The sequence below is a fragment of the Phascolarctos cinereus genome, unplaced genomic scaffold (assembly GCF_003287225.1).
Source record: "Phascolarctos cinereus isolate Bilbo 61053 unplaced genomic scaffold, phaCin_HiC Scaffold_9;HRSCAF=440, whole genome shotgun sequence".
NCBI classification, from domain to species: Eukaryota; Metazoa; Chordata; class Mammalia; order Diprotodontia; family Phascolarctidae; genus Phascolarctos; species Phascolarctos cinereus.
This window is the reverse complement of record NW_027556402.1, coordinates 217,727,463-217,799,551: the sequence shown is the minus strand read 5'-3', so window position 1 is coordinate 217,799,551 and position 72,089 is coordinate 217,727,463. Positions and strand designations below refer to the sequence as shown.

The 72,089-nt window shown below is 38.4% G+C and overlaps 2 protein-coding genes and 1 pseudogene across 2 annotated transcripts; all 3 read left to right on the top strand.

Annotated features, from left to right (window-relative positions):
• Positions 1–4,992: 4,992 nt before the first annotated feature.
• Positions 4,993–5,730, top strand: LOC110218958 (olfactory receptor 5P80-like). Its single transcript, XM_021001998.1, has one exon. The coding sequence runs from the start codon at positions 4,993–4,995 to the stop codon at positions 5,728–5,730; it is 738 nt and encodes a 245-aa protein (XP_020857657.1).
• A 15,155-nt stretch (positions 5,731–20,885) lies between these two features.
• LOC110218959 (olfactory receptor 5P6-like) lies at positions 20,886–21,809 on the top strand (annotated as a pseudogene).
• A 17,134-nt stretch (positions 21,810–38,943) lies between these two features.
• LOC110218928 (olfactory receptor 8U9-like) lies at positions 38,944–66,927 on the top strand. The gene is made up of 2 exons (XM_078148870.1): positions 38,944–38,980; positions 65,975–66,927. Exons 1-2 carry the CDS (start codon positions 38,944–38,946, stop codon positions 66,925–66,927), a joined length of 990 nt encoding a protein of 329 aa, XP_078004996.1.
• The last annotated feature ends 5,162 nt before the right edge of the window (positions 66,928–72,089 follow it).

The following is a 72,089-nucleotide window of genomic DNA, read 5'->3' as shown; positions in this document are numbered from 1 at the left end:
TTTAATTTGATATTTATGCTCTCTATTTCATGTTCTGTTAATTTGAGCATCTAAAATTTTTGTAGGTAATCCTCTATTTTGTTTAAATTTTCAGTTAGTCTGGTATGTTAACCAATCCATCAAAAGTATTTATAAAGCACCTTTTCTGGGCCAATGTTCCAGGCCCTGTGAATACAATACAATGAATACACAATCTCTGTTGTCAGGAAGTTATATTCAAATGAAAGAGACAACAGCAAATATAAATATATGCAGAATGTGTGAAATACAAATAATGGCAAATTCATTAAATTTGAGTATTTTTAGAGGGAGAACACTAGCAGTTGAGAAGATCAGGAATGGCATCTTCAGTGGCATCTTGAAGGGATGGAGGGATTTTATGAGGAAGAGAAATGGAGGAAGTATGTTGTAACTATAGAGGATGGCCAGTGCAAAGGAATGGATTTGTGAGATGCATTGTTGTACATCAGGGGTAACCAGGTGATTCAGAGTGCTGAGCATGGAGATAGGAAGACTTATCTTTATAAGTTCAAATCTGACTTCAGAGACTTACAGCTGTGTGACCTTGAACAAGTCACTTAACTCTGCCTCAATTTCCTCATCTATAAAATGAGCTGGAGAAGGAAATGGCAAAACTGCTCCAATATCTTTGCCAAGAAAACCCCAAATAGTGTCAGAGTCAGACATGACTGAAGTGGCCTGACAACAACACGAGGGACAGGCCGGTTTGCCTGGATAGTGTAGTGTGGCTGGGGGAGTCATTTAAAATTAAGCCTGAAACATGAATTGTAGAAAGGTTGAAAAGGTCTTTAAGAAGCTAAATTGAGGAGTTTATATTTCATTCCAGAGGCAAAAATAAATATTGGAGTTTGTTGAGTAGGGCAATGATATGTTCAGATATATATTTAAATAAAATTACTTTGGCAGCAGGTTGGAGGATGGAATGAAGTGGGGAGAGACTTGAGACAGGGACATCATTTAGGAAGTTCCTCTAGTAATCTAATTGGGGAGTGATTAGAGTGTGATCTAATATGATAGCTATATATGTAAAGAAAAGGGATATTGGATCACAGCTCTGTGGTAGAGGTAGAGGTAGCAAGATTTGGCATTTGTGACATGTGAGGTAAGGGAGAATGAGGAGTTGAGGGTAGTACCAAGGTTGGAATCTTGGAGACTGTCTGACACAAATGGAGATTTGGAAGATGGTGGGATTTTGGGGGAATAGAATGAGTTTTATGTTGAACATGTTGAGTCTGGGATGTCTCTGGGATATCCAATTTGAAATGTCAAATAGGCATTCAGTGGCAGGGGACTACAGATCAGCAAGGAGACGCTGGAATTGTATGTATAGATCTGAGAATCATAAATGCCTGAATGCTGATGTGGTCGCCAAAAGAGTATAGAGAAAGGATACGTGGAGCTAGGACACAGCTTGTGAAAACATGCAGAGTGACCATCTGATGTGACAATTAAGAGATCACTAGAAATTTTGAAGAGAACAGTTTCAGTTAAGTGATGAGGCTGGAAGCCAGATTGAAAAGGGTTAGGGAGTGAATGAAAGGAGAGAAAGTGGAGAGAGATTTTTTCTGTTTGTGATTTGATTTGATTTTATTCTGTGGTTTGTCTTTCATTCTTTTTTGTGTTTTTTTTAAAATTTTTAATTAATTAATTTTTGGTTTTCAACAATCACTTCCATAAGCTTTTGAGTTTTAAATTTTTCTCCCCTTCCCTCCTCACCTCCCTCCCTAAGATGGCATGCAATCTGATATAGACTGTACATATACATTCCTATTAAACCTATCTTCACATGTTGTAAGGAAGAATTAGAACCAATAGGAGGAACCATAAGAAAGAGGAAACAAAACAGAAGAAAAAATAAAAACAAATAGTATGCTTTGATCTGCATTCTAACTCCATAGTTCTTTCTCTGCATGTGGATAGCATTTTCCATCTTGAGACTTCTGGAGATGTCTTAGATCCTTGCCTTGCTGAGAAGAGCTAAGTCTATCAAAGTTAGTCATCGTACAACATAGCTGTTACTGTGTACAATGTTCTCCTGGTTCTGCTCACTTCACTCAGCATTAGTCCGTACAAATCTTTCTAAGTTTTTTCTGAAGCCCACCTGCTCATCATTTCTTATAACACAATAGTATTCCATTGCATTAATATACCACCTGTTGTTCAGCCATTCCCCAATTGATGGGCATCCCCTTAATTTCCAATTCTTTGCCACCACAGAAAGAATTGCTATAAATATTTTTGTACATGTGGGTCCTTTTCTGTAGAGAGATATTGTAGACAACTTTTTCTAGAAGTTTGGTTAAGCAAGAGAGAAAGATACAGGTTGGTAGCTTGAAGAAATTGTAGGTTCTAGTGAAAAGATTTTTTAAAGATGAGGGAGATAAAAATATGTGAAGGCAGACCACTAGGCAAGGAGAGGTTGAATATTATATTTCATGGTGTATAGTCAGTTTTGATAATTTTTTTTATTTCTCCTCTGATGTGATCTCATTTTTCATTTAACTTTAAAAAATCAGGAGAGTCAAAGTAGATTTGAACTTATGCACCATTCACCATATTCCCTGACTTCCCATAGGTGACTATCTTTATTAGAAGGAGTTGCACAATCAGACATTATATGAATGGTGGACAAATGCACCTCTACCATCCTCCTTGTGAGGGGATGGTTGTTCCTATTATCTTACATTTAAAAGGGACAGGGGACGAAGAGAAGGAGCTGGAAATGAGGATTGCATGGGGCAAGGGTTGCCCCAGAGGGAAGGATGGGGTGCTGTTGAATAACTTTCCCATAAGAGCAGAGGGCTGTATCTGTAGTGGGAGGTGGGGAACTCATGGTAGATTTAGTTGGAGGAAATATTTTCACTACAAAGCTACTTCCTCTAAGAGAGTGGTGTGTCTCTTTGTGCAACATTTAGCTCTAGAAGAAGGTAAGTGGGAGTATCTTGAATGGGGAGTCTACCAAACCCCATTGTGTCTGTGGATGGATTTTAATGGGTCTGTAAACTTGGATGTGTTATTTTTACTAACCTCTAACTGAAATTTCTCATTTCCTTAATTTATGAATGTAGGCAACAAATGTCATTCTGAGAAAGGTTAGCAGTACATGACACAAAAGAGTAGAGAACCTCTGAATTGTAGAATGGATGAGTAAGATCCTAAGCGCAGCCACTACTCAGACTATGATGATGGAGGGAACAGGGTAGGATAGAGCTTGGGACTAGATGACATAACCTTTGGGAAGGATACTTATCAGGTTGTGGATGGGCAACTAGATTTGGCACACAAGGAAGCTTCTGCATCAGGGCATTGCCTCCCTCTGACATTTCTTCTCTCATGAACTGATGTCTCTAAGAATAAGGCACAATAGAAAAAAGAAATGAGTGAATCTTATTCTCATAGGATTTGGCTTATGGAGGGAATAACATACACATTCAATTGGGTATGGAAATCTGTCTTACCCTACAGGAAAATAGGGGGAGAAGGGGACAAGAGAGCAGAGAGGTGATAGAGAGGAAGGCAGATTGGGAAAGGAGGTAATCAGAAGGAGGGACAGGATGGAAAGAAAAAATAGAATAAATGGGAGGGCAGGATAGGATTAAGGGAAACAGAGTAAGTTTTTCACAACATGTCTACTATGGGAGTGTTTTGCATAACTGCACATGTATAACCTATATTGAGTTGCTTGCCTTTTCAATGAGGGTGGATGGGGAGGGAGGAAGGGAGAAAATTTGAAACCTAAGGTTTTAAAAACATGTGTTTAAAAAAAAATGTTTTCACATGCTACTGGGAAATAAGAAATACAGGAAATGGGGTACAGAAGTCTATCCTGCCTATAGGAAAATAGAAGGGGAAGAGGATAAGAGAAGAGGGGGGAGAGATAGAAGAGAGGACAGACTAGGGGAAGGGATATTCAGAATGCATGCCATCTTGGGGTGGGGGGAGGATTGAGCTGGGGTGAAAATTTGGAACTTAAAATCTTGTGGAAGTAAATGTTGAAAACTAAAAATAAATAAATTTATATTTAAAAAAGAAAAAAGAAAGAAAAAAGGAATGATGAGTCAAGACCTATTGAGGCAATAACAAAGAAACTGAGTAGAAAGGGGAGCTCAAAGATAGTATTTCTAGAGTGTCAACTTCATGTGAGTCTCAGAGGGAATAGAAATGGAACAAATTTTGTTTTCACTTTCTTTCATTCTTTTTTATTCTAGTCTTCTTGTACAATATCTGATTGCTCACTGTCTTGGGAGGGGAGAGTGAAAGAGAGAGAGGGGGATAAAATTTTGAACTCAAAAGTTAAAAAACAGAAATGTTAAAAATTGTTTTACCATGTAATTTTGGGAAATAAAATATATTAAATAAGAAATGGAACAAATAAAGATGTAGGCCATGAATAAGAAAACTGTGATGAGATAACATACCAGAATTACTGGGATAAGTCTAAAATGATAATCAGATGAAAAAACTACACCCTGGACAGTACATGTTGACAATATGGAAAAAATAAGCTAACTAAACATAGAATTAAAAATAGAAATTCGGTAAATAAACCAAAAAAAAATGCACAACCGAGGAAATCTTGGAAATTATTTAAAAACAGACAAAGTAGGAAATAAAGATATAAATAAATAAATGAGTGAGTGAATAAATAAATGAATGAATGAATGAATGAATGAATGAATAAATAAAGGCTCAAAGCCAATAAAACTACAAACTAGTTCTTTGAAAAGATAAACAAAATTAATGTCATTAGTTAATCTGATTTAAAAATGAGGAAAATAGAATGAAACCTATTTATAAAATATCCTATTGAGTCTCTATCTTCACTTTGTTATACCAGGAATCACACATGAGTCTAAGCCATCAGGAAACTACACAGCAGTCACCAACTTCCTTCTGCTGGGATTAACAGATGATCCCCTTCTTTGTATTATCTTTTTTGTGTTATTTCTGGGGATATATGTATTCACAGTAATGGGAAATTTCTGCACAATCATTTTAATCCGGCTGAGTCCCCAGCTTCACACCCCCATGTACCTCTTTCTTAGTCATTTGGCTTTTGTTGATTTTTGGTATTCTACAGGTGCTACACCTAACATGCTCGCAAATTTTTTAGAGGAAGAAAATATCATCACTTATTCTGGCTGTATTACCCAGCTGTGTTCTCTGGTGACCTTTGGGGCCACAGAGTCCTTCTTGCTCACATCCATGGCATATGACCGGTACATGGCCATTTGTAACCCTTTGCTTTACTCTGTGAAAATGTCTGACCAGGTTTGCCTTCTGCTTATAGTGATTTCCTATATAGGTGGTTGTCTGAATGGGGTAACTTATACTGGCTGCTTACTGAATTTATCCTTCTGTGGACCCAATGTAATCGATCACTTTTTCTGTGACTTCTCTCCATTGGTTAAGCTTTCCTGTTATCATGTTTTTGCAGCAGAAATACTCCCTGCTATTTATTCAGCAGTAATAATATCTATAGCTCTTGTTACCATTGTCATCTCCTATCTATATATCTTCTTTACCATTCTCAGTATGAACTCAACAGAAGGAAGACACAAAGCCTTCTCCACCTGCACCTCTCACCTCACTGCAGTCACTCTGTTTTATGGGACCATTATCTTTATTTATGTAATGCCTACATCCAGCTACTCTACAGATCAGAACAAAGTGGTATCCATTTTCTATATTGTGGTGATCCAATGTTGAACCCCGTGATCTATAGCCTGAGGAACAAGGAGATTAAAGATGCCTTAAGAAGACTGGTCAACAGTAAAAGACATTCTTAATTATTAAAATATTTTGAAAATTTCAATAAAATAAGATTTTTACAAGGAAATGTAATTATTTAGGTAATATGATTTAATAGAGTGCTAGACTGGAAGTCTAAAGAGATTTAGATTTTAGCCCCACTATGGATTTTGACTTTGAGAGAATTACTCTCCCTGTGTGTCAGTTTCACCTCTAAAATTCAGGAGTTGGTCTAGGTTATCTCTAATATCTGTGGTGTAGTGAAAATAGCACTACTTTTGGAATCATTAGCTCTGAGTTCAAAACTGCTATTCACTTGACCTCTTTGGGCCTCAATTCCCCATGTTGGACTAGATAATTTATACTCATAGACTTAGAAATGGAAAGATTGATAAAATTCATCAAGTCATTCTTCCTCATTTTGTAGATGAGGAAACTGAGCCCCAGGAAGGCTTAATAACTTGCTCAAAGACATATAGGTAGTGAGTGTCAGAGTAGAATTTGAGCTCAGGTCCTGTGACTCTAGGCCAATGCCCATTTCACTGTACCACTAAGGCCCCTTCTGGCTCTGGATAAATGATCCTTTAAAACTTCCCGCTCTAACATGCAATGTATTGATTGGTTGAGTTGTAAAATTGTGCATCCAAGTAGTGTTTGCAACATTTTTTTAAAAATAGGTTTTTTTCTTCTTTTTTATATTTGATCTTTTTTCTTACTGTTTTCATTTTGTCCCTGTTTGTATTATATCTGTTTGGATGCTTGTGATTATCAAGGGAAATTTCAATAAAATCTATATGGTAAAAAAGAAGTAGGGACATTTCTTAACTAGGATTGTCAAATAAAGATTTTACAGAAAAAAAAATTTGCGAAATCAATTGTATCCTTAATCCTTCTTTCCATTTAACAATGAGTACACTCATTTTAAAACAGTACTGGTCTCCTATAACTTTGCTTTAAATGGTTTTCAATAAATTAGCATATTTTATTCTATCTTCCCACCCAGTTTGTGTTTACTTGGGGGTTTAATTTTCTTATCCATTCTTCCACTTTTTTGTTTAATTGGATTATTTAATCTATTTATATTTAAGGTTTGATTTCCTCGGTTTTTCTCTATTTCTTTTGTATTTTATCCCCTCACTACTATTACTTTTCCTTAGAATGCTTTGATATTAGTTTTTTCTCATATTCTCTTCCCCATTCCTCTTTATCTGCCCTACCCAAAGTTCATCGAATTTATCTAAATGACTAATTTCTTGCTTTCTTCCTCTTTCATGTTGGGCAAGAAAGAATTGATCAAGGTGAATAAAGAAATAAGAATTCATTCTCTCCTTAAAAACAAACACTCCTCCATTGCAAAGAATAGCCTCCAAAGACTAGTGGATTGCTTGCATAACTTAATTTTGATTATTTTATTAATTTACCTTTTATGTATTTCTGTTGTTAAGGGTGTTTACAAATTGAATATTCTATTCATTTCTTTGTTTTTTACAGGAATGCATTAAGTTTCTCTATTGAAGGTTCTTACTTTCGTTAATTATTAAGCTCTAATTTACAAGATATGTTGTTTTGGTTGTCTGGTTGAAGAACTTTGCTTTTTGGAACATATGACTCCATTCTTTCCACTAATTTCTTGTGACTGTAGGATAATCCTGGGTTATTCAAATGGGCATTCTTTCATGCCTAAAGATAATTTTCCTGCCTGCTTGAAAAGTTTATTGTTCATTATTAAAATTGTGACATCTATCCACTGCCTGCTAAGGAATTTTAAGTGTTTTTTTTTTCCTGATTGTGATCTTTGGATTTGATGAACCAGTGATTTGTTTTCTATATTCAAATGTTCTAGGCACTTTCAAGTATTATTTCCTGCCCTGTTTTTCAGAATTTTCCACCTTAGCATCATTTTAAAAATTATCTCTCCCCCTACACTAACCATATTAAAAAACAAAGAAAGAAAAAGGAAGGTTAAAAATATGCCTCAATCTAGAATGTGAGTCCATCACTTCTCTATCTGGAGGCAGATAGTGCGTGTGATCATAAGTCCTTCAGAACTGTGGTTAGTCATTATGCTGATCAGTTACACAATCCTTCAAAGTTGATTATCTTTATAATATTGCTATTATTGTGTGGATTGTTCTGGTTCTCATTCACTTCGTATCAATTCATAAAGATTTTCCTAGGCTTTTTTTCCTGAAACCTTCTCCATTATTTTTGTAGTACAATAAGATTCCATCACAGTCATATACCATAACTTGTTCAATCATTCCCCTGATGAGCATCTCATCAATGTGAAATTCTTTGCTACCACAAAAGAGCTGGTAAAATTTTTTGTATATATGGGTGTTTTCCTCTTTCTTTGAGTTTGTTGGGGTATAGCCCTAGTAACCCTATTTCTAGGTCAAAGAAGATGTGCAATTTGATAATTCCAAACTGCTTTCCATAATGGTTGGATTAGTTCACAACTCCACCAACAATACATTAGTGTACCTCTTTTCCCATATCACCTTCAGAATTTGTAATTATCCTTTTTTGTCATCTTAACCAATCTGATGAACGTGAGATGGTACCTCAGAGTTGTTTTAATTTGTATTCTTCTAATTATTGGTGATTTGCAGCATTTTTTATGTGACTTTGATTTATTCTTCTGAAAACTGCCTTTTCATATGCTTTGGCCATTTACAATTAGGGAATGGCTGTTATTCTTTTTTAAATGCATTTTTATATGTTTCATTAAATATTTCTCAATTACATGTAAAAATTAACACTAATTGTAAAAAGAAAGCTTGAATTCCAAATTCTCTTCCTCCATCCTGCTCCTCTATCATTCTTTGAGAAGGCAAGCAATATGACACCAATTATGCATGTGAAGTCATGCAAAACATATTTCCATATCAACCATGTTACAAAGGAAAACACACACACAAGATCCTAAGTTTTTTTAAAAAAAAAAAGCATGCTTCAATCTGCATCCAGAATTCATTAGTTCTTTCTGGAGGTGGATAGCATTTTGCATCATGGGTCCTTTTAAATTCTCTTGGATCATTGTCTCGATTAGCTAAGTCTCTCTAAGCTGATCATCATAACAATATTGCTCTTTTTGTACAAAGTTCTCCTGGGTCTGCTCATTTCACCTTGCATCGATTCTTATAAATATTCCCAAGTATTTCTGAGACAATTCTGCTTCTCATTTCTTAGAGCACAACAGTATGTCATTCATCTATTTCCCATATGCCACAATTTGTTCAGCCATTCTCCAATTGATGGGCATCCCCTCAGTTTCTAATTCTTTGCCACCACAAACAGAGTTGCTATAAATATTTTTGTACTAATAGGTCCTTCCCCTTTTTCTTTGATCTCTTTGGGATACAGATCTAGTAGTGGCATTGCTGATTCAAACAGTACACATGTTTTTATAGCCCTTTGGGTATAGTTCCAAATTGTTTGAATGGAACTTATTCTTGTAAATTTGACTTAGTCACCGGTATATTCTAAAAATGAGACTTTTATGAGAGAAACTTGCTGCAAAGATTGCTCCCAGTTTCCTGCTTCTCTTCTAATTTTAACTGTATTGGTTTTGTTTGTTCAAAACCTTTTTAAAATTTAATGTAATCAAAATTATCCATTTTATCTTTTGCAAACATCTCTGTCTCATTTGGTCATGAACTTTTCCACTATCCATAGATCTGGCAAGTAATTTATTCCCTGCTCCACTAATTTGCTTATGATATCACCCTTGATGTCTAAATTATACGCCCATTTTGAGCTTATCTTAATATAAGGTGTAATGTTGATCTACGCCTAGTTTCTGCCAGACTACTTTCTAGTTTTACCAACAGTTTTTGTCAAATAGTGAGTTCTTGCCCCAATAGCTAGAATTTTCCTACTTTATTAAAGACTTGGTTACTGTGTTGTTTCTGTATTTCACGTACCTAGTATATTCCCCTAATTAATTTCTCTCTTTCTTATCCAGTACCATTTTTTAAAAATAATTACATCATTTTAATATAGTTTGAGATCTGGTACTGCCAGACCTACTACCTTCCCATTTGAAAAATTGATTCTCTTGATGTTTTTGATCTTATCTTCTTCCAGATGAATTTTTAATATTTTCATAATTCTATAAAGTAATTGTTTGGTGGTTTGATTAGTATGATGTGGAATAAGTAAGTTAATTTAGGTAGATGCCACTATTATCCTTATTTTACAGATGAGAAAACTGAGGCAAAAAGGTTATGTGACTTGACCAGGGTCACACAGCTAGTAAATGTCTGAAGCTAGATTTGAACTCAGGTCTTCCTGACTCCAGGCCTGGTGCTTTACTCACTGTGCCTCCTAGCTGCCCACAGCAATGCTGAGCATGAGCTCTAAATACTTAAATATACCTAAAGTTATTGAATAAATCCTTTACCTTGTGCAGTATTTTTGTCTTCCTATTGTGAAAATTAAGCTACTGTCTCATTTGATTTCCATAACAACTCCATGAAGTAGGTATTATATCTATATATAAAATAAAACAACAACAACAAAAGAAACTCATCCTAAAGTGCAATGGTTTGTGCTGTTGGGTGATTGAACTGTCTCTAGAAACATTCGAGAAGATGCTAGATATCATTTGCCAAGGATGTCATAGAAGGTTTTCTCATGTTTCATTTAAAATTCAAGTGATATATTAAAGAATCCCACAATATATTAACTACAGATCTAGGAGTAGAACTCAGGCCTTCTGTCTCTAAGCCCCAACTACTTTCCTCTATATTACTAAGACCATGTAAAAAGTAATTTTACCTCCTTTTAGATCAATGACCATGTCATACTTATCCTGCATCCCCTACGATCTGCTGGAGCAAGACTGGTCAGATAGTAGATGATCAGTAGAGATTAACTCATGGATTTCTAATGTTTATTTCTTATTTCAATACTTGTTAGCTGATGAAGCATAACTGCTTCACCTTCTTGAACAAATAGAAGTGTTCTAGCTATTGACTAATTAGCCTCCAAAAAGTCTCAGTCATACATAGTATTATAGTAAGAAGGCCTCTTACTGTGGGATTTGCTCATGCTTTCTTGGCTACCTATATATGCCTTCAGTTAGTTCCTTTGCATTGTTAGTAGTCTCCTTCTGCTAGTGATCATGTACCTTGAGTGCTCTAAGATGTGAAAACTCTGCTTAATGATCTTGGTCCTTGAACTTGGAGAGTAGTAGTTGACCCTACTTTTGCCTAAGTTGGATGAAATCAGTTTATAGAAGTTTTACTAGTCTCTTATTGTTCTTTTGCCTATGCCTGAATTGCTTATTCTGCCTTTCTTCATCTGCCCGTTTACATATTACCCAAGCCTTAAATGCTACCTTCACTAGGAAGCCATCCTATATTCCCCAAACTGCAAGTGAATATACTTACATTTCTTCTTATGGCCATTTCTACTTCTCCTGTGCACCTAATATGTAATCTAATTTTTATTATATCATTTGTATATTTTTCCTGTATCTTACTACTAGAATTTTGGGATCAAATATTTAAAGCTGGAAAGAACCTTAAAGATCATCTAGTCAAACTCCTTGATTTTACATATCAGGAGATACCCTCAGAGAAAAGAAATAGCTACTACCATGTTATATAACCAGTAAAGTTCATGAGAGTCTAATTTTGAATCCAAGTTGCTGTATTCCAGTTCAAAAGTGAAAATATGAGAGCCAATGTGAGTAGAAACAAGGAAGAGTGAAGGAGAAATCTTGATTATTCTAAACACAACATGATGGTCTTTCAGACGATCCCAGCCTGGCCCCTTATTGATTAGTAAATTGTCATGCAAGCCCACCAAGTGCATGATGAGAAGAAATGGGAGAGAATTAATGGTTTCTGGATGACCACCATCCCTGGAACATATTCCCTCCTCATTTCTCCTCATAGAATCCTTATCTTCCTTCAAGTCACAGCTCAAGCAGCATCTTCCATATGAAGTCTCCTGATTCTTCTTTTCTTCCCCAAATTGCTAGTGTCCTCCCTCTCTAACTACCTTGTGTACTTGTGTGTGTGTGTGTGTGTGTGTGTTGTGTACTATCTTTATACTTATTCAGTATATATTTATATATGTACCTGTTGCTCCCTATTAGAATGTAAGCTCCTTGAGAGCAGTGATTGTTTCATTCTTTATACTTTCATTTCCAGCCTAATACATAATCAGTGCTTTATAGATACTTGTTGATTGATTGAGAGAATGGGAAATTTCCCCATAACCTTGCAAGTTTTTCATAGGAGGCAGGGCTTTATTAACCATCCCTTCCTTTGTGAAATAGAACCCATTGTGTATGGGTACAGAGAATGCTTTTACTACTTGGTTCTATGCCTTCATCTTCTATTCCTTGTTCTTTATATTGTTTTATATTCTAATTAAACACTGTTGCTATTAGATTTATGTGTCTCTTGTATTGTCTGGAAATAAAAACAGAAAGGTTTATACATATTTCTCACTTGTTCATGATACCTTTACAAAAATTGATCATGTCTTGGAGTAAAAAAAAAAAACCCTTACAAACAAATGCAGCAAAGAAGAAATATTATACAATTTTTTTTATTGATCACAAAACAATAAAATTATAGGACCACTGAAAATAAAAATTTTTGAGGCAATCAGGGGTGAGTGACTTGCCCAGGGTCATACAACTAGTAAATGTCTGTGGTTGGATTTGAAATCAGGTCCTCCTGAATCAAGGCTCAGTGCTCTATCCACTGCACTAGCTGCCCTGAAAACAAATATTAAACATCATCTGGCAAATAGCCTAAACATGAAGAGTAGATGGGTTAGAACATTTCATAGAAGTGATAGTTTCATTAAAGATAATGACAACAATGGGACAGCATAGCATATTTTGAGGGGTATAGACAAAGCAGTCCTTAAGGAAAACCTTACAACTCTAAAGACTTATATGAATTTATTTCATTTTATTAACAAAAAAAGAGAAAGAATAGAAAGATGAATCAGTAATGCATTTTACGAATATGGTTTTACGAATAGTTGCAGCCATTCTAGAAAGTAGTTTGGAATTATTCCAAAAAGCTACTAAACATACCATACCCTTTGACTCATCTATACTACTGCTTGGTCTCTATCCAGAAGAGAAAAAAAGGAAGAGGAAAAGATTCTTTATGTACAAATAGCTACTCTTTTTTTGAGATATCAAAAATATGGAAGCTAAGAAGATGTTCATCAGTGGAGGAATAGCTAAATAAGTTTTGGACTTTGAATGTAATGGAGTTATTGTATATTAAATAAATGAAAGACTTATGAGAACTGATGCACAGCGAAGTGAACAGAAACAGAACGACTTATACCATAACATCCATATTATAAACATGAACAATTTTGAGGATTTTTATAAACTTGTGAAGAATGAATGAGCAGAACCAGGAAAGCAATTTATAAAATGATATAACACTGTAAAAAGAAATGAATTTGAAAAGTAAGAACTATGCTCAACACAATGAACATGATTCCAAAGAACTGATGATGAAACATGTTATCCAATTACACAGAAGTGATGGATTTAGGATACAGGATAAAAACACATATACATTTATGTAAATAAGTACATACATATATGCTCTTATAAAGTCGTGTTAGGTTTTTTTAACTGTCATTCCACGCTATTAATTCACACATAGCTTGCATTTCACTTAAATCCCCAGAAATTTTTCATAGGCATCATTGTGTCACCATGCCTTCCCTATCCTATTCTTGTACAATTGATTTTTAATCCTATTCAGGACTTTATATTTATCTTTATTAAATTTCTTCTTAAAATTTCTGGCTGAGTATTCCAGTCTTTTTGAATTGTGGTCCTATCCTCCAACATATAAATAGCTAAACATCCTCCGACGTATAAATTGTCATTCACAGCTTTGTGTCATCTGCAAATTTGATGTCATCTCTCCTTTTGTCTATGTCATGAATAAAAATGTTGTGCAACACAATGCCAAAGACAGATTTCAGGACCATTCCACTGGAGAATTCATTCCAAGTATATGTTGATTCATCTATTTCAATCAAATGATACTTCATATCTGGTCATTCAATGAATTTGAAGTCACCTATTACATACTCAATGCTGTCCATCAAGTCTACAAGGATTATATGGTAGATTTTGTGCAACATTTTGCTGAAATAAGTCTATTATCTATGGAATTCTCCTGAGTGACCATTCATTCATTCAATAAGCATGCCTTAAGCAACCATGATATGCTAGGCACTCTGTTAGGTGATGGGGTTTCAGTGGCAAAAATGAAAAAGTTGCTGGATTTGATAAGCTTATATTCTACTGGAGGAAATAACATATATATATATATATATATATATATATATATATATATATACATATAAGTATATATAAAATATGTGCAAAGTAATTAAAAAATAATTGATGCAGGGCACTATGAGCTGCAGGTGTATGTCGGGAAAAGATCTGGGAAAGAAGTGCTACTTAAGCTGCTCTTTGAAGTAAGCTAGGAATTTTAAAAGATGAGGATGAGGATGAGGCACATTTTAGGCAGAGGAACAGATAGAATGTCATAAAAAAGGGTAATCATGTTCATAGTAGCCATTTTTTGTAATAGCAAAAAATTGGAAACAAAGTATGTGTCCGGCAGCTGGGAAACAGCTGAAACATTGAGGAATATGAATGGAATGGAATACCATTGAACTCTACTGAAGAATGGACATACAGACTGAGATAGCTTTTCTGAACTGAAGCAGAGTAAAGAAAAGAGAAGCATGAAACCAATAAGCACAATGACTACAATCATGTAAATGAAGACTACACTAAAAGACAACATAATTCTAATTAATTAATTTAGTAGAAAAGGGGATAGATTAGAAGCAGGGAGACCAATTATGAGGCCATTGCAATAGACCAGGAAAGAGGTGATGAGAGCTTGAACTAGTATATAGTACTTCTATGAGCAGAGAGAAGGGAATGAATGTGAGGGATATTTTAAAAGTAGAAAACCTCCATTTAAAAAGATGCTCAGGATAGCTACCTCTTTATTTCTTACTGGGCTTTACTCCTTTGGATTTCTCTAACATGCCTCTCCAACATACCTTTCCCTTTCCTCCCTAACCCCCACCCCCAGCTTTTTAGGGGTTTTTTGTGGTGTCTTCTGCCATTAGATGGTAAGTCCCTTGAGGCCAGGAACCATCTTTTTCTTTCATATTTGTATCCTCAGTGCTTAGCACTGTACCTGGAACATAAGAAGTGCTTTACAAGTTTTATTAACAGAATGATTGAAACTTGACAACTATTTAGATACAGGGAATGAAGGAAAGGAAAGACTCAAAGATGACCCAAAGGTTGTTAACTTAAGTGATTGTTAATGGTCCCTTAAAAGAAATAATGAAACTTAAAGAAAGGGTTAGGCTTTAGGGAAAAGGTTTTGGACAGCTGATTTTGAGATGCCTATAGGATATCTAGGTGATGATATCTAGCAAGTAGGTGGTGATGTGAAACAAGTTCAGCAGAGATTGGGACTACATACATACATTTGGGAGTCATCAGGACAGAGGTGACAGCTGGTAATTGAACCCATGAGAGCTGATGAGATCATCAAGAAAATAAACATTGAGAAGGAAGACGGCCTAGGATAGAACTTTAGGGAATACCTCCACTAAATGAGAGACAAGATGTCACGGATGCAAAAGGGGAGAGAGACAGAGATAGAGACAAAGACAGAGAGACAGAGACAGAGAGGCAGAAACAAGAGACAGAAAAAGAGGCCGGTGGAGAGGGGAAGAGGAGAAAAAGGGGGAGGAAAGGAGGGAGGGAGAGAGGGAGGAGAGAGTATATAGGATGATGATGGAGTAGTTCAAAGTATGAGAAAAGCTACAGGGAGATCTAATAGAATGAGGATTAAGGAAAGCCCTCCTCAGTTCAGAGATTATTGATGAACTTGGACTCAATATGTCCAAGACTGATCTCATTATTTTTCTACCCAAATTCACCTCTCTTCCTGACTATTCTGTTTTGTGAAGGCTACTACCACCCTCCCAATCACCCAGTTTTGTAACCTAGGAGTCATCCTCAACTCTTCATTCTTCTTTATACTATGATATCTAATATGTTACCAAATCTTGTTGATTCTACCTTCCAAACATTTCTTATATCCATCCCTTTCTCTCCACAAACAAGGCCACCTCCCTAGTTCAGGACCTCAAATGACCTTTCTTTAATTATTGTAATAGCTTCCTACTAGGTCTCACTGCTTTTGATCTTTCCTCTGCAATCAGTACTTCACATTCCTCAAGTACAGGCAGATCTTACCATGTCTCAAGGAGACCAAAGACTATGTCTTGATAAACTTAATCCTTTCATTTAGAACTCAAGACCTGGACCTACACTATTCTGGCTGATAAATGCTTCAGGAATTACATGGCCTGGCTGACTCCAGTCAAGCTCCACTTAACACACTTTACATTTCTGCCATCTTCTTGCCGGCTACTGTATGAATACCTTCTTCTCCTCTCTACCTATCAGTAAAAAAAAACTATAATCAAATCAGTCCTACTCTTGATACTGGTAAGGGTTTGTTATGACAATACCCTTATGCCAATACTCACCATCCTTGTGATGATCCAAACCAAAACACATTTCCCCACTTATGAGTCCTCTACAGTATGTCTCCCTTTTTAGAAAGACACGTTCCTTGAGGACAGGGCTTGTCTTCCTATTCTATTTGAATCCGTAGTGCTTAACATTGTACCTAACATGTATTAATGAATGTATGTCTTAATAAGCACTTTTTTAGTCATTGAGCAAGCTCCAGTGGCCCCCTCTCATCTCTACAATCAAATAACAATAATAACAATAGCTAGCATTTATATAGCATCTTCAGACTTACAAAGCATGTTAGATATGTTATCTCGTTTGATCCTTACAACAGCCCTCTGACATAGATGCTATTATTATCATCCCCACTTTACAGATGAGGAAAAAGAGGCTGAGGGATGTTAAATAACTTGTCGAGAATAAATGCTTGGGGCAGGATTTGAACTCAAGTCTTCCTGCCTCCAAGTCCAACTCTTTGTCCATTGCACCAACTAGCTGCCAAACATACATTTCTCTAACGTTTAGAGCCCTTCACCATCTAGCTTTAGCCTCCCTTTTAAGACTTATGCATGTTATTCTGCTCATTCACTCTGTAATTCAGACAAAATGGACTACTTTTATTCTCAAAAAAAAAAAAATGACATTCCATCTCCCATCTCTAAGCCTATGTAGTGGCAGGCCCCAAGCCTGGAATGCCCTCTCTCCTTATTTACACTTCTTAGAATCCCTAGCCCCCTTCAAAATTCAGCTTTAGAAAAACCTGTCCTGATTCCCTCAGTTTTTACATCTACTTGTGCGCGCACTCAGTTCTCCCAAAAAAGAGCAAAGCCAGAAAAGTTAATTCCTCATAATGTATTTCATCCTCATCTCTGCCTCTTAAAATCCTTAGCTACTTTCAGGATTCAACTGAGGTAACAACCTCTGCAGAAGATATTTCCTATTTTTCATAGCTATTGGTGCTCTCTCTCTTAAGAAATTACTTTGCATTTAGACATTTGTTTAATTGTTGTATTCCACATAGACACACCCCATAGTAGAGTGTAAACTTCCTGAGGGCAGGTGCTATTTTTCCTTTTACCTTTATATTCCCAGCACTTAGCATAGTATCCTGCACATAGTAGGATTTTTTAAAATGTCAAATTGAATGGAGTAATTGAAGTAAACTTCCCATCATGAAAAGACTAAAGGGATATGGCTTCAAGTCCTGGCTTCGACTAGAAATTTTTTGTATTTGTATCCCCAACTCCAGCAGAATGATTAGCATACTCAGGCACTTAATAAATATTGGTTCATTCATATGCATTTCTTTTTATGCAGCATTTGACACCTTTACTCTCTACCTATATACACATATACATACACACACACTATATCTATATATAGGTATAGATACATGTGTGTGTGTGTGTGTGTGTGTGTGTGTGTGTGTGTATCCATATATATCCAAGTTGACCTTGGGCAGCTAGGTGGCATCATGGATAGAGCACTGAGTCAGGAAGTCAGAAAGACTCAGTTTTCCTGAGTTCCAATCTGGCCTCAGGCACTTACTCCCAGCATAACCCTGGGCAAGTCACTTTAACCCAGTTTGCTTCAGTTTCCTCATCTGTAAGATGAATTGGAGAAGGAAATGGAAAACCACTCCAGTATTTTTGCCAAGAAAACCCCAAAATGGGTCATGAAGAGTAAGACACAACTGAAAAATGACTAAACAAAACCAAATCAAAGTTGACCTCTCTTTTGAACTCAAAACAATCCATGTGACACACAAGGACATTTACTTAAGACCTCAGAACCAACTTACATAAAATCAAGTCTATCTTTTTTACACCAAAACCATTTATTTCTACCCACTTATTTATTTCTGTTAGTGGCAAAACCAATGCCTAGATGCCCATTGTTTAAAATCTTGAGATTGTCTCTTCCTCTACCCTCTTCCTCCTTTCTTGAATCTATTCAGTTGTTAAGTCCTATCCATTCTACTTCTCCAATAGTCTTCCAGCAATACCTTCCACTTCATTTTCCCCACTGCTGCTTTATGCCTATTACCAACATCCTAGTTAAGGTCTTAATTACCTCCTGTAGGGTCTATTGTCATATCCTATTGCAAGGACTTCCTCCCTTCATTCTCTCCTGCTGCTAATCCATCATTCATCCCCCATCAGAAGAATTTTCATTGTGTTTACTTATAAGTTATGTCATTCTGCTGCTCTATATCTACAAGGTCCCTGGAGATAAAGATTCATAGTGATTGAGAACATCAGTGTTTTAAAAATATTTGCCATGGAGTGGATGGCAAAGTAAACTTGCAGGTTCTAATGAACTTCATTGATACATTTAGTGGAATTGAACAATTCAGGTTAAAATGAATCTTCAAGATTTTGCTCTAATGTTCTAGATAATTTCTGAAGTTTCCACTTTGCCTTTGTGAGTGCAGTCACAATAAGAAGATATAGATTTCTAAGTTGGGTAGCAAAGAGCAGAGGAGAGCTTTATTTTTCTTATGCTTAAACAAACAGAATAAATTAATCCCTTAGGAAATTGCAGATACTTAAATGTGGTATTTGGGGCTATAATTAACCTATCAAAGTATACCACGTACAAGTCATTTTAATGGCCTAATGAGTATTTCCAAGAAAATGCATTGAGGAACTTCTGGGAATCAGTCCCCAAATACCTGAAAATCCAGCATAAATAGGATATGTCATTAACTGTATTTCCTTGAATGACTTCTCATTACAAAAGATAGGTTTTGTGGGGTAATATTCTTTTTTCCCCCCTGGCCATGTTTAGACCCTCCTAATTCTTGATTACATGTGCTAATGGGAGAGAAGAGGGACACAGAAAGTCTTCAACAGTACTCATTTTATATGAGCACACAGGATTCTACCCTCCCCTTTGGTGGCTTTATGAAGACTGTTGCCCTTGCTTGCAATGCAATTCTTCCTAGTACATTCCTTCCTCATCTCTTCCTCTTAGAATCCTTAGCTACCATTAAGACACAGTTAGGTGCAACCCTCTACAAAAGGTATTTCCCATTTTCCCTAGGTGTAAGTGTCTCTCTCTTAACAAGTTATTTTATATTTAGATATCTGTGTAAATATTGAACTGCCTCCCTCCCTCAGAATGTAAGCTTTTTGAAGGCAGGTGCTATTTTCCCTTTTCCCTCTCATTTACCAGCACCTATCCTAGTATCTTACACATAGCAGGAACTGAATTTTCTTTAATTGAATTGAGCAATTGAAGTAAACTTCCATTGTGGAAAGAACAAAGGGACATATTTTCAAGCCCTAACTTTGCTGTATAACCTTGTGTGAGTCACTAGCCCTCTGAGTTTCTATTTCCTCACCTGTAATGTAGGGAAAAAATATTTGCCTTAATTACCTCACAGGGTTGTTGTGAGTTTGGAAGGAGAACGTGTGTATGAAGTGCTTGATCACCATGAAACTCAGTTCACACAAATGACAGGTACAGCTATTGCTATTAGCTGGTAAGAATTTATACTTGATTTGGGGAGATGCAGGATTTACTCTGCAGAATATTTTAAAATTGATTTTCTCTGTGTGATATATTGATATTAGCTTGTCTTTTCTGAGAATGTGGTGTAGTGAAAAGATCATTGGGTTTGGAATCTAAGGACCTGGTTCCAATTCCAAGCTCTACCATTCCACTACCACACAAATCACTTACCTTTTCTCAGTCCTGTTCTTCTCATTTGTTACATGAGGTGTCTGGGCTAGATGACCTCAGAGGTTCCCTTCCGGCTCTAAATCAATGGACAAGAAAATTGGCCAGAATAGGAAACAAAGTACAAAGTGTGTGAAATGGCAGAACCAGCCCTGCATCAAGATTGTACTAGAAATAATTCACATGCATATGAATCAAAGACCTGTTATTTTTAAATATCCATTCATTAAAACAAGTGCTGGGATTTGTTGCCTTTTTTGTGGCATGGACTTCTTTTGCATCCTAATGAAATACAAGGACCCCTTCTCAGGATAATAACTTGTTGCTTATATTCATCATAATTGAAAGAAAGGTTAAATTTCAGTTAGAGGTTAATGAAAATAAATATAACAATTTTTTCCATCCAAGTTTATGAACCCACAGAAATCTGTCCATGGGCTCCTTGGGGTTTGGCAGATGTCACAATAAGAACACTTATTCTGGTCATATGATTCCATAAGGACCATTATAGAACTTGCTGACCCTCCAACTGCTATTGGTCAATTGTATTAATTGTGAAATTGGCACCTCTGCTTACTAAAGGACACAAAATCTTCAGTGCCCAAGGGCACTGCTATTTGCCATAGATTTTCTAAATGGTCTCTAGACAAGAATTGCTTAAAATAATGAAAGATATTTTTGAGTGTGAGTGTGTGTATACAGTTAAATTCCTAGTAGACCCATTTCATTATATTCTTTGATTGGAGCCAGCACCATCAAGAAAAGAAACGTCACAGTATTAAATTGCTTCACCACTGTTGAGTTTCAATCTTCACTTTTGTCATAGCAGGAATCAAACATGGAGCTTAAGCCATCGGGAACCATACTGCAGTGACCCACTTCCTTATTCTGGGATTAACAGATGATCACATTCTTTGTATCATTCTCTTTGTGCTATTTATGGGGATATATTTATTCACTGTAATGGGAAATTTCTGTACAATTATTCTAATTAGGTTGAGTGCACAACTTCATACTCCCATGTATCTCTTTCTCAGTCATTTAGCTTTTGTTGATGTTGGGTATTCCACATAAGTTACACCCAACTTGTTAGTGAATTTCATGGTGTAGAAAAACATTATTACCTATCCTGGCTGTGTTACCCAGTTATGTTTCCTGGTCACCTTTGGGGCCACAGAGTCCTTACTTCCATTCATGGCTTATGACCACTACATGGCTATTTGTAACCCCTTACTTTAGTCTGTGAAAATGTTCTCTGTTAATAATGACTGCCTACGTAGGTGGCTGTTTAAATGGGGTAACTTATACAGGCTGTTTACTGAATTTATTCTTCTGTGGCCCTAATGTAATCAATCACTTTTTCTGTGACTTTTCACCTTTGGTTAAGCTTTCCTGTTATCATGTCTTAGCTGCAGAAATACTTCCTGCTATCTACTCAGCAATAATAATAGCTATAGCTCTCGTAAACATTGCCATCTCCTATCTGTACATCTTCACTATTCTCAATATGAACTCAACTGAAGGAAGACAGAAAGCCTTCTACACCTGTACTTCCCATCTCACTGCAGTTACTCTTTTCTATGGGACCATTATATTCATTTATGTGATGCCTACATCCAGTTATTCCACAGATCAGAACAAAGTGGTGTCCATCTTCTATATTGTGGTGATCCCAGTGTGGAACCCCATGATTTACAGCCTGAGGAACAAGGAGATTAAAGATGCCTTAAGAAGACTGGTCAGTAGTAAAAGACATTCTTAATTATTGGAAATTCAACAATTTTAATTAACATTCTTATAAAAAGCATGGGAAAATGTCATTTAACAGAATACTAGACTGGTCATCAAAAGAGATTTGGGTTTAGTCTCAGCGATGTTACTGCCTTGTTGTTTGACCATGGGAACAAGGAGTTAGTCTATCTGTGTCTCAGATTCATCTCTAAAATTAAGGATTTGGTCTAAGTCAAGGTTAGGGGAACCTTTTCATGTTGGAAGGCCAAATTCAAGAAACTTCAATTAGACATACTTTTAAAAATGTACATTATTTTGTAAAAATCTAACTAATATGAACTTAATAATTTCAAAAAACCAAAACTATTTGTTAATTTTAAAGTTAATTAACCTTTTAATGACTTTGTTGTGTCTGCTTTTTGTTGGAAAGTATTTGAATATTTGGTTGCAACATGGAGGCCTGCAGTTTCAGTTGACATTCTAGATGGGTATCAGTCATTTGTGACCTCAAGGGTGTCTTGATTTGGATTAGGTCCGAGAATGTAGATTCTCAGCAATAAGTGGTTGAAAAGTAAGAAAATATTTTTGGGCATGTTGCCAAAGGTGTGAATATTCTACTGCATTTTTTCCGTATTTCAATTGGATCTTTCTTAGAATCAAACAATGCCTTTAAAATGTCATCCACTGGGAGCTCAATCAATTCCATTTGTAGCTCTTTAGGTGCCCTGGTGATATCAACTAAGTGAGGGCTAATTTGAGTGTGATGTCATGATTCTCAAAGTCAGTGAAACTTTCATTGTATTCTCCAATTAATAGGTCTATCACAGCTGTGTATTCTTCGAATGATTTGTATATATCATCCTGCTCACCAATGACCTTTGCTAAATGGGGAAAATATTCATCCAAAATTTCCTTTTGAAGAATAAATGCTTTGAAAAAAGATGGCTTTTTTCTAAATGTTTGGGGTTGGGTTTTTTTTTGCCACATATCATATATAGACTTAGCTTTATCTTGTAAAGAAATACTCAAGTCATTTTGATTTGACATGATATCACACAGAAATGCAGCATTCCTATAGAAATTTTCTTCCAATAATTCACTTTGCTGATTCATTCTGTAAAATTTGGAGTCCGTGGAAAGACTGCACTTAAGGACCTAGAAGGCTACATGTGGCCTTAGGGCCAAAGGTTCTGCAACCTCTGGTCTAAGTGATCTCTAAGGTTTGTGGTATAATTAAAAGAGTGCTGGATTTGGAATTAAATCCCTCTCTGCCATTCTGTGCCTATGTAACCACTAGGTAACTACAACAATTAACATTTATATAACTCCTGCTATGTGCCTACACTCTGTCTGCTAAGTGCTTTACAAATATTTGAACCTTGCAACAAAAATTCAAACCTTGCAACCCTTGGAGGTTGGTGCTATTATTATCCACATTTTACAGATGAGAAAATTGAGTGAGCAGAGGTTAAATGACTTGTCCAGGATCACAAACCTATTAAGTATCTTGGGCTGGATTTGAACTCAGACCTTCAAGACTCCAGACCTAATGGTCTATCTACTTTGCTACCTTACTCATTTGTAAAATAAGGAGATCTGATTAGATGGCATTGGAAATTCCTTTCAATTATAAATCTGTGACCCTATGATCCTCTCAGTTCTAACATTCTATGTATATGTACATCAATTTATGTCTTACATTAATAAAATGTTGGCAATTTATTCAAAGCACTTTCACATCTGTTTCATTTGGTCCTCACAACAACTTTTTCTGACCATGTCATCCCCATTCTTAAAATCCTTCAGTGGCTTTCTACTATTTCTACAATCCAACATAGAGGCTTTTGGCATTTAAAGTCCTTTGCAACATGACCTCTTCATGCCTTTCCAGTCTTCTTACAGGTTTTCTCTTCCACAGATTCCATGAACCAGGTATATATTAGCAGACCTATTGTTCCTCACCCATAACACACCATCTCCCTACTCCCTGTCTTTGTATCCAGGCCTCCCCCAAGCCTGGATATGTTTTCCCTCTTCACTTCCAACTCTTCAAATCCTTTATGACTCAAATGATGTGACCTTCTATCTGAGGCCTCTCTTAGATCCCCCAGATGCTAGTTCTATCCCCTCAGGTAACATTCCATTTACTCTGGAGTTAGATGTTCTTGATTTACATGTGTTATCTACACCATTATAATGTAAAGTCTTCAAGGGCAGGGACAGTATTTTTATATTCTCTGTATGCACTCTGGTTAGTGCAGTTCCTGGCACACAATAAACACTTAATAAATGCTTTTTGCTTGTTGCTTGATTGATTTGGAGGTAGAAGGGATCATAGGGGTCATCTAATCTCATTTCTTCATAATAAAAATAATGATAAAAACTAACAAATATTCTCCTCTTCCTCCTCCTCCTCCTTCTTCTTCTCCTCCTTCTCCTCCTCTCCTCCTCCTCCTCCTCCTCCTCTTCTTCTTCTTCTTCTTCTTCTTCTTCTTCTTCTTCTTCTTCTTCTTCTTCTTTTCTTTAAAATGCTTCAGAGTTTGCAAAGTGATTTATACATTATCTCATTTTATCCCCACAGTGAGAATATCTAATTGGCATTACTATCACCATTTTACAGGAAAGGAAAGTGAAGTAGACAAAAGTTAAGATTCAAATGGAGACTCACACAGCTAGCAACTAAGAGAGTACCCTAACTCACATGTTTCCAATGACAAGTCTAGCACACCATTTCTTATGCAATCTTGGTACCTTTATTTGATGCATTAAAAAAAAAAAGTCTCAGAGTAAGGAAGTAAGTAGCCTAAAGTCACCCAGTTTGGTAGAGATCCTAGACTAGGGCCCAAGTTTTCCAATTCCTGGTTTGAGGCTTTGTTGACTACAGAATGCTGCACCTTGAAGGTGGTATGAGACATCCATTATTCTGAAGCCCTATAAACAAGTGTTTTCAAACATCAAGATCTCAGTCTTGCATTAATTGGTGTTAAATGTTTACAGGTATATGAAAATTTTATTTCTAATCCCACATGCTCCAGTTCTTCACCAGCCTTCTTGTACTAGTACACTCCATCTCTTCCTCTCCCTGGCCAACATTACTTTATGTTTTGTTCTCCTCATTATAATGTAAGATTGTTGAGGGCCTGGCTCATAGTAAGTACTCAATTATCTCCATCTCTCCCCCTATCCTTCCATCTCCTTTCTCTTCTCCCCTCTTCTCTCTCTCTCCTCTTCTTGCTCCCTCCTCCTCCACCTCCTCCTCTTCCTCCTCCTCCTCCTCCTCCATCCCCTCCTCCTCCATCCCCTCCTCTTCCTCCCCCTCCTCCTCCTCCTCAAATTCTTTAAAATAAAGAATAATGTAGAAGTGATTTCTGGTGATTGCTCTTTACACCAGGACAAATTTAAACTTCAGGACAAGAAAAAAAAAGTGAAAATGTTAAGTGAAATCTCTTCTCTCTGCTGAAATCCTGGTAAACTTTCATTGCTCATTGCAACTCCATGATAGGAAAAAAAAACTGCTTCTAGCTCTGAGGTTTGATTAGCAAAACCTGTGACTTGGGGCAAAAGCTCTTCTGACTGTTACTGATACTGTTTTGAGTTTTGAATTCAGGTATAGCCAGCTGGTGGCTTATTTAAGTCAGCAATACACATTGCAGAGAAACGCCACAAGCTACTCAGAAGGAATGTGATCCTCTACTATTACATGTGGAGGTCTGTATTCTGGGAGAAAACTGAGAGGTGACCTTAGCATAGCCTATGGTAGGATCCATTTGGCTCAGTTTCCCCACTGTATAATATCCCTTGCATTAAGAATGTTCCCCACCTGGTTATTCCTGAGTCTGATTATTTGGTGGAATTATTGCTGCATGATTGGTTGTCTGACCTGAAGTCCAAAAGAGAAAAGGATGCTTTATCCTGCCTTATATATGTTGAGTCATTAAGGACCAGTTTGATGCTGTAATAATTATATCACTACTTTTTCCTCTTATAACAAGTTTGTATGATCAGAACAAATGCTCAGTAGAAGATATTAGTAGCACAATGCAAATCTGTAAGATCTTGCTGTTTTCAATCCGAAAGGGTAGTTATTCCATATCCCAAAAAAACTAGGTAAATTAATATCTGGCCTGATGACCTGCCTGTTAGTATGTATGTGTATATATATGTATATATATATATATATACACACACATATATACTTATAACACACATCTATCTATCTATCTATCTATCTATCTATCTATCTATCTATCTATCTATCTACCTACCTACCTACCTACCTACCTATCTATCTCTTCTAATAATATGTGGAAATAACATCACACTGGACATTCTCTTCAACATTAGCATCTCAATCCAACAAGAACATGAAATCAGAGTAAATGAAATCATAAAATATTGAGCTGATCCTATACAGAGCCCCCATGGAAAGAGTGCCACTTCATGCTAAAGGTGACCAACTAAAGTAGAAGTCATCAAAGAGCACCAATCTTTGAGTTCAGATATTGGTTAATTATCCCAAGAAAGATTCTACAGACATCTCCCACAGGATGTACTAGATCTGAACTGGATTGCTTATCGTTTCCTAGAATTTATCTATCAGAACAGTTAGATTCTAATCCAGGAATTTATTTGCATAATTCAAAACTAGTCCAACCCCCTTTATTTTTTTTGGATTTTGCTAGTCAATGGGATTAAGTGACTTGGCCAGAGTCACACAGCTAGTGAGTGTTAAGTGTCTGAGGCTGGATTTGAATTCAGGTCCTCCTGAATACAGGGCTGGTGCTCTATCCACTGTGCCACCTAGCTGCCCCTGAGTCCAACCCCATTTTGAACATGTATGTATTGAAAAATGGCTCTTATAAATTTGTATCAATTTGTGTATTCAGTTGCAAACAATTACCTTAGTTCTATATTTCTTCTTACTCTAGTTGTATTTATTCTATTTGTATAATAACACTTTGAAATGTTTTTAATAACAGGGTAGTGGTCTTTTTGCTTTTTGTAGTATTACCTGTTATGGCTGATTGGTTACATATCCATCCCCTACCCAGTTGTGTGAAAATAACACTGTTCTTTTTTCTTAATCCTTTTTTAAGTTAATGAAATACATAGTGTAAAGTACAGGCCTAAATGCATTTTCTGCCAAATATCTATCTTGTTCCCCCCCCCCACAAAGGAATCCCTCATCATTTTGTGTTCTTGTGTTTACAAAATATTAGATTACTTGTACACATTTCCTTCTTTTGCATATGTAATCCATTCTACAATCCATACTTTTTTATTTTTCCAGTACCAGACTGTTTTTATAATTGTGGCAAAGTAATAATGATGATAATAATATAAAGATGAAGAGTAGTCCAGTTCACCTAGGTCATAAAATACATTGAGAAGACAGTACAGGTAAATTGCAGGCAGACTGCAATCTCAAATGCCAATTATCAGGATTTTATATTTTATTGAACCACTGAATTTTTTGCCTAAATGACTGAATTGTAGTAACCTTCTAATGGTAGTGCCTTAAAATTTTATTATTACAAGTGATATAGGGGAAGTGTTACACCAAATTAGATTGGGTACAGGAGAATTGGCTCAGGGTTGTTACAATACTCTGGGTGAGAAGAAATTAAGGCCAGAATTAAGGTGGTTTCAGTGGAAGCAGAGAGGAGGAACTAGATGGGACAAACATTGAGGAGGAGATAGAAATGACTAGACATGACACCTAGGTAAATATGTGAGGTGAGAGAAAGGAAGAGTCAAAGAAGATTCCAAGCCTGGGAGACTTGAAAAACAATAGTGTCATCAACAGAAATAGAGATATTGGTAATTGGCCAGATCAGAGAGGTTCAGTTTCCAATATATTCATTTGGAGGTGCTGGTGAGACTTTCACATGAGAGAATCAGAAATGTGGCATTTTAGCTCTGGGAGGAATTTTGGAGGTAGAAATATCAAACTGGAAGTTACCTACATAATGGGAATAATTGATGCCATGAGAATAGATGAAATCACCAATGGAGATAGAGAGCATAAAGAAAGCAAAGAATAGATCCTTAGTCGTGAACCTTGGGGGACATTCATTTCAGGATAGAACTATAGGCTTTCTGAACTCAGTGAGGTTTTAGAAAAATGAAAGGATATATTATATTTAGCTGTGTTAGCTCTGTCAGAAATGAATAGCATCATTTTCCACACTTTGATGTAGTAATTGACAATCTTATGATTCCTTTCAGGGTGGCTGTTAGTAGCATAGCTTCAAGGGGCCCTCTGTTGTGGAAAAGAAAAAAAGTACCTAAATTAACTGTAACTGAATAATTAGACCACTCTCACTCTTAAGCTACACTCAAGGAACACAAGTCAATTTTGATTTTTATTACAGAATTTTACATTCTAAGAGGTGCACATAGAAAATTATGAGAAATTGGGGATGGGAAGTTTGGCTAAATAAGTTTTACCTCTTCAGTGCTTTTTATTCCAATAAGCTCCCATTGATACAGGCACTGTACTTCTCTTTTCCTCCCTACCAGTCCCATAACCAGTCAGCACCTAAAAATTTCCAATGTCAACTGCTTTGGGAATTGACAAGGATTTGAAAAGCTTCTTTTTGGACAACTTTACTGAAACATCTGAATTATAGATGAAAGCCTTTTCAGTGGATAGAATTATATAACCTCAGAGTTTAAAGGGAATTCAGAAGCCATCTACTTCAACTTATACATAAACATTCTTGGCATGTGGTCACTTAACACACTCTTGAAAACATCTAATGAGAATAAATCCAGCAGAGCCAAGATGTTGGAGTAAAAGCAATGAATTGCTTGAGCTCTCCCCTAAACCCCTCCAAATACTGTAAAACATGGCTCTAAACAAATTCTAGAGCAGCAGAACCCACAAAAAGACAGAGTGAAACAAATTTCCAACCCAAGACAATCTGGATGCTTGTTTGGAAAGGTCTGTTGCACCAGGCTGGGAAAGGAGCATAGTTGAGCGTGGGTCATGCAGGCAAAGACAAGGCCTCCGCAAACCTGGAGCAGGCCTCAGGGGACTGAATTACTAGCAGTTGAAGCAGTTTACAGACTTCTCACCCCACAAATGCCAAGGACAACTTAGAAGGTCAGTAGAAAAGGTCTGTCAGACCTGGGTGAGAGAGGAGCTTGGTCCAGCCCCAGTCCTGGCATAGCCCCAGGGTGGCAGCTGCTTTTGGAGCCCTGGGCCACAGATGGTGAGGGCATCAGCTGATCAGAGGCGGATTGCAGGGGTATCTTTGCTGGTGCTGAGGCATAATTCTCTTGCTTTGCCCATGTTTGGATCTAGGTCACAGTCCTGGAGGGGTGGTCCAGGGGTGAGGAAGAGCGCTGACATAGTGGAGCTTGTGGCAGCAGGGGAGAGGGTGGCCTCCTGACAGTTCCAAAGCAAAAAAGAGTGCTTGTGGTCACTCATAGACCAGAACACAGGCCAGAAAAGGAGTAAACACCTCTCCTTTGACCATACCACCTTGGAAGAACTGAAAACTTACAGGGCCCTAGAAGTATCTCTGAAAAGTGCTGCAAAAAAACCTCTGAAGTTTGGGACAGTACACCCTCCACACTGAAAGCAGAGCCTTACCTTAACAAAGAGTTTAATAGTCAAGTAGTTGGCTGGCAACATAAGAAACCTCAGAAAAAAAGTCAGACCATAGAATCTTTCTTCGGTGACAAGAAGATCAAAACATACGACCAGGAAAAAGACAACAAAATCAAAGCTCCTACATCCAAAGCCTCCAAGAAAAAATATGAATTGGTCTCAGCTATGGAAGAGCTCAAAAAAGATTATGAAAAGCAAGTAAGAGAAGTAGAGGAAAAATCGGGAAGAGAAATGAGAGTGATGCAAGAAAATCATGAAAAACAAGTCAACAGCTTGCAAAAGGAGACCCAAAATATACTGAAGAAAATAACACCTTAAAAACCAGACCAACCCAAATGGCAAAAGAGGTCCAAAAAGCTAATGAGGAGAATACCTTAAAAAAGCAGAATTGACCAAATGTAAAAGGAAGTCCAAAAGCTCACTGAAGAAAATAATTCCTTAAAAATTAGAATGCAGCAAATGGAATCTAATGACTTTATGATAAATCAAGAAACTATAAAATAAAACCAAAAGAATGAATAAATAGAAAACAATTTGAAATATCTCACTGGAAAAACAACTGACCTGGAAAATAGATACAGGAGAGAGAAATTAAAAATTATTGGACTACCTGAAAGCCATGATTAAAAAAAGAGCCTAGACAGCATCTTACAAGAAATTATCAAGGAAATATTCTAGAACCAGAGGGTAAAATAGAAATGGAAAGAATCCACCAATCACTTCTTGAAAAAGATCTCCAAAAGGAAAACTCCTAGGAATATTGTAGCCAAATTCCAGAGTTTCCAGGTCAAGGAGAAAATATTACAAGCTGCCAGAAGGAAACAATTCAAGTACTGTGGAAACACAATCAGTATAACACGAGATTTAGCAGCGTCTACATTAAGGGTTCAGAGGGCTTGGAATATGATATTCCAGAGGGCAAAGAAGCTAGGATTAAAACCAAGAATGACCTACCCAGCAAAACTGAGTAGAATCCATCAGGGGTAAAAATGAATATTCAGTGAAATAGAGGACTTTCAAGCATTCTTGATGAAAATACCAGAGCTGAATAGAATATTTGACTTTCAGATATAAGACTCAAGAGAAGCATGAAAAGGTAAATAGGAAAGAGAAATCATAAGGGACTTATTAAAGTTGAACTGTTTACATTCCTACATGGAAAGATAATATTTGTAACTCATTAAACTTTTCTCGGTATTAGGGTAGTTGGAAGGAAAAAGTGTGTGTGTGTGTGTGTGTGTGTGTGTGTGTGTGTGTGTGTGTGTGTGTATACATGTACACATATCTAGACAGAGGGCACAGGGTGAGTTGAATATGAAGGGATATCTAAAAAATAAAATTAAGGGGTGAGAGGATTACACTGGGAGAAGGAGAAAAGGAGAGGTAGAATGGGGTAAATTATCTCACATACAACAGAGAAGAAAAAGCTTTTACAGTGGATAGGGAAGTGGGGGAAGGTGAGAGGGAATGAGTGAATCTTACTGTCATTGGATTTGGCTTAAGGAGGGAATAACATACATACTCAATTGGATATGGAAGCCTGTCTTACCCTACAGGAAAATAAGGAGGAAAGAGATAAGAGGGGTGATGATAAAAGGGAGGGCATATTGGGGGAAAGGGTAATCAGAAACAAACTTTTGAGGAGGGACAGGGTCAAAGGAGAGAATAGAATAAACAGGGGTGGGTGGGATAGGATGAAGGAAAATATAGTTAGTTTTTCACAACATGACTATTATGGAAGTGTTTTGCATGACTACACATGTATAACCTGTATGGAGTTGCTTGCCTTCTCAATGAGGGTAGGTGGGCAGGGAGGAAGGGAGAGAATTTGGAACCCAAAGTTTTAAAAACAAATGTTTAAAAAAATTGTTTTCACATGCAGCTGGGAAATAAGATATACAAATGGGGTATAGAAATCTATCCTGCCCTACAGGAAAATAGAAGAGGAAGGGGATAAGAGAAAGGGGGGCAGAGATAGAAGGGAGGGCAAATTATGGGAAAGGTTATTCAGAATGCACACTGTCTTGGGGTTGGGGGAGGGATGAGATGGGAAGCATGGAACTCAAAATTTTGTGGAAGTGAATGTTGAAAACTAAAATTAAGTAAATTAATTTTTAAAAAAAGAATAAATCCAGTTCCTTCTGGGGGATATGGAAAGATTTTTGCCTAAATCAAGCCCAAATTTCTCTCTGTCTGTCTGTCTCTGTATGTGTGTGTGTGTGTCTCTGTCTCTCTCCGTCTCTCTGTGATTGTCTCTCTCTGTCTCTCCAACTTCCATCCATTTTTCTTAGTTCTAAGTCTTGAGGTGATATAGAAAAAAATGTAACCTGTATTCTACCATTGTTCACATATTGGAAGAAAGCTATCATGTCATGCCTCCCCTAAGTCTTCTTTGGGCTTCTTTTTTTGTTTGTTTGTTTGTTTTAGGCAATTGGGGTTAAGTGACTTGCCCAGGGTCACACAACTAGTATGTGTCAAGTGTTTGGTCGGAGGCCGGATTTGAACTCAGGTCCTCCTGACTTCAGGGCCTGTGCTCCATCCACTGCACCACCTAGCTGCCCCTTCTTTAGGCTTCTTTAGTCCCCATGTGGCATGATCTCAAATGTCTTTACCATCTTGCTCATTTGTTAATATCTCCACTAACATTGGTGCTCAGAACTGAATACAACACTTCAGATTTGATCTGATCAGAGGAGAACATGACAGACAGAATTCTCATCCTATCATTCTAAGAACCTGGCTTAAGATAGCAATAAGAGCCTTTTAGACAGTTACATCAGGTGGTTGACTCACAAAATCTACTAAAACTCCCATACAATTTTTTCACTATTATCTGTCGATGGTTCCTGTATCTTATACTTGTGAAGCTGATTTCTTAACTCAGGTATAAGATTATACATTTCTCTGTTAGGTGTTGTCTGATTTATCTGGACCCTTTAATCTATGGAGCTGTGAATCCTGATTCTGCCACCCAACATATTAGCTGTCATTTCCAGGCTCATACTTCCTACAAGTTTGAAAAGCATGGCATTAATTATTCATCCAAGTCATTAATATAAATTTTAAATATCACAAGTCCAATGTTAGAACTCTGGAGTATTCCACTGAATACCACCCTCTAAGTCAACATCAAGTTTTAACGATTTCTTTGGGTTCTATTATTCGAGCCATCCAAATCCACCTAACCTAACTTGCATCTAACCCACATAATCGACATCTTGCCCAAGAGGATATTGTGGGAATTGAGTGAACAACACCAACTCCATCTTGTGACTCAATTCTGGACCTAGCTCAGTTCCACTCTCTTCATTTGTAGATCTAGTCTAATTTCTGACTTGTGAGAAAAATTTAATCAATTAGGGGAATTGTCAGAAAACATTATTGCATTGTTTGAACCTAGCCTTGCATAGCTGGGAAGCTGGGCTACCTCTACCTGTTGCTTAGAGACCCTTAACTAAGGACCTAGGTTATGATGACCAGAAACCCAGTAATATCTAAAGACTGATGCAAGGATTTTTCTTATAACTATAAATCTCAAGCAACCCATATGTCTTATCTGAAAAATGGCTCCATACTGATCCATCAGTTATTTTATCCATGTTCCTTTGATTGTTCACAGATATGTGGGGTGAGTAGGATACTTCTTTTTCTAATTTTAAGAAATTGTACCTGTTCTCTCTCCCTTTCCCAACTTGTAAAGTCCCAAATATTTCCTCCAATTGGAAATCAGATTGCCTAATTTTGTGTACTGATTGTTTTATTTTAATTAATTGGCCTTTGTTGATTGTTTTTAATACATAAAAATCTCTTTCACTCTGTATTCAGGGTCTTTGAATTTGCTTCAACAATGTTTCAAGAAATTTTATTCTTACTCCTATCAGTACCCATTTAATTCTGAGAAATGTACTTATGAAACAATTCCTAGAAGCAGAGAAAATACTTTTTTTGGTAAGCAGTTTGGCTACTGCCAGATTTTGGCAAAATTATGTACAAGTCTCTATAGGGGACTTGGAACCAGGCAAGAAGAACCAATTTCAGAGCTGTCCTGAGAATGAAGTCTATTCCAGAATGTCCAAAGAAGAGATCCAAGGACCATATACTACATCTGGGACTGAAGACAAGATGAAATGGTTAAATACACATTGGAAGTGGATTCCTAGGATACCAGGAGACTTCATGTTATTTAATAAAGATGATCATCATTATATTGCTTTATCTTTTGTCTCATGGCGTTTATGTTTGAGTTTTCTTGGTTATTTTCTTGTATATCTATCTGAATTCCCTATGTGCTTCTGTCTATGTTTTCTATTAAACCTCTTTTGGGGATTTTTAAATGTCTTCCTCTGCCTTCCTTGAGTGGATGCAGGAATAATGGCCATTCTTGATATCAGATGGGACAAGGACATTATGGACTTCTAAGTGATGAATGAGTCTCTGCTAAGAACTTTTGCGAAGCTAGGTGGAAACAAAAAAAGGAAATCTAGGAAACATTGACTTCAAGGACTAAGGATAGATAGATAGATAGATAGATAGATAGATAGATAGATAGATAGATAGATAGATAGATAGGAAGAGATGAGAGAGAGAAAAAGAGAAAAAAGGAGAAAAGGAGAGGAGAGGAGAAAGAAGAGATAGAGGAAGAAGAGGAGGAGGAGAATTGAAAGATTTTTACATGAAGAATTGAAAGAATTTGTTTCAAAACACAGTAATCAAGGACCAAATTTAAGGTTTTAACATTATGACAGGAACACCAAATATCTTGGTTAAAAATTGTACAAGTCAGACTTCCAGGAGCCAAGGTGGCAGAGTAAGCAGTAAATACCGGTCTCCCTTACAGACCCTTGAAAAACCCAGAAAACGGCACCCCAGGAAAAATCTTGGAATAGTGGAGCCAGCAGAAAGATGGGGTGGAGCAGTCTTTTAGCCCGGGAAGCTTAGAGGATCAGAGGGAAAAGTCGCCCTTGCCGTGGTGAAAGGGGAGACCAGTCTAGGATGGGAGTCATCCTGGCAAGCCAGCAGCAAACCCCACTTCAGCAAACATTGTGGGAAATCCCAAACACCAGGATGGTGGAGCAGGCAAGCAAAAGCACCAGGACCCTCTTGTGTTTTGGCACAACCCAGGGAAACAACAGATTCCAGTTCACAGAATCATCATGTGTACAAGCCAGTAGGCACCCTCCAGTGGCCGAAACCTCCCCATGCGTCAGCTCAGCCCCAAGCCAACAGGCATCCTCTAGCAGCCAGATTCTCACATGCTTTGGTGTAGCCCTGGAGAAACACAGAAAAACCCACCTGGCCACAGCACACACCAGGTAGAACCCCAGCTAAGTGCCAGGTAAGCTGCCAGACCCCTACAGCCTCCAGATGCCAGCACCCAAGTCCCCAGCACACAAAGCCAGTGAGTGACCAGACCCCTGACCCCACCACAAGAACCCTGGGACACTGCCCCTGTGTTCCAACAGGAGAACTCCACCTTAAAAGCCAGAAAATAGGCAAACATCAGGAGCAAAAAGCAGAAACAGACACTAGCCATAGAGTCTGTCTACCAGGACAGGCAAGATAAAAACACAGGCTCAGAAGAGGACAACATTGTCAACATGTCCATATCCAAAACCTTCAAGGGGGACTGTAAACTGTCCCCAAGCCCAGAAAGCCTTCTGGGAAGAGCTCAAAGAAGGATTTGAAAAGTCAAGTAAGAAGAAAAATTGGGAAAAGAAATGAGAGGTATGCAACAGAAAGTCAACAACTTAGAAAAAGAAGGACCAAAATTGACTGTGGAAAATGATTCTTTAAAAAATACTATTGGTCAAATAGGGGGAAAAAATCACTGAAGAAAACAACTCCTTAAAAAGTAGAATTGACCAAATGGAAAAGGAGGTTAAAAAAAAAAGCTAACTGAAGAAAATAATTGGTTCCAAATGAGAATCTGGCGAATGGAAGCTCATGTCTTTAGGAGACATCAAGAATCAGTCAGATCAAAAGAAGGAAAAAGTGGAAGAAAATGTAAAATACCTCATTGAAAAAACACCTGACCTGGAAAATAGATCCAGGAGAGATCATTTAAGAATTATTGATCTACTAGAAAGCCACGAACCAAAAAAGACTTCCATGAACTGATGCTGAGTGAAAGGTGCAGAAGCAGGAGGGCATTGTACACAGTAACAGCAACATTGTACAATGACCCAACTGTGACAGACTTAGCTCTTCACGGCAATGCAAGGATCTTAGAAAGTTCCAAAAGTCTCATGATGGAAAATGCTACACTCATCCAGAAAAACAACTACAGAGTCTGAATGCAGATTGGAGCATACTCTTTTCTCTTTTCTTTTGGCTTTTATTTCTTCTTTCTCCTGCTTTTTCCTTTTGGTTCTCATTCTTCTTTATGACATGATGAATATGGAACCAGGTTTAATGGGAATGTGTATGTATAGCCTATATCAGATTGTATGCAATCTGGGGGAGAGGCAAGAACAGGGAAGGGGAAAAAATTTAGAACTCAAAATCTTATAGAAGTAAATATTGAAAGCTAAAATTAATAAGTAAAAATATAAGAAATAAAAACCCTTCAAAAAATTTAGAACTTAAAATCTTAGAGAAGTTAATGTTGAAAACTAAAAATAGAAAAATAAATGATTAATTTTAAAAGAAGAATCCTACAACTTTCCTAAGTGATAGTCAAATACTTTTAGTCCTGCAAATCTGCTGAGGCTTGCCCCTAATAAGAAGCCTCAGAGATCTAGTGCTGGCCTGAATCTCTTGGGAGCTTGGTGCTGTCTCCCAAGAGCAGGAGGAGGACGATGACATTTCAATCGCTTCATTTCTTTGAGGAATGTTTCATTGTCCCACACTGGCACACTGGAGGCCAGTGCCTTCACCCGAAGGGTCCGATCATTGGTGAGCAGAACCAGGCCACAGGGATGGGGCTGGATCTGGTCATTCTTAGTGGGAGGCATGTTGTTCTTGGCCTGAACTCTCTGGTAGTTGAGACAGCAGGATAGGATGTGGTCATCGTTATTTCCCTGCTGGCTAAGGAAATCCTTCTTGTCATAGGCAGTGGTTTCCAGCTCTTCCCCATGGCTGCTGAGGGCCTTGAGGTGAGGGTTGGCAAGTTGAAATTGCTGCTCCAGGAATTTGATGGACTTTTGGGCCTGCTGCTGAGGCTCACAGGAGTGTGTCCCAGCCTTCCCATCTCCTTGCATGTCTCCCTGCTGCCCCTTGGCCAGGCCACTGAGCTCATGGATTACAATCAGGGGCACCAGAAGGATGTGTTTCCTCTCCTTTAACAGCTTGCTGAGGCTCTCTAGGTGTTGAATGAAGCTATTGGTGTCTATTACCAGGAACCTGGGGCTCACCTCTTCTTCTGTCTGCCTGTCCTGAGCAGGCGCCTCCAGAATAGCCTCGATTTTCTCTCGACGCTGCTCCTCTTCAGCTATCTTTTTGGCCAGCACCAGCTTCTTGGCCTCCAGCTCCCTGATATCACAGCCAGGAGCTCCCCTACCTTCCACAAACAAGTCTGTGAATTCTTTCCAATCTTCCTGAAGTCCCAGTCTTCTCTGCTGCTGCTGTCTTTGCAGTTCCTTCTTGACTAGTCTGCAGCAGGTGCCAGGGCCTCAGGTGGCCCTGCATTTCTGCATTCCAAGGATTCCTTTGTCTGCCTTTGCCTGCATTCCACTACTCTTGCATGGCCAGTCTCTGGATGCCAAGGATTCATCCTTTGGCGGCAAAGGGCTTCTAGCAAATCTTTCAACAAGCTCACTCGCCTGCAGTTCCCCGCCACGACCTTGTCTGAGTTTGTCTTCAGGTAGCAGGGGTCTCGGGGAGCGGCCAGTAAGGGGGCGAAGCCCGAGAAGAGCCGGTCCTCTTCCAGGGTGAGAAGGATGAGTTCATTGCCCGGTTTCATGTACAAGGGCACCTCCGAAGTATTCACTGTCATCAGTGTCTGACAGAGAAGTTCTAGAGTCCCCCGCACGTCCCTGGAAACCTCTGGGTAAGGCTTCAGGGTGGTGGGAGTAGGGTCCCAGGCGGCCTTCGAGATGAGCATCCATTCCGACCAAATTTTCACACTGGGGAGCAGTGCTTTGACGGCGGGGCTGAAGGAGGAAACCATGATTTGACGAGCTTTCTCCTCACCTTCTGCGGGGACACGGGAGCTCTAGGACACTTCTCCAGCCAGTAGGTGCAGCACCTCACCAGCACGTTAAACATGGCCAGTCCTAGCCCCGTAGCTTCTCCCTGGACCGAAGGACAGCGTGACTCTGAGGACGTCTCCGTCTTCTGAGAGCTGTGGGCAGCGAAGATGTTGATGGTCACGAGGCGCAGCATTTGGGGATTTCCTACAGAAGCGGGACTTTGTTGTAGGAGGAGCTGGAAAGTCTGGAGCACCTGATCAGCCACTTCAGGAAACGTCTCCAACTGGCCTGTAAACAACTGGCGGTGAGCTTGGAGAAAACTGCGGGTGAAACTTCGCTGAAGGTCCCCGGCGCCGGGACTGCTCCCCATCGCCAGCCTGCTTCTGTCTGCTGCCTTGCGTTCGGTTGCTCCCAAGAGGTTCGCGAGGTTTTTCTGGCTGCAAGCACTTGGGCTGGCGGCAGCTAAGCTTCTCATGAAGTAGCACACCGCCTCCAGTTTCCTCTTGGTGTACACCGCCAACAGTGCCAGCTGGTTATAAGGGCGGGAGTCTGAGGGATCAATCTGTTGAGCTTTGAGGTACCAGCTTCGCGCTTGCGCAAAGTTCGTTGCGCCCCTGGTTTGCTCCCGGTACCTGGCGATATCTCCTAGGCAAATCATATACTTCTGGGCGCAGGTCAAGGCATACTTCAAGGGGTCCTCTGACGGCTTGGTGCAAAGGCCCAATCCATCCGTGTGGTCGGCCAGCCGAAACCTGTATTGCTTCTGGAGTTTTTCCAGCAAACTCTCAAAGAAGGCAGTGCCCTGGTCCAAGACTGCCAAGAGCCTCTCGTGCATGTGCTCTGGGTTCATGGTCTTTGGATGCCGAAGGAGTTGCCCTAACCTCTCAATCACCTGATGGAAAGCATTCTTCCAGAGGGCCTGGCTCACGTTCTGCACTTCCGAGAAGCCCACATCAGAGAGGATGACTCTTTCATAGTGGCCCAGCAGCCCTGCTCTGCACTGCGCCACCTTCTCCAGGTCCTCTGTACTGACTGGGTCCTTAGAAAGCAGGCGGCTGAGCTGTACTTCTTGGTCCCTGGCCAACGCAAGAATCTGAAGAAGGACCTGCGGCTCGCTATCTCTTCCACGCTCTTCTGGCTTCCGGGGGCAAAGAGGGCGGTGCAGCAATGCAGAGTCTTCTCCTCCAGCACTGCTCCAGCCCCGTCTCCAGGATCCCAAGGCTGTGGCTTCCGGGCATGCTGCTGCGTTCCGCGGCAGTGCTTGTCCCTGGCCGGGAAGGGGGGAAATTCGATGGCCAAGTCCTCGGAGCTCTGGCTCGTATGGGCTTTTCTTCCTTCGCCTCGCGGGGATTGGATCCTTGTTGCTTGACTTCTTCTCAGCCTTCCCTCCGTTCTTAGGCCCCCTGTTCATCCTCACGATGGCAAGTAGCAACAGGGTGACTGAGCCTGATGGAGGCAAGAGTTCTGGAGTCTTCCTGGCTGTATTTAGGTGAACAGTGCTCCTCCGGGATAAGAAAAGCAAAGGGGTCCGGGAGGGGGGGAGGGAGGTTCAGAGGAGCGATATGGCTACTGAGTGACCTGCACGGGTCAGTGATTCCCTGAGATGACTCTTCTGACACCTTAGGCTTAAAACGTCAGAGTAGAGAAAGTCCGCTCAGAAGAGCTTCAGTGCTTGTGCTCTGCTGGAGTTTCAGCTGCTTCCTGCTGCTCAGCCTCCCGGCTGCCCTCGTTTTAAAGGGCCTAGCTCCAGGGCCCGCCCACCTGTTGGGCAAGGATGCAACCTGGCAGTAGCTGATTGGAGCTAAGTGAATGTGAGTAAAGGTGGCTGGGAGGCTCCACCCCTCTTCCCCTGAAGGGCTAATGCCCCGCCCACTAATTGAACAGCAAAGTCACCAACGGTCAACAAACCCCACAAAACAAGAGAACAAAGTAATGGCCAAATAAAAATGTGAGCCAGGTTCAGTCCAGCTGCACATTTTGTCTTGAGTCCCTGGTGTCCCAAGCAGGTGTCTGCTCCTTGGAGGCATCTTTTTTTGGGGTAGTCCATAAAATATCACGTCCTCAGAGTCACCCCATCAGCAGGTTGTCTTCCCTGGCTCCAAGTGACTTGTAGAGACTCCTTTGATGTGCCAGCTGAAAGCTTTGGCAAAATAGATCTCAACGCAAGGTTTGAATCCTGCTTAAGCTAGTCGGAAACTTATAATCTAGCCAATGCTCACATTCTTTAGGAGTTAGCCAAGGGCTTAGATTCTTAAGATCCAATCAGCCCGCATTAGCCATAGAAATACTTTGATTCCTTAAGAGTCTTGCCAATATGGCAGATTCCTTAAATCTCACCCACCCCTGATAGATGTTGGAATAAACCTTGTCTTTGGCTGAAAGAAGGCTTGGGTTGAAGTAGTTGGGGCAGGCCCCAAGTGTTGTGATATTGGTGTCCCAGTACCCTTAAACCTCTTAAGCTCAACATTTTGGTGGCTTGTAAAGGGAAGCTGCCTAACCCCAAGCTCTTCCTCAGCCAAGACTGGAAGGTATGTGAGCCTCTTGTCCCTCTCTTACTTGCCCTGCATTTGGGGTTGCTCTCCAAGCACCTAGGAAGGCTTGGAGGTGCTTTTTGGGCAGACAGCTATGAGGCTGTCTGCACTTATGCTGCCAGCTCTCAGGCTCTTGGTTCAGGGGTTCAGTTCGAGGCCATGGATTTGTGTGTGCCTTCGGCAGCCTAGAGCACAAGGATGGACGCCCTATCTGGAAGCATATGCCCAATTTTGTCAATTTTCTGGGCTCTAGGCAATAGGGAAAACTGCAGGTGCTTTTTGGTTCCATGAGGCTTACTTACCCCTTTCCTCTACACCCTTGAATCCTTTTTGGTGGAGGCTACAGGGCAATGTTAGGACAGCTAAAAACCTCTTAGCAGATTCTAGAAGGTTTGTGACTGATCATTAATTAAGGAGTTCTGAAGCTTACAAGCTTGGTCATGCCATTCTCCCACTGCCCTCCCTTGCTTCAAGAGGATATCCTTTTCTCCCAGGAGAAGAGAATTTTACCCTTCCCCCCCCTCACCTTGGAATCCCCCCTCCCCCATTTGGCGAAAGTAAGGAGTGGGGAGAGGCAGCAACTACAGCGTGGGCCCCACTGCCAATGACCTTGGGCCCTGGGGCAACCTTTGCCTGGAAGCACCACCCAAGTTCAGCACATACTGCTCATCCCCCACCCCCACCTCAACCCTCAGCAGAGGGGGGGAGAGAGGGAAGGGGGATGGGCCAGGGTAAAGAAACTAGCTAGCCTACAACCTGAGTAAGCAGCTCTTTTAAAGTTGTAGTTTTAGCATGTTAATGATGAGATGCCAGTTCTCTGGATAAAGCAATTTGGAAATGCATTTAACAAAACTGAAGTTGCCTAACTGCTAATGGCTTTGTTTCAAGTTTCCAATCGGTAAACTTTTTGTATTAGTTACGTCAAGTGACTTTTCATAATTTGGTTACAGCTAAAGCAATTTGGCTATTGTTGGTTATCGTTTTAATGTGTAAACTTAACAAAAAGCTTATTGGGGCTATGGCTTGTCGAGAATTTTCAAGTACATGGAAATCATCTCTAACAATTGGCTTTTTATGCCAGGACAAATTTAAATTTGAGATGTAAATCCAGGAAAAGTTTTTCCTAAGCTGTGATGAATGAAACCTGCTGTTTGAGATAGAAGGTGAAGGGACCATACGTGATTTTATTTTGAGTTGTTTGATGGATCATAATAATCTATCAACAATCAATAATCCACCATCTCTGATAGAAATGCCACAAGGTACTCAGAGAATGTGATACAGGTGGGAAGTCTACATCGGGAAAAACTGAGAAGACCATTTTAGCCTCAGTCTAAGATGGGATCCTCCTGGCTCAGTTTCCCCCATTATATTCCTTTGAAAAGGAATGTTAGCCACCTGGCTATTCCTGAGTCTGGCTATGAGGTGGATTTGATACTGCATGGTTGGAAAATGGAATTATCTGGATCCAAAGGGAGCTGAGGATATTTTATCCCATCACATTTGGGCCCCCTAGATCTTGTCCCTGCTTTATCCTTTAATAACAAATTTCTGTCCTCAGAACAAGTGGTCAGTAAAAGGTCAGTGCAAGTGTGTGAGATCTTGCTGTTTTGACCTGAATGGGTAGTCATTCAATACCTCCAAACAACTGAAATTAAATCAGAAACATCTTTTGTTTGGTTTCAGGAGGATAATTGAAGTGAAAGTCCTTCTCTGGCAAATTCATTCGTGTACCTATTGAACCCAGGTGTGGAAAACTTTTACCTGCTAAAGTGTTACTTAAACTTTGGAGAAAGTAACAAGATCAGATAACCCTGAACATCAAATGTGAATGATTTTAATGGGGCTCTTACACTTTTACTTCTCCCTATATCTGGGCCCTGCAGTCTTTTCTGTCAGATTTGTGTCTTTCTAGACTACAAGCCATTCATCTACAGTTGATAGCAAACAGTGGGTACCAGCCAATGTCCCCCCATCATCCTCTAGATGCAGCCTGTGCTCCCTTCTAGTCAATTTCCTCTTTGGGACCCCCTCAAGGGCAGGGATAGCTCTATGACCCTTGCCAGCAAGAAGCAGTTTCAGAAAGCCAAGACTTTTGCCCCTCACCCCAAGAGAATTTGGGTTCCATTTGTTTGAGGGGGGAGTGATGGGGATGGTATCTGAACCTCTAAAAGGAAAAGATCATGTCTTTGGCATCTGGACCCCCAAAAGGAAAATCCCTGGACTTTCCCAAATCCCTGGCATTTGCCTGAGGCTGCAGTCCGCTCAACTGGTCTTTCATTGTGGCTACACCCAATCTCCCAATTCTGTTCTGTTACCTCCGTATTGCACTTGGCCACTTCCCATCCTTAATCCTGGCTAGACTCCATTCTCCATTGGACACCTGGTCCAGGTCCCTGGAGGTCTGTTCACACCAGCTCACTGTCCACTCCCATCCATATCCTTCTTATACCCCTCCTCCAGTCACCCCAACCTACTTGGTCACTCCTAGATCCCTCCCTCAATCTTTCTGTATTTAAAGTCCATCTGACCTCCATTAACGTGCTCAGAGACTTATAATCTAGCCAATGCTCAGATTCTTTAGGAGTCTAGCCTAAGGCTCAGGTTCTTAAGATCTGGCCCACTTGCATTAGCCATACAAATGCTTAAATTCCTTAAGAGCCTGGCCAATGTGGCAGATTCTTTAAATTTCACCTACCCCTGATTGTGTTTGACTAAACCTTGTCTTTGGCTGGCCAACAAAAAAAAAATACTATTTAGGCTATAAATACCCTATGCTGTTTACATCTTTATCTAAACTCCATACCTGACATAAACATTTTTAACAATGGGCTAAAGGGTTACTGATACATTTTTAGATGTAACACCTTCAAATACAAACTAAATATTTAAAAGAAAAAAACCCATAGAAGGTAGAAGTCTTAATTAAGCCTTTCCAAGTAACATAGGTATTCACTTAGAACTCCAACTGTAAATGCCACTTAATTTAAATGCATTCCAATTCAATTCAGTTATTCAATGTCCTCCTTGGGAGGAGCAGAGGCTGCTAAGCTTCTCATCCTCCCCCCCAAAAAACCCCCAAAAAACCAAAACACAAAACCTCCATAGGGCACAGAACACTTTCTATTAGATGACGACCAATGATACATAAATGAATTTACCTAAAAGTTACCAAATTAACTTCCATTAAAACAAAATGCAATCAATTTCAAAACAGTGCATAGGTTGTTACAACAAAGCATCTTTGTACCTCCGGATAGGCTTTACAAACAGGGATTAACTCCACAGTAAATATTAAACTCAAATAAAATGGGCTTTTCCATGGATGTAACACAAAAGATTCCAGAAGTTACTCTCTAAGAAAACTCATTACATTAAGCTTCTTTTCTTCAAAACAAATCTGGAACTGTTTCTGATTTAGTTTTAGTAACGAATAAAATAAAGCTTGGTCCCATAAACTGTTGCCCACTTATGCCCAATTGTTAACATCATTTTGAATCCTTTAAGCGCCTTGATTTATACAGGATTACATACATAGGTGTGTGTGTGTGTGTGTGTGTGTGTGTGTGTGTGTGTGTGTGTGTGAATGTGTCTGTCTAGTGACAGGCAGCTGACTAGGCCAAATATTCATTTCATTAGTTGTTTAGGTTATGGAGTGACTACACATTCAGATTGAAAAACAGTAAGATCTTACAGACTTACATGTACTCATATCTTCTACTGAGCATCTGCTCTGATGACAGAAATGTGCTACAAAAAGGAAAAGGCAGGAAAATAATTATAACAGCATCCAACAGGTCTCTGATGACTCAAGACACATCAAGCAAAATACAGCCTCCTTTGCTCTTTTGGACTTCAGGTCAGAGTCACAGTTGACAACCAATCAAGCAGTAACAATTCCACCTCATAGCCAGACTCAGGAATAACCAGGTGGGAAACATTCCTAATGCAAAGGAAATCACACAATGGGGAAAACAAGCCAAAAGAGCTTATCTTAGGCTATGCCAAGGTCCTCCTTTCTGGCTTTCTCCCGGAGACAGACCTCCACCAGGAACAGTTCAGGATCACATGCTCTCTGAGTGGCTTGTGGCATTTCTCTGAAATGGTGGATTGCTGCCTTAATGAACCACCAGGCAACTTACACCTCACTCCAAAACTCCAAACAACATCAGTTCCAGTGCCAAGAGCTTTTACCTCTAATCACAAGCTCCCCTAACCACAGCTCAGAGTTAGATACAGTTCTTTTTCCCTGGGACAGAGGATGTACAGAGCATAGAGATGTTGGGCCAAATTTCTCTGACCCCCTTGATCTTGAAGTCCATTTCTACCCCATCCCCACCCAGCATACCTTGTCCTCTGTAGAAGAACCATGGGATCCACCCTTGGTCACTCCATGCATTCCTACCCTTCTGAATAAGGGTCACCCCCAATGGCTATGATTTTCTTTATCACAAGAAAGGATGTCATTCTTTGTGCTGCAAGAGTCTCTTAGTGGAAATGGTCTCTTCAAAGGCCCCCATCTCTCAGGACTGAAGTGTTTACAGTTGACCCCCAGGCACATGAAAGGAAATGAAACAGAGTCTGATCACTGATGAAATGCATTTATTGTATGAGAGAAAGACTTGTAGGGGAAAGGCCTACAAGGAATCAGGGAGTTAGAGAGAATTCTTATGCTGCTCAAAGGGGAGTAGGAAAGGAGTGAGCTAATACAGTTTCTAGAGGCTTTCACAGGGGAGTGGAGGTGTAGACAGAAGAAGCCAGGCAGTGGGATGTTAAGAAAGTCCTGAGTAAGGTCTGGAGGCCGCAGCTTCTGCTCGAGATTGCCCTTGAGCTGATCAAGGCTGGTTCTGTGGTTTCTGGCAGCTACAGGCATCTCCAAATCTGGCCAGAGTTCACTGACAAAATGACATACACACTGGGATATCAAGCAGCTCTGAACCTTGGAAATCCTTCTAACTGACTGGTTGCTTGTTGTACAACTCCCTTGTCCTGCTCTTTGGTGAAGAAGGCAAGTTCTAATGAATAGTATAGTCATTACAGAGCTCGTGTCCACACTTGCCAGGCCTCCCCCCCCGCCCGACCAACAAGATTTAACCATGTCTTTGAGGCTTACCAGAAGTTAGCAGGTATCCTCAAGAGACAAGGGACACACAAAAAAGTTCAGTGTCTCTAAGGCTAGGGGACAAGTGTAAGCAAGGGGAGTGGAGGATGGACAGATCAGCAAAGTCACCAAGAAACTCAGTCAACAAACACCACAAAGTAATAGGCAAAAGTAATACCATAATGGTCAAATAAAATAGTGAGCCAGGTTCAATTCAGCTGCACATTTTGTCTTGAGTCCCCAGTATCCCATGCAGTTGTCTGGTCCCTAGAGCCATCTTCTCATGTCCTCAGGCTCACCTCTTCAGCAGGTTGACTTCTCTGGCTCCAAGGATTGTGTAGAGACTCCTCAAAAGTGCCAGCTAAAAGCTTTTGCAAAACTGATCTCAATGCAAGATTTCAATACTGTTTAGGTTAGAAATATCCCAGGCTCTTTACATCTTTATATAAACTGTGTACCTGACATAAATATTGTTAGCAATGGGCTGAAGGGTTACTGATACATTGATATATATGAGACAGTCAAATGCAAACTCAATATTAAAACAAACAAACCAAAAAAAAAAAAAAACAGAAGGCAGAAGTCTCATGCCCTTAAAGTTACACAGGTATTCACTTGGTCTTGTTGTTTTCTAATTTTTTTTCTCAAGTGTTTACTATACTTTTACTCAAGTGTTTACTCAAGTTTTCACTGTTAATGACCCAGGAACTCTAACTTTAAATACTACTTAATTTAAATGCATTCCAATTCAATTCAATTACTCACTGTCTTTCTTAGGAGGAGCAGAGATGGTTAAGACTCTCATCTTTTTATGAGATGATGACTTATAATATGCACATGAATTTACCTAAAAGTTGCCAAGTTGACTTCCATGACTACAAAAGCCTCAGGATCTTGGTCCTTGGACAAAGAAAGAATCTGGAAAGGACCTGCCACTTGCTATCACTTCCATTCTCTTCTGGCTTCTGGTGGAAAAGGAAGGGATACACCAATGGCAGAGTCTTCCCCTCCAGGATCCCAAGGGTGTCACTTCCAGGGATGCTGCTGTGGGTGGAGCTGAAGGAGGAACCCATGATTTGATGAGGTTTATTTTCATCTTCTGCACTGGACACCAGACCTCTAGGACATTTCTTAAGCTGGTAGGAGCAGCACCTCACCAGCAGGTTAAACATGGCTAGTCCATGAAACATTCCTACAAGAAATGAAGCGATTGCAGCATCATTGTCCTCCTCCTCCCCTTGGGAGACAGCAACAGGCTCATAAGAGGTTCAGGCAAGCACTACTCTTGGAAGATTGTTAGTAAGGTGGGCCTCAGCAGATTCACAGGACTAAAAGTATTTTCAGTATCACTTAAAAAAGTTGTAGGATTCTTTTTAAAATTATTTATTTATTTTTAGTTTTCAGCATTCACTTCTATAAGAACTGTCTATAAGTTCTATAAGAACTTCTGTAAGAACCTATCTTTGTTATTTTATCTTAGTTTACTGACACAATGCTTTATTGTTATTTGTATTTCTTCTCTATCATCATTTTTTCAACTAATGTTCTAGAATAATGAAAGAAAAAAGTAAAAAGGTGAAGACTATTCAGAGTTAAGCATTCGTATTCTACGTAGTGTGAAAGTTTAAAGGTTATGATCAAGGATAAGAGAGTCTAGACTCCTTTGTTAGGGCAACAGTAAATAATTTATCATGGAATCTGGGCTTAACAGAGTTGAATATGGTCAGAAAGAAAATAATGGACTTGGTAATTTAAGGGGGATCAAGTGCCCAGAGGTTCCACTAAAAATCAAAAGTCGTTTTAGAGGTTAGGGGATGTGGAGTGGGAAAGGTGAAAGGAAAGTAATGTGTGCAAGCAAAATCTTTGTGCAAGCAAAATATGAGATAATCAAGAATATTGGAGGTCCAGGGTGTGGCTCTTTTTGTGAATAGCCAAAGAGGCCTGTTTTAAGATTTGTAATGGGGAGCAGAGCCAAGACGGTGGAATAAAAGCAGTGACTTGCTTGAGCTGTCCCCTAAACCCCTCCAAATACCTGTAAAAATGGCTCTAAACAAATTTTAGAGCAGCAAAACTCACAAAAAGACAGAATGAAACAAATTTCCAGCCCAAGACCACCAGGATGTTGATTGGAAAGGTCTGTTGCACCAGGCTGGGAGATGAGCACAGTTCAGCATGTCCTGCACAGGCAAAGATGGGGCCTCAGCAAACCTGGAGGAGGCCTCAAGGGACCTAATCAAGTGGAGCTGTGGTGGTTTCCAGATATCTCACCCACAAACGCCAAAGACAACTTAGAAGGTCGGTAGGAGAGGTCTGTGGGACATCAGTGAGAGAGGAGCTCTATCTGGCCCCGGTGACGGCACAGCCTCAGGGTGGCAGCTGCTTCTGGAACTCTTGGCCCAAAGACAGAGGGGGGAATCCAGCAGCTGATCAGAGGGGGATTGCAGGGATCTCTTTGCTGGTGCTGAAGCATGATTCTCTCACTTTGCCCATGCTTGGATATGAGTTGCAGTCCTGGGTGGTGGTCCTGGAGCAAGGAGGAGCACTGGAGTGGTGGAGCTTGTGGAAGCAGTGGAGAGGGAATCCTCCTCACATTTCCAAAGCAGAAAAGAATGCTTGTGGTCACTCATGGACAAGAGAGAATTAACACCTCGCTTTTAATCATACCACCTTGGAAGAACTGAAAATTTGTAGTTCCCTAGAATTATTTCTGAAAACAGCTGCACAAAACCACTGAAGCCTGGGACAGTACATTCTCCACACTGGAAGCAGATCCCTACCTTAACAAAGAGTGTAATAGTCAAATAATTGGCTGGCAACATGAGCAAAGAGCACAAAAAATTCAGACCATAGAATCTTACTTCGGTGACAAAGAAGATCAAAACATACAACCAGAAGAAGACAACAAAGTCAAAGTTCCTACATCCAAAGCCTCCAAGAAAAAATGAATTGGTCCCAGACCATGGAAGAGCTCAAAAAGGATTATGAAAAGCAAGTAAGAGAAGTAGAGGAAAAACTGGAAAGACAAATGAGAATGATGCAAGAAAATCATGAAAAACAAGTCAACAGCTTGCAAAAGGAGACCCCAAAAAATACTGAAAATAACACCTTAAAAAATAGACTAACACAAATGACCAAAAAAAAGGTCCAAAAATTCAATGAGGAGAAGAATGCCTTAAAAGGCAAAATTGGCCAAATGGAAAAACAAGTCCAAAAGCTCATTGAAGAAAATAATTCCTTAAAAATTAAGAATGGAAGTGAATAGAGCACCGGCCCTGGATTCAGGAGGACCTGAGTTCAAATCCGGCCTCAGACAAATAACACTTACTAGCTGTGTGACCCTGAGCAAGTCACTTAACCCCATTGCCTAGCCAAAAGAAAATAAAGTAAAATGAAATAAAATTAAGAATGGAGAAAAGGGAAGCTAATGATTTTATGAGAAAACATGAAACTATAAAGCAAAACCGTAAGAATGAAAAAATAGAAGACAATTTGAAATATCTCAATGGAAAAACAACAGACCTGGAAAATAGATTCAGGAGAGAGAATTTTTAAATGATTGGACTACCTGAAAGCCATGATCAAAAAAAGAGCCTAGACAGCATCTTTCAAGAAATTATCAAGGAAAACTGCCCTGATATTCTTGAACCAGAGAGTAAAATAGAAATGGAAAGAATCCACCAATCACCTCTTGAGAAAGATCCCCAAAAAGAAAGCTCTCAGAAATATTATAGCCAAATTCCAGAGTTCCCAGGTCAAGGAGAAAATATTGCAAGCAGCTAGAAAGAAACAATTCAAATATTGTGGAAACAGAATCAGGATAACACAAGATTTAGCAACTTCTACTTTAAGGGACTGGAGGGCTTGAAATATGATATTCCAAAGGTCAAGGGAACTAGGATTAAAAGCAAGAATCACCTACCCAGCAAAACTGAGTATATTTCTTCAAGGGGGAAAATGGATATTCAGTGAAATAGAGACTTTTAAGCATTCTTGCTGAAAAGACCAGCACTGAATAGAAAATCTGACTTTCAAATGCAAGACTCAAGAGAAGCATGTAAAGATAAACAGGAAAGAGAAATCATAAGGGACTTATCAATGTTGAACTGTTTACATTCCTACATGGAAAAATGATATTTGTAACTCATGAGACCTTTGTCAGTATTAGGGTAGTTGGGGGGCTGAACGTGAAGGGATGATATAAAAAAAATAAAATTAAGGGGTAAGAGAGGATTATACAAGGAGAATGAGAAAGAGAGAGGTAGAATGGGGTAAATTAACTCACATAAAAGAGGGAAGAAAAAGCTTTTACTGTGGAGATGGGGGAGGTGAGAGGGAATCAATGAATCTTACTCTCATTGGATTTGGCTTAAGGAGGGAATAACATATGCCCTCAGTTGGGTATGGAAAGCTATCTTACCCTACAGGAAAGTAGGGGGGAAGGGGATAAGAGAGTGGGAGGATGATAGAGGGGAGGGCAGATTAGGGGAGGTGGTAATCAGAAGCAAACACTTTTGAGGAGGGACAGAGTCAAAAGGCAGAATAGAATAAATGGGGGGCGGGATAGGATGAAGGGAAATATAGTTAGTTTTTCACAACATGGCTATTATGGAAATGTTTCGCATGACTACACATGTATAACCTGTATCTAGTTGCTTGCCTTCTCAATGAGGGTGGATAGGCAGGCAGGAATGGAGAGAATTTGGAACCCAAAGTTTTAAAAACAAATGTTAAAAATTGTTTTTACATGCAACTTGGAAATAAGATATACAGACAATGAGGTATAGAAATCTATTCTGCCCTACAGGAAAATAGAAGGGGGAGGGAATCAGAGAAGTGGGGGTGATAGAAGAGAGGGCAGATCAGGAGAAGGGGTATTCAGAATGCACATTGTCTTGGGGTAGGGGGAGAGGAGAGATGGAGAGAAAATTTGAAACTCAAGATCTTGTGGAAATGAATGTTGAAAACTAAAAATAAATTAATTTATTTTTTAAAAAGATTGATAATGATAGGTTGATGGAAAGGAAGAGCTGGTCATTGAGGAGGGAAGAGAATGAGAAAGTAGAGAACATTAGCAATTATTTGATGATAGGTTTAGGAATGGTTAATGTAGATTTCATGAAGAGAAGTAAAAAAATGTTGCTATTCAAGCATCTGTCTGGAAGTAATAATGGGGAGGTAGAAAAAGGTTAAAGATGAGGTTATAGTGTAAATTATGCAATGGCTTTGAGAAAGTGTGAATCTATTTTTTTCCCCCAGAGGAAATGTTTAGACTTATCTCCTAAATTTAATTCATAATTCAATTTCACAAATATCTACTGCTTGTGGAATAAGGTGCCGGGGAAGATATAAAACTTATTTAAGACATATTTCTTGCCCTTGTATAGCAAGTGTATAGCAAGAAATTGACACTTACATAGAAATTCTGGTATTAAAAAAAATTTTATGTACATTTGAGGCAATGATTGAGTAGTCATTGGCACCTGAAGGACCAAGGTTGCTATCATCTGAGGAGATTAAGGAAAATTTCTTGTGGGAGATAACTATTTAAGTTACACTTTAAAGGATGGGTGGAGGAGAGAAGACATTACAGGCATAGGCAAGGAATATGAGAATAGCAAGGAGTAGAAAATTGCTGGATATATTTGAAGGGAAGAGGGGAGTTCAATTTGACTTTTGTATATGATGCACAGAGAGGAGTAGTAAAGTGCAAATTAGAGGTAGCCACAAATTATGGAGGCTCTTCATTGTTTGGTAAAGGAGTTTTAATTTTACTTGATAGGCAATATGAAACAATTGAAGACTTTTAGCCTGGAGAAAAGCCCTAAGTTTTTGTGTTTGTTTTAATTCTTCAATGACCTATCTATTAAAAAGCGTTTTCTGAGATTCCATTGTTCTCATTGTTTGTTGATTATGAAAAAGAATTTGACTTTGGAGTGGTGAGAGCAAGGTCTGATAAGTGGACAGCTAGACCATTCCACTGGTACCTTCAGAGTGTTGGAAGAAAGAGAGGGGCATATTCCCTAGAACCTGCACTATTGACTTTACAATAAACCTTGTCTTTTGACTGGAAAAAATAAAAAGAGGAAGACTTTCAGCACTTTGGGTTGGTCTCTTGTGATGAATATTAGAGAAAGACTTGGACAAGAGTAACTAAAGATACGCAGCCATGGATAGATTGAGACCTGTATCATGGAGGGAATTTCTGCATCAATGAGATTGCAGATACATGAAGTAAAGTCAAGGATTTGTAATATTTGTGATCATCTTTCTTAGTGTGTGTTCAGGTCTGGGATTTCGTTGGGGTGAGTGAACTCCTATTGTGGAAACTCCTTCTTGCAGAGTAGCTAACCATCTATAACTTATAGTCTTAGAAAGTAGCAATGAGAATTTAAATGAGGGACCCATGATTTCATAGCCAGTACGTATCATAAGCAGGACTTGGGCCCACGTTTTCCTGATTCTAAAGTAGGCTGTCTACCTGCTTTAGCATGTTGCCTCTTTTATCTTTTCATAGAATCTATTTCTTATAAATGATTAGTAATTAACATTTCAATAACAGTAATGCATTTTAAAAACACATGTTGCATGGCGAATATATGTGTATGTATATGTGTACATCTATTTCAGAATTACAGACATAATTATCACATAGAATTATAGATTTAGAGCTGGATAGGACCTCAGAGGCCATCTATTCCAAGCCAGTTTTACAGATGAGGCAATGAGTTTGTGTGAATTGCCCAAGGTCACTCAGGTATTAAGTCGCAGAGCTGGGATTCAGAATTTTTGTACTATAAATTGCATCTTTAATGGTATTAAATAAAGGCATATTTGCAGAAGCAGCCCAAGTAGCCTTGGATTCAATTAGACCCAGATCAAAACATCTTATTGCAAACTGAGGCATATTCATTATTGAGACTGTTGGCATAATTCCTTTCGATTCATTTGAAACTTGTTTACCTAAAATTAGACTTTGGGCTTGGATTAGGAAGGCTTTTTGTAGCTTAGTATAATAGTTCCTTAGAGAGTACAGCAGTATTTGCTGATAGTAAACCAATACGTGCACCTTGAATTTTAACATTAGCTTGGAGATTTAACATCTATATTTTGGCTAGCAAGTGAGATGTACACTTTAGCATAAAACCCTATGGATTGATGAGTAAAACATAACAAAACAATAAACTTTGTCCCTTCTTTCATTCCATACCCCCCTAGAATTGAGACTGAGAGCATATCTAAGTCATGGATCAATGCTGCTCTCTAGGTAATGTATGTTAGAGACTATTGAGTCTTACCAGAAATAGCAAGGGAAGGGAACACTCATTAACAAGGGAACAACTCATTAATTCTTAACATTATATATTCAAACAATTGAGTACAAACACTGGAGCAATACTCTTTTGGGGGGAGATCCTGAAGCTACCTATCTCTTTGTAACACAACACAATTGAAAATTGAGATGTCGTTTCTGAAACCATTATCGCTTCCCTTATGGATAATTGGTAAGTAATATACTGATTTTGTAGCAAACCCTGCAGGCAAAAGGTGAGAGGAGTTTAACCAGTAAGTTTTAATTTGACATTTTTAAAGAGTGTGGAAATTTACTTGCTTTGCCAATTAGGAGTTTAAATAGTATCAAGGTAAAGTATGAGATACTGTGGGAATGGTGGTGATGGGATCCAGGGTGGCAAATTATTGTTTCATTTCCATAGGAAACTCTAAAAAGTGAATTAAAGAATGTCAAAGAGCTTTAAAATTGTACTTTTTTCACTTGCAAAGTTTTGTGGAGATTCTATTTGCAGAAAAAAATTATAAATATCAGATTTTTATTTTATATCCTTGATGTACATGATATTATCTGTCCTTCTCCCTTTAAACATTTGGAAAGACTGACTCATTTTTTATATTATCCATTGAGTTAAATGCTTCATATAATTAGGTTCACTTTACAGATCTACTGAATGTTTTTTTTTCTCCTAGATATTTTTGGTAGAATAGTAATTGGACTTTTGAATTTTTTCCTTTACCATGACTTAAAAAAGAGCAGTGTTTTATATTTAAAGATGAATCACTTGGGGAAGGCATGAAGACCTGACTTAAAATAATAGGTTACTAGTAAATATACAAAAGAAACTAAAATGGTGAGAAAATTAGAAGGAAAGATTATGAAAACAGTTGAAAAGTGAGTTTATAATGATATACCTGAGCTGAAAAAAAGAACAATAATTCATTTCATATTCATGTGATTTCAATTTATCAAAAGAATTCTGAGCATAGTAACTATAACCAGAGGAGGTTCTTAATGAATTTTTAAAAAATTAATAATTGTCACTTATATTATGATTTTAGGTTTGCAAAACAATTTACATAAATAATCACATTTGGTCATCACAACAATCCCATGAGGTAGACAGTTATTATTACTATTTTATATGTGAGGTCACTGACACTCCAAGAAATTCATTTACTTATCAAGGGCCATACAGCTAATAACTGTCTGAGAGATAGGTAATATGATGCCAGGTCTTCCTAACTCCAAGTCCAGCATTCTCCTTAGTATATAATTCTGCCTTTTCAATGAATAATGAGATGTATAATCAATGGAGTCAAATCTATCATTCATCAGGCAACCTTAAAAAAAAGGACATAGTAATAAATTGTGAAAATTTTGGAGACAGTTGAAGGGTTAGTACAGAATAGAAAACCTACCAATAGTGATAAATACAAGTGAGGAGGAAAAGCAGGCCATGTAAGATGTGACAAAGAGAAGAGGCTCCCATAGGTCAAAGGAGAGGTGTATTTTCAGAGCTCTTTGGAAATGGTAAAGAAAATGAGAACAAGGATTCTAAGTGCAGTCCCCCAAATCTGTTGCCTGGAAGAAAAATTGAAAGGTGGGGCGCTCACTGGGAATACTAAGCCCAATTGCTCAGACTGGGAACTTTTTCCTCATTTTGTCTTGTTTCCATATGTTTTCAGAGGAGAAAAGTCAAAGAATGAAATGGCTGGAGAAGATCAGAGCCCAACCTTTGAGTTCCTGCTCGAAGAGTTCCTGTTGAATGGAGAACAACAAGAGATTCTGTTTTTATTGTTCAATGCCATTATTCTTATGGGAGAATTGGGTCCAATATTCCAGCTAGGCCAGTATATTCCCTGTGTTCAGCACTGTTTCCTTAGCCCTAGCTTTTATGTGGATCTCTGCTATTTCTCTCAGATATTTTGTACTTTGGCACCTAGCTGGACAGCTGTTAACTTTGTCCATAGGTATTTCCCAAGTGCTTCCACTCCCACTGAACAGTTTCCCCAGATATCGATGATCTATGATCCTTATGTATCTGTCTGTTACCCTCTTTGGTACTATTCAGTGATTATGTCTAAGAGGGCCTGCAGTCACCTGATAATGGCCTTTTTTGCCCATGCTTTTCTCAGCCTTATGATATACACAGTTTCAACTTCTCAGTTATTTTTCTTTGACTCCAATATCCTCCATGTCTTGTCTTGCCCGGACCCACAGATACTCACCTTAGCCTCTTTAGACACTTGCCCTCAAGGAAATCAGCTGTTTGTTATTGGAACAGTGAGTTTAACAGCTCTTTCCTGACTGTCCTCATCTCCTTTGTTTGTATCCTGGCTGTCTTCTTCAGGATCCTGTCCTCCAAAAGGAGGTTCAAAGCCTTCTCTAGCTGTGTTTCTCCCCTCTCAGCTGCCTCTTTATTCTATGGGATTTCCTTCTTTGAGCAGGTAACACAGCTCAGTTCAACCTCTACTCTGAATTATGATCAAATTGAATGAGTATTGTGTTAATGTTGAATGTCTTGATGCTCAGTCTGGGTCCCTGTAAGGTAGGGGTTCTTAATTGGTCCATGCAACTGTTTTTTTTAAAAAATATATTTTGATATAATTTGTTTCCTTTGTAACTCTATGTATTTTATTTGCTGAATTTTAAAACATTTTTCTGAGAAAGGGTCCACAGGTTTCACCAGACTACCAAAGGGCTCAATGATAAGAATCTCAGATCTAAGGGGGAAGATGTCATGAAGATATGGAATTAACAACATACTTTGTATGTAATAAAATTAATTGTGAGAGCAACATCTGTTCTATAAGTTCTGTAAGTAATTAAGATTGAATTCTAATGACGTCCATTGTGCTGGGAAATTTTGAGATTGTATTTCATTCTTGACACATAGAAGGTTCCCAATAATTAATTACATGTCGATTAATTGGTTGTGTTTGAATGGTCAAAAAATTAATGTAGCAAAACATATGAAAACTGTTAGAACAAAGGCAACACAGACAATAGAATAATATTAAGAGTTGGCATTCATGTAGCAATCTATGGTTACAAAGTGGATTGCATATATAATGTCATTTGGCTCTCATAATAACCCTGTGAAGTAGTTAGGTCAAGTATTATTATCCACACTTTAAACATTGAGGCTCAAAGAAGTTAAAGAACTTACTCCAGCTAGCATACTTAAACCCAGGCTTTGATGACTCCAGACCCAGTGGTAGCCCATTTAGCCTTCCAACAAATGGTCCTCCTATGTCTGGAAGACACTCTCCTCTCCTCCTCCAAAAATCCAGAGCTTCTTTTAAAGCGTGGCCCAGTTCCACTAACACAAAACCTTCCATTTTCTTTCAGTTATCAGTGGTCTCTCCCTCTTGAAGTTACTCTGTATTGCTATGCATAGATTTTGTATTTATTTATTTGTGTGCATGTTGTGTCTCCCCAGTAGAGTGCAAGCTCATCAAAGGCGGGAACCATTTTACTTTTGTCTTTGTAATTCCAGTGCCCAGGACAGTGTCTGGCACTTACTACACTTAATAAACACTTATTGAATTGAGTTATTGAATTAAGAATAAAACTGTGACCATGTTTTTCATTACTTACACAAACAAGCTTTCTCTAAGTGATTTTCTTTCACTGGCTTAAACTCTATGGGAACTGTTGGTAATTATAACTGAGAGGTTATGGTTGTTTTCACTGATTATGATATACACATTATATTCACTAAGGTTTTAGGGGAAAGCATGTAATGACCATCACAAATTGTTTTCTAAGTCTTCCATACTGGCTTTCCTTGGAAAAGAGAAAACTGAAGTAAAATCATAGGCTCCCTTATTGTTCTATGATTCAATATTAAGCAGTTTCTTTGGGGAAATACCATCACACTTCCATCCTAGTGCATTGCACAAACCTGCCAGCTGATAATCTGAGTGTCTCCCAAACTACTCTTCCCAAATCTAAAACTCCACATCTCAGAATTAACAGCTATGATTAGAGACACTTGAGCTACAAAATCCAGAATATTTCCATGTGACTCAATTTCTCTGAATGCTGTATCACAAACAGTTACCCTTGGCCAAATGCTTCCAGGGGAACTATCCTGGAATGAATAGGTACAGATGGAACACAGAGGACCTGTAGGGAAAATGACAATATCGCAAATTCTTTGGTGTGTGTGGGATCCCTGATTTGGTACAGATCCTAGCCTCTCTCTGACTTGATGGCTTTTCTTCAAGGACTGCTATGACTGAATCTCCTCAAGGTTGCAGGGCCATCCTTGTTATTAACCCCTCTGAAGTCAGTGGTCCTCCAGTGACAAACATCCAATGCATCACTGAACTTATACTCAAAAGCATAAGGATAGTACATACGTCCAGAAAATAATTGAGGCAATGTGGTCCACTAGAAAGTACCCTTCATTTGGAGAAACAATACTCTGATTTAAGATCTGATTCTGAAATGTACTGGTTGTAGATCTTGGCCAAGTCATTTCCGCCCTGTGAGGCTCTCAGTTCACTTGTTTGCAAAATGAGGAAACCAGAAAAATGATATCTAAGGTCCCTTCTTGTTCTAAGTCCTTTGAATCAAGAAAATTAGTTGGGGGGGGGTGTCTCAAATTTCTGCACAGCATGATAAGGATCACATAAACTGACAGGAAATTTGCCATAATGTTATAGGATCCTAGGCGTGAACCAGAAAGGAACATAAAGGCCATCCAGTCTAATTTTCTCACTTTATAGATAAGGAAGCTGATGTCTAGGGAAGTTAAATGATCTCATCCCAAGTCACAAAGGAAGGAGTATAAAAGGCTGGATTTGAACTGGTGCCTCTGATTCCACAGCCAAGGCTCTGCCTTTTCAATATTTTCTTACCCTACCTTGATATCTTCGAAATGTTGATCTGAAATTTAATTCCACATTGACTGATCTATACCTGGGCTCATGATTGATTCTTATGAGTTTATCCTTCTACAGGATTAAGTGCATCTAGTGCTAATCATAAATATATCCCCCATGCCACAATGACAGAACAAATTCCATTGATTCATGCTTTCTGGCTCTGTTCTTTGGCTCTGTTAGAACAAAAATATCATCAATAATCCTGGCCTGCACATTTTAAAAAATTCTCTTTCATGGACCTTTTTAGTGGGAGATAAGAAATAATTATGAGACAATAGGCCATGACTTTTTCATAAAGAACATCAGTGCCTGAATCTAGTAGTAGTAGTGGTGGTGGTGGTGGTAGTAGTAGTAGTAGTAGTAGTAGTAGCAGCAGTAGCAGTAGTAGTAGTATTTAGTAGTAGTAGTAGTAGTAGTAGTTGCAGTAGTTGTAGTAAATAATAGCAAACATGTAGTAACACTTTAACATTTGCAAAGTACTTTACAAACATTTTCACACAGTTGCTGACCTTCTTTGAACCAAAATCTACTTTACAAATGATTAAAACTGTTGTTTAAAAGTACCCTTAAAAATATCTCTTCCAAATTTCACCATACTTAGCACCTTACTCTCTTTTCATAAAACCCATTCTTTTCTAATTTAGTCAGACTGTTGGCTGAGATCTGAACACTGGGCCTGAAATTCCACAAGACCATTTTTTTTGGCCTCCAATTTCATCTTTATTCACTGCTAGGAATTTGATCTCATTGATCACCCAGACAAAGAACAATCTCTGTGAGCTTTACATTCCCTTTTTGTCAGACAACTTGCAGAAGCTGGGGCTATATACTGTGCAGTGTGCAAAGCCTCATAGGGCTTGCTGTACATATTCCTGCCCTCTGTCATGAATGGTGGATAATTGATATAAATAGCACACACACACACACACACATACACACACACACAATCTCACAGCAAACCCATATTTTATTACCATATGACAAAGGCTTGACAATGAAAATTTGATGCTCTTTAGATAAACCCAGGTCCATGAATTCGGCTTCAGCATTATTGTGTTTTTAACCTGAAAAAATGACAAGGGAGAGTTTATTCATTTGACCCCTTTGTCAAAGTTTATTTTAAATAGCTCAAGTCTTGGCATCTTCAATAATTAGAGTTGCAGTCATTTGTTCCTCAGGTAGTAAGCGGTGCTAAAACACAGCATTTACATATTCATGTTGTTATTGTTCAGTCGTACCAGTTGTGTCTGACTCTCTGGGACCCCATTTGGGCTTTTCTTGGTAATGATACTGAAATGGTTTGCCATTTCCTTCTCCAGATGATTTTACGGATGAGGAACTGAGGCAAGCAGGGGTAAGTGACTTGCTCAGGATCACACAGCTTGTAAGTGTCTGAAGCCAGATTTGAACTCAAAAGATGTGTCTTCCTGACTTCAGGCCCAGCACTCTATCCACTATGGCGCCACCTAGCTGTGCTTGCAAATTATGGGCTCTATCAATAAGGAAATCATTTCTACATTTAATTTTCTAAGTCAAATGCTTCCAGGATACCAAATAATTCTTTTCTACCTCCATAATCAACCAATAAGTCAATCAACCAGCAAGAATTAATTAAGCACCTACTGTATACCAGGCAGTATGATAGATCCTAGGAATATAAAGATAAAAATGAGAGAGATCCTACCTAGTAATGTTTGAGGTAAGATTCAAAGTCAGGTCTTCCTCTCTCCAATTCCAGTACTCTATCCACTGTACTGTGTGTTGTACTGGGGACCATCATACATTTTTTTTTTTGGTGAGGCAATTAGGGTTAAGTGACTTGCCCAGGATCACACAGCTAGTAAGTGTCACATGTCTGAGACTGGGTTTGAACTCACATCCTCCTGACTCCAAGGCCAGAGCTCTATCTACTGCGACACCTAGGTGCCCCAAATTTTTTTTTAGGCAATTGGAGTTAAGCGACTTGCCCAGGGTCACACAGCTAGTAAGTGTTTGGTCTGAGGTCAGATTTAACCTCAGGTTCTCCTGACTTCAGGACCGCTGCCCCCATCATACTTTGAATTGTTCTTTAGTATGTGTTATAGCCAGGCTTTATTAGCTCCCCTTTAATGTGAAATTCTTTAGAGATTCTCATTCTTATATCTTCCTCCTTTTCCTCTTCCTTTTTTTCTCCTTTTCCTTCCTTGATTTTTGTCTCTCTGTCCCTGACTGTCTCTCTCCCCATCCCTCTCCCAACTCCTACCCTACCTCAAACCTGAGGGGGGAAGGCCTGTGAAGTGTCTGGAGCACTGTGGCTGTGGTTAGCTTTGCAGTATGAATTTGCTCTGTTTACTCCTCTTTGATTTGATATTTTTTTAAACATACACATGGGAAAAAGTCCTTTTATTTAATGTTTGGATTATCTATTAGTAATAGGTAGATTCACAAAAACTACCTGTCTTTAGCTATACTTAAAATGCTAGCAGAAGTTTATCATTTTGGGGGGCATCTAAGGAATATCTTTGTTCTAACTTTGTGCCCCAAGTCAGGGATGGAGGAATCTCAGCTTTTAGTCTACATTGGATTTTTGTGGTCCTCAGTACAAATTCTTTTTCAATTTGTGCTAAAGTATACAACTAAGGATGCATGTTTTGATATATTTATAAATATAGGCTTATGGTTGAACAAAAATGACTTTTTTCTTGGATTTTATAAAAGCTAGTTTCTCTTTTTTTCTCATATAAAATGTCATACAAGTTACTAAGTTTTAGAGCCAGAACTCAAATTTCTAATTGGATTGTCTAGACCCATTGTTGAAATGGACCTCATGCCGTTGAAGAGCTCTTGTAGGAATCAACATCTTCCCGTGTAACTTATGTGGCAGATGCTCACTTGGGAGATGAATTGAGGCTGGAATCCGTGATGCTACAGCTAAGAAAGGAGGTCTTATTTCATACAAGCAAATGCAATATATATTTACTTCTCTGACTTTTTTCTATGATTTTGGTAAATGTCAAGGAATGCAACATTTTTCAAAAATTGCTTCTGAAATCCAAAATATTCATTTTGGGGAAAATAAAATTATTTTTAAAATCCTGTGTACATAATTTCCATTGCCCACAGTACTCTTCAACCTGATAAAGACTCCTTAGAGCAGGGATCTCCGTCTCTTTTGGCCCCTTAACTCCTTGGCTTTTCAGTAAACTGCCCTGTACCCTCTTTGAAAGAAAATCAATTCCAGCCTTTACCATGCATATGCAGAAAAGAAATCAAACATTTTTCTTCTAGGTGTATACCAAACATTTTGCAACTTCATTGATTGGAAATTAGTCCAGAGCATCTGAAATGTTTTAATATATTAATATAGGTATTTATCAAATAGTTTCCAGACCTCCTTGACAAGTTTCTCCTATACCCTGAAAACAGATGTACCCTTGGTTGGGAACTCCTGCCCATGGCTTTGCACCTTGTTATGGAAAAGCAAGTTTCTTGACCTCTGCCTCTATTCCCTTTCAAATGCACTATTCTGGAAGGACTGGGCATCTGCCCTCAAGTTCCTCCGGGCTCATAGTTCTTTTCCTCAGGGGCCTGAACTAGTAACATTATTCCAAGGTCTTTCTGACTCAGGTCCCAAGGCCGTACATGAATGATGCTAGGACGCAGGTGCGAAAGTATTACTGGCTTTCTTCCGCTAGTTGGAGATGATCCAGAGATTTCAATTCCTCGGGGTCTTTTAAACCAAATATAAAGTGCCCCCAACAAACTCTTAATAAACTGTTCCCTTGGTAGAGAGAAAGCTCTGGAATAACAAACTCATTATACTTTTGCCATTACAAATACTCGAGGGCTTGCTTCGGTGTAAGGGACAAATAAAGCTTTCCATTCAGAGATGAAGGAGCCAATTAGTTTTGTTGGAATTACACCAAGTGGATGTGCTAAATGCAGTCTGGGAAGCCTGTCTAACTTTCTTCCTATAGGTAGTTGGTGAGTTGTATTCACTCTTATGGCACTTGTAACTTGTTGCAGGTAGAGAAAATCATAGGTCAGGAAAGAGAGGCACTTGGGGTCCCTGTTTACTAATAGTAGCTGGACTACCTGACCCTGGTGCTACTATTTAGGACAAGTTTTGCTTCTCTTACAACTAGAAGAGAGTAAGGGGATTATAAAGTTGTTAGTGGACTTTTTGACGAGATTCACTTATAGGATCATAAGGCTTTCTAGAGCTGGATGGGTTCTTAGAGGTTACTTCATTGTAAGAATGAGAAAGTATAGTGGTTTGCTCAAAGTTATCAAGGTAATGAGCAGACTAACTGGGATTGCAGCCCTGACCATCTGATTCTACACAGTTTGTAAACTGTAAAGCCCTACATAAATGTAAACTATTATTTTTGTATTTTAGCATTATTATTATTGTGATTATTATTAGTGTTCCCATTTCAGAGGAAACACTGGTAGAATGGGAAAAAAATAATAGGCTTGGAGTCAGAAGGCCAGAATTTTGAGTCTTGGCTATGACACTTAGCAACTTGCGTGAACTTCAGCAAGTTATTACAGTTCTCAGAACCTTGGATTCCTTATCCATAAAATGGGAATGTTAATACTTGTACTACCTAACTTGAAGAGTTGTTGTGAGGGGAGTACATGGTAAACTGAAAAGTTCTTTATACAGGTTAACCATTATTGTTCCATGAAAAGGTAAAATCTATCCTTCCCTTTGGAGAAAGCACAAGGAGAAAAGATCTTATGACTTTCCTCTCTGCCATGCTGATTTGTGGGAATTAGACATGGTATTTTAGTTTGACTACCTAAATAAAGCTTAGAGAGTAATCATCAAATGGGGTTGAATGGAATTCATGAATAAGATGAATATATTAATGAAGGAAGAGATCAATAAGTGTTGGCAAATACACTAAAATTGGAATGCTCAACACTATTTGTTAGCCAGTCCTTGCCTAACAGTGTGAGAGTGGCTTTATAATTAGGCAACATGGTACCTTTGTGGTTTTACTTCTTGGAAGTAATGTTTGAACAAAAGATCAAAATCATGAAATGAAAGAATAAAGAATATTGTCCTAGATTCAGATCTGGAAAGGACCTCGGAGGCCATCCAAGTAAAGCCACTCATTTTAAAGAGGAAGAAGATAAGGTCCAGAGATGAGAAGTGACTTGGTCAAAGTCATATAGGTCAAAAATTACAAGGAGCATTATTTGAACCCAGCTCCTCTCACTCCAAAATCAGTTATCTTGCCACTGAAGAAATGAAATGACTGAAAGAACGAATTGTAAATAGCAGCAAATGCCTCTGTACACATTAGCAATGAGCACCATTGGATTCAATTAAACAAAAATGAATACTTAGTATGTTCTGGGCATTTTAAAATGTTGATTTTCAAAAATGTACAAAAATTACAGCCTATGTTTTTATAGTTCTTTATAATTTATAAAACACTGTACACAATTTATCTTATTTGAGTCTTATGGGAATTCTCTGAGGTAGTACTATCATTACCCTCATTTTTTTTTTTTTTGCAGATGAGGAAGCTGAGTTTTAGAGAAGTGGTTGTATCAGTCCATGTTCTCTAAGGCAGAAGACTGCTAATTGAACAAAAAGTGATCATTCAAAAGTGATCCTTGCAATTCTCTTGGAATCCATAGTTATGTCTAGTTCTGAGAAAGCAATAGTTTGGTGTTAATATACTCCACCAAGGCAGACTGTGAAGAAAGGTACCTATTACTGAACTTTGGCAGATATTTTCCAGAAAAGAAGAATTGGTTGGAAATTCTTCCATGTTTTGTGTGGGAGAAATGTTTCATATTAGATACAATAAAATAGTTAACATAATCATCATTATCATAGTTAAATTACAAAGCATTTTCCTCCCAACAGCCTTGTGAAGTAGGTCATGCTAATATTTTTTTTCCATTTTTCAGAGAAGTAAACTGAGCCTCAGAGAAGTTGATTAACTCAGGATCACACAGATAGTAAGTGGAAGAAGGAACTCAATAAATATTGGTCAATTGGTTGCTTGATTGAAAAAATAATTTTTAAAATGGATATGATAATTTTATAAAATTTCACACACTTCTCATGTATATTGTTAGCCAAAAACAAACATTTGGAATTTGGTCAAATTCCCCCAACTCCAATTTTTGTAAAATATGTTTTTAATGTTAGTGCTAAGGAACAGAGAAAATACACACATTCTAGACTTAGATATAATTCTGGGATAAATATACTATGCAGCAGTATACCTATGAGAAGAGGGAAATGATTTGCTCTATATTATCTAAGAAACAGTAGAATATGAAAAGGGTTCTGATTTTTTTCTGAGAGACCTAGATGTTTTTGTCTTTCTTTGTGTCCCCAGCACTTGGCATGGCACCTGGCACATGGTAAGTGCTTATGAAAACTTATTGATTCATATGTGATGAGGAGCTCCCTGTACGGAACCTCCTATACTAACATGAAATGCAAAACATGTACGACTTAGTAGAACAATCCAAGGAAGTTGTCTGAGGTGTGGACATTGCTTCAGTCAAACTGAGACCTGCTAAAGACCTTAACTTTAAAAGGCCAACGTCTTCTACCACATCTGGGCCATCTTCAGTCATCCTAATATGCATCTGGTCACTGGACCCAGATGGCTTCAGAGAAAAAAGTGAGGCAGGCAACTTTGCACAATCCTCCCTCACTTAAATCCAATTCACTCACATATCAAGGCATCACCTCCATGTTGTCATGGTCCTCTTCCAGAATGAAGGACAAACAACAACAACAACCACAACCTGAGTTGTAGAGAGGTGAAATTATTTCCCCAGGGTCACACAATTTAAGTAATCAGTAAAGGTAAATTTGAAGCTTAATCTTCCTGATTTTAAATGCTGCATTCTATCTACCATGACAAGCTATTTCAGTTTCTTGGATTTTAGTAGTATAGAATAAACTATATTCACTGAGGAAAAATAGTTGTATATCATTATAAAGAATTAAATCCTTCATCTCAAGCCTCCAAACATCTCATGGTTTTTAGAAAAGCTATTAGTATAAGAAAAAAATAAGAAAACAAAATCAGGCTCCATTAACCATAAAAAAAGACATGCCCAAAGAGTAGGTGACTGAAGTTACTTAGAAAGGTATTTGCTATTTCTTATTGTACAATGCCTACAGATTTTTCTCCATTTCCTATGGCCCAGAACCTTTGCCACTGTATGCTTAGAAATGCTCAAGATGCTTTCTGTGCCTATTCTGAGTGAAGATTATAAATGAAGCCTCTTTCTAGTAGTAAAATTATAGGAATAAATATCTAGCAAAGACAAAATTTCTCTTCCCCAGAAAAATTTAAATTCAATTCAATAGATATTTTGCAACCACCTACCTGTGGTGGATGTACAAAACAAAAGGTTTTGTACTGCGTTCTGGAGCTATAAATTTTTTTTAAATGATATTGTGTTTTGTTCTCAAGGAGCTTATAGTCCAGTAAGACTAATGGGGGATGAGATATGCATAAATAAATATAATTGAAGTTAAAAATATAATGAAGTCCATAAGAGAGGCAGCAGCAACATTGACCTTGAAGAAAGAAGGCATAAGTTCAAACTCCTAGCAATAAGACTCACTAGCTATGCAACTTTGGGCAAATTACTTGACCTTCCTGTGTCTCAGTTTTTTCATCTGAAGAACAGGGATAATATTTATATTACCTACCTCACAGTGTTTTGAGGAAAGCACTTTGTAAACCTTAATTACCCAACTAAATATGAGTTGTTATTATTAAGATAAACACAGGAAATATAGTATAAGCTAAACAGAATGGCTTGAGAGATCGAGGGATCAGAGAGGACTTTAAAGAAGAAATGGTCCCTGAGCCAGGTTCCTGGACAAATAACAGGTTTTCACAAGGCAGAGATAAGGAGGGAGTCTAAAGGAATGGGTTGCATGTATATACAGACATAGGAGAGGACAGGATTATATTGATTGATGGTAAGTAATCTAATTTAGTACAAAAAGGGTAGTATGGAGTATTGGAGACAGATCATGAAGGGCCTTTGCTACCTAGCTACAGCATCTGTGTTTTCTTCAATTAGCAGTGGAGACTTAGTGAAAATTTTTGATCAGTAGAGTGATGTGATCTGATCTCTGACCTATGTATTAAGAAGATTTCTTTGGCAAGCGTATGATAAGAATATTAAAGGAATAGAAACAAATTAACTTTTCTGAAGTATAGATAGATAGATAGATAGGTAGATAGATAGATAGATAGATAGATAGATAGATAGATAAATAGATAGATAGAGAAGTAGGCAATGTATGGTATAGTGGATAGAGATTCAGTCCTGATTCCAAGAAGACCTGGGTTTAAGTCCTGCATTTGACACATCCAGGCTATATGACCCTGTCCATTAGACAGTTCTCTGACTATAAATTTCAGAGAAGGTATAGACCTGAATTTAAAGGAGTTTCTAATCCAGAAGCACCCTCTACCACTCCCTATATTTGAAGAATGGTATAGAATAATCCATAGGATTATAGAGGGTCTTTTAATCCTTAGCTTTTGCCACTGATGGAGAATAGAAAAGTAAAATCACTCTTTAACACCTTTTGCTATCTGGTAGAATATATTTAAAGGCAAATTCCTTCTTTTTTGGCAACAGAGAAAAGTTCCAGAAAAAATGGCCCAAGGAATCATACCACTGTGACAGAATTTGTCCTCATGGGATTCACGGATCGTCCGGAGCTTCAGGTTCCCCTCTTTGTAGTGTTCCTAGCAATTTACCTCTTCACTCTCATTGGAAACCTTGGAATGATTCTCCTAATCACGCTTGATTCATGCCTTCATGTTCCCATGTATTATTTTCTTAGCCACCTTGCCTTCATTGATCTCTGTTACTCATCTTCGATTGGGCCCAAGATGCTACAAAACTTAGTTGCAAAGAAGAAAACCATTTCCTTCTCAGGTTGCTTCGCACAGCTGTACTTCTCAAGTGCTTTTGCCACAACAGAGTGTTTCCTCTTGGCCACAATGGCCTATGATCGTTATATGGCTATTTGTAACCCTCTGATTTACACAGCCATCATGACCAAAAGGGTCTGCAGTGAGTTGGTGATTGGGGTGTATACCTATGGTTTCCTGAACTCAGTAATACAAACCATCCTGACTTTCCAGTTATCCTTTTGTGATTCCAACATTATCCATCACTTCTACTGTGCTGACCCACCACTCCTGGCACTGTCTTGTTCAGACACTCACTCTAAGGAGAAACAGCTCTTGATTTTCTCTGCTTTGAATCTCACTAGTTCCCTTCTGGCTGTTCTTGTGTCCTATATTTACATTCTAGTTTCCATCCTGAAGATCCATCCCTCTGAGAGTAAGTGCAAAGCCTTCTCCACCTGTGCCTCCCACCTGATGGTAGTCATCATCTTCTACGGGACTCTCTTCTTCATGTATCTCCAGCAGCCAAAAGCAGGAAATTCCTGGAAATACAACAAAGTGGTCTCTGTATTTTATAGCCTTGTCATTCCCATGCTAAACCCACTGATCTACAGCCTCCGGAACACAGAAGTGAAGGATACTCTGAAAAAAATCCTAGAGGGAAAAAGGTCATAATGAATGCATTCTGCCAGTGGACAATAGTGGGACAGAATAGCATGGGGAGAGACTGGGCTTATAGAACAGGTTCAGTTGACATTGTGACTGAAGTTGGATGTAAGCTTCTAGAGGGCAGGGAAGTTTCATTTTTAAATTTATATCCCTAGCACTTAGTACTGTGCTTTTCATAGAGTAGTTTCTTAAGAATATTTTTTCAATTTAATCAATAGTTTGCAGAGCAATTACTAAGAAATCAGAGAACCAATGGTAGTTATACCTCAGCGACCAAAATAACAAGACCCCTTACTCTATAATAAGTAGTCTATTCAGCCATATAGATAATTGCTTTTCTTCAAAAGAGTCAAAGGTTTGGAGCTCCTAAGTGTAAGTAATACCTTTTATCTCATTAATATAGAGTATTTGGAAAAATAGAGAATGCTTACTGCCTATAATAATCCCACATTGATCCAAAGTTCTATAATAAGCTAGGTAGATGAGATGATTGGATCTACACAAAAATATTATAAAATACAACATACAAAATAATGAAGCTAATTTCTCAAGTAATATATAAAAATCGTACTTTGATATATCAATAGATCTGTAATCTCACTGATGTGGGAACTCCCCTTAGGGGTGCATGCTGAAACACACTGTAGCTTTTTCATTCTGTGTGATTCTTGTCCATGCCATCTTGTCCATAAGAAGTCTACCCTGTGTGCTACAGGGCTGCTTCTTAGATCTCTTAAGATTACCCAAGTCCACATGGAGGTTTCCCTGATGGTATCCCTTGTTCTATTTCTTTATGCCTCTCCCAATTCCTTCCCCACTTGTGCAACTCTTTCAATATCTTTTAAGCTACTTCTTGTGTGTAATTTTTGTTGGTTACCTAATTTTGCCTACTATGCATCTTTCTTTCTGTTGCCCTTTGGCTGACCTATAATTTGGATCTTTCAGAGATGGTGATCTTCAAAGATTCACAGGCATATACCATCCCTGGAAGAATGTTGGTGTTAATAAGATGGGTTTTGTTTCAGAGAAAGCTTGTGGGTCATTGGAAGTAGTGTCTGATTTCTTAAATGCAATATAGCCTATTACCTACTTCCTTCTGAAGTCATAGCCTCAAGCATTTTCTATCTGTAGTTTCTGTACAAGATATGTAGTACATGTGTAGTACAAGATATGTAGCACAGTGCTTTGCCCATAGTAGATGCTTAATAAACACTTGTGCGTATGAATTCAGAATAGACCAGCTCTATGAATTGTCCATCCAATTGCATATTATGGTCTGGTCTGGACCATAAGTTCCCAAAGTGGGCAATACAGTCTCTGGGGGGGGGGGGCAATGGAATGATCCCAGGGATGGTAGTAGCTTTGGGTGATGCAAATTAGAAAAAAAAAATTGAAGGGTTAAAGAAAGTAGATTTCCAGCAGGGCACTGAGTAATCTTTTTTAAAGGGGGCAGTAGGCCAAATAAGTTTGGGAACCTCTGGATAGACAACCTTAATCCATTTTTTTTCTGAGTAGATAATTAGGTCCAACCCTTTTAAGTTGTTATGCATCATACAACCACAAAGGTTTAGTTGTCATCTACTCAGCGATCCTTATTTTGCAAAGGAAACTGAGTCTCCAAGACATAAAGTGACTTATTAAGGTCACACAGCTATGTGGTAGCTCGATTGTGATAGAAATCTCCTAATTCCTACACCAGGACACTTTCTACCACCCCAAACTGGAGTTCTAATGACATTTTTCAATTTACAAACGGTTTGTATTCCAAAATTTCAGTCATTATTCAGTTGCTTAGAAGTAAGATCACATTTCTTTTTTCCCCCCATAAAAGCAATATCAGATATTGTATTTCAATTCTGAGGCCACATGATGAAATACTTTATCATCCCATAAGGTGTAACTAATATATTTCTCAGTGGAAAAACAGTAGAAAACAATACTATTGCAATACTATAGATAATTAGACAAACTAGAAGTGCAATATAATTAAATAAGAAAAAAATTTACAAATTTCATTTGAAATGCTCAAGGCTACCTATATTAAAGTATAGAAATTAGAAGATGAGAAGGTTGATGGATATTTTTGTATGACACTATTGGAGACTTCTGTGTACTTTTCAAGGTCTTTAGAGATTTATGGAACTACAAAAAAAATTGTCTATGTTCACTATAGAAAGTACGGTTTTCTTCTTATACAGAAGTGGGGCAGGAAGACAGCTCATGCCTATCATTAGCACTAACTCAGTCACAATTAAGGGGTATTTTTGTTTTGTTTGGTTTTCTTTACTGATGGAACACAGACAGTAGCAATTAGTATTGGGGGAAAGAGATTTTCCTGTATGAAACGGACAAAAGTTGAAAATGAGAGAGCAAAGAGATGGACATGAGGAAAGGCCTCTGGCATCTTGAGTAGATGCCTTACATAGCATTTTTTTTTCACATATGGATAAGAATTGTGCAGTATGAGGAGTATGGCAAGGAGGCAGTTGGCAATGATATAGAGGACTCACACTAATAGCATCATAGATCCACCAAAGCATTAGAGTCCCCAAGTACATGATACAGAGAAGTAGAAATGGGGAGGAGCCTAATTCACTGGATAATGACCTCACTTCTCCACTTTATTTTCCTTTGGAAAATTAGCTGGGCTTACCTCCAGGAATAGTTTCCTTCCCTAAGCCAGCTTGTGCGGGTGCAGTTACATATATGCATTGGGAAGGAGTGAACTATTGGGCTTTGCATGTAGTTGATATATAATAAAACAATGTTGAAAATTGAATTGAAAGATGAAAATCTGAAAGGCTGGATTCTTAAATCAGCTTTGTTTTCATCTTGTTAAGATGTTTTCAAAAACATAAAGCACATGCAAATTGCAAATGTCACACATTACTATAATTAGCATTGGGTGGTTTGTGCCTTACAATTTATTTACAGATTAGAGATAATTACATTCATAACAGAATTTTGATAAACAACGTAGTATAGTGACAAAAGCTTTGGGATTGGACTCAGAACATCTGGACTTTCTTTTAGGATCTGACACTGCAGGGAAGTCACATAACTTCTTGGATCCGCAGTTTCTGCATTTGTCTACTGGGGATGATAATTCTACTGCACTACCTAACTCATAGGCTTGTTGCGAGGAAAGCACTTTGGAAATTATAAAGCACTATATAAAAGTGAGCTTTTATCATTAGGTTCATTATTCAATTAAAAAAATTGAAAAGTAAAATGCTTTCTGTATTTTTTCCCTGGAAAAGTATTTGTGTCTTGTCCCTTAACTATGGGTATACTTTAAGCTTCTATCCTAGGTCTTCTCTGTCTCTCTCTTTCTCTGTCAATCTATCTGTCTGTCTATCTCTACCAGTTTCCAGTGGTTGAATTATCATCTCTATGCAGATGATATCCTAATCTATATATCCAGCCCAAGCATGTCTCCTGAGTTCCAGGCCTATGTTACCAAGTGTCTATATGTTGGATATTTCCAAACATATGTTCCCCAAGCATCTCAAACTCAACATGCCTCAAATAGACTTTATTATTATTGTTCTCAAACAAATTCCTTTTCCCACATTCCTTAGTTCACCTCCCTTCCCCATTCAACATCATTATTTTGATATGCAAATTGTGAGCCTGTGGACAAATCACTTGATTTGAGAAGCAATTCTTGGTTTCTACACTTAAAAAAAATAATGCTTCAGTTACAAAATCAATGAATATCAGTATTGCTAAGGACCGCAGGGACCTGAACCTGTACTTGAACAAGAATTCCTCTCCAACATACCAGAAAAATTATCATTTAGCCTTAAATCAAGCACTAAAGCAAAATTTTTCCAATTTTCAGTCCCTATAGTACAAACAAATATTTAAATTGTAAGATGACACTTATAAATTCCCTATTTTGGTTAGGAGTTTACCTTTTGTATATATTCTATATTTACTTGTATGTATATATGTTGTCCTTCTATATACTGTAAGCTCATTAGAGCAGAGACAGTGTTTTGTTTTGTTTTTTGTCTTTGTGTACTCATTCTTCTAGCCGCCCAGGTATACAACCTTGGAATAATCTTTGTCTCTTCATCATCTCCATTATCCAAGTAGCTACCAAGTCTTATAAATTCTCCCTGTATGATGCCTTTCATATCTGTCATGTTGTAGTCACTCCAATTGTACCACCTTAGTTCAGGCCTTTATTACCTCTCCAGCCAATGTGAAATAGCCTCCTAATTGCTCTCTATACTTCTAGTCTCATCCTTCTTCAATCTGTTAGTGATATTCCAAAATCACATCAGATCTTTTTACTCCCCTGCTTCAACTTTTTCAATTCCATACTCTTTATGCTCTTCCATGTAGAGTGGATGGGAAAGGTACAAAAATAAAACTAAATCCATGGGGCAAAGTCATTGTTTCTCCAATCTCCTTAGCATACACAGCAAACCCAATCATGGTTTTGAGATTGCCCTTCCTTACAAATAATTTTGTGCATGTAAATATGTTCTTTATGTAAACATGCAACAACTTTATGAAACTTTTGATATTTGTCAACATAGGCGAGGATAGAGACTGAACTTGTAATTTCACTGGTATGTGGAAATCTCAGGTGAAGGAATATCTTCAACCAATGATATTTTTTTCTGTACCTTTGCTGCAATTTATAGTCTTTGTGAGTTGCTTGGAGTATTGAGAAGTTAAGTCCCTTGCGCAGCATTACACATCCAGTGTGTTTAGAAGCAAAACTTGAACGAAGATCTTCTAGGCTTGGAGACCAACTTTCTTTCCAGTATGCCATATGACCTTTGGAATGCACAAAAAAAGGAAAATTGACAAAATTATATTGAACGACTGTGATTTATATTGAGTTTTACAAGAGGGGAAAATTTTTACTTTAGACCATTTTAATGTGTAAAATAGCACAAAACTTTTCATTTCAAGTTTAATATTTCATTCAGATTGTTAGAAGTCTACCTCTTATGTATCAGAGATGTGCTATTTTAGAACTCCAGGGATTAACTTATTGCTTAAGCATTGCTTGTTTAGTTGAGATATGCTGAGAGCAAGGTGGGGGGGAAGATGTGACAGGTCACAGTTGTGGGATTCTAAGAAATGTAGACTCAGAAATTTAGCCTTAATTTTCCATGTTTTCCAAGCTATAACCTTGAACAAAATTG

Bases quoted from the DNA above. Each gene is read 5' to 3' on its own strand.
- LOC110218928 (XM_078148870.1), top strand. From the start codon at position 38,944: ATGGCAAGTAGCAACAGGGTGACTGAGCCTGATGGAG. The intron at 38,981-65,974 runs GCAAGAGTTCTG...TTTTGGCAACAG, and splicing joins GGTGACTGAGCCTGATGGAG to AGAAAAGTTCCAGAAAAAAT.
- LOC110218958 (XM_021001998.1), top strand. From the start codon at position 4,993: ATGGGAAATTTCTGCACAATCATTTTAATCCGGCTGAGTCCCCAGCTT.